We start from the raw sequence: 71990 nt of genomic DNA, 5'->3' as shown, positions 1-71990 counted from the left end.
TTCCATCTCAAAGTTCTCATTAATTTATTCATCATCATCATCTTCTTCTTCTTCTTCTTCTTCTTTTATTATTATTATTACTACTACTACTACTATTAATATTATTATTATTTACATTTTGTTTATATTATATAATATATCTCTTTGATCTTTTCATAAACTCAGTATATAGGCTGAAAACCTGTGACCCGATCTTTTAGATCATTCTCAAGTATAACAACGCCACGTACTGAGTATTACTACTACTACTACTACTACTATTATTGTTATTATTGTTGTTATTGTTGTTGTTGTTGTTGTCTTGTTATTTGTAATTTATACAATTAACCTCTCTGTGGTTCAACTTCGGTCTTGTCGGGTTATTTATTACTTTGACACTCCTGCACTTGGGAGAAGACATCAATCTTTTGATCGTGTCACTAAACTCCTGGGTTATTCTCAATATGGTTACCCTCTATAACAAACTCATTCCATGGAAATAAGAGGACAAAATCACTCAAGATATCAATTGGTTGTGAGGCTTATATGATATTGGAATCTTCATTCCTTATTTATTCTTCTTTAATGCTACTCTCTTCTAAATTAGAAATGTTCTCAATATAGCTTTTATCTTGTCAAAGACAGGTTTTTGTGGAATATATTCACCATCAACATGAAAGGCATGTACCTAAGAGGTTTCATTACTAAAAGCTTAAAAAAACCAACTTTAAAAATATATCTTGCAGTAATAATCAGCGAAAGATTTCTCTCAATAATAATGAGATCTAGTTGAATATTTTTAGAATAACCAATAACAAACCTTCATTAACATTTTTATATAAGAAACTAAAAGACAAGGACAACAAGAGCAAATTGTTGTCTACTAAGACATAAAATAAGGTTTGGATTGTGTTTGGGTTTAAGTTAAAACATGCTTGACAATACAATTTTGTTATGGGCTAGATAGGGCCAAGTTTGGATGGTATCTAGGTCAAGCCCATCTACTTTTTCTAAGCCCGTGCTAGACTAGGTTATTCAAGATCTTATATAAGCTTGAGTCTTACCAAGACAATCTAGACTAGGCTTTTAGGCATTTTTCAGAAAAGAATAAATAAAAATAAAATGACCTAAAATCATGTAGAAAAAAGACAATCTATTGCAAATTAAAAAATATATATATTCATAGTAGCTAAGAGATAGGGATCTACTTTGCAACAATGAGAAATAAAGATGGTGATATTGTGGTGACCTAATGGGTAAGTTTGTTAAATGCACAAACATGGATTACATTAATTTCTCTTTTATTAGATAATTATCTTCTTTAGAAATGAATAGATACTTGGCCCGCATTGTGTGTTAGGTTAGATCGTTTTTTTTTTTCCAATCTTAAGAAAAATATAAAGACATCAACAAGTTAAAAATCTCATACGAAATATTTTTAAAATATTGAGGTGACTACATATTAGGTTAACCATGATTAATTTGAATTAACCATGATTAATATGCAAAACTCGTAATGTAGAGTATAAGACTATAATAACCTCGTGGAACACAAATTGAAACAAATTAGAAAGTTTAATTAATCAAAGATTGAAGGTAAAAAAAAAAAAAAAAAACTATTCAATTAAAAAAAAAACCCAAAAAATAACTTGAGTAAACCTAGATTTCTAGCTTATGCTACATTGCAAGTCTAACTAAATTTTTTTCTAACATAAGAGAAAAATGATATTCAAGTAATGGTAATGCTTTTAAAGAAGCAATAAAAATCTTAAACGCAGGTTATTCACCCGACTGGAACTAAAATGAATGGAGCTATTTATTATAATAATAATGATTGTTTTATAAATAATCATGTATTATTGTGATATGCTTAATTTTTAAATTAATTTCCTTGTTAATATTCAATGAGAATTTTAATACAATTTTCTCAAATTCATTGCTCTTATTTTTTTCATATAGGTATATAAAAATGATTGATTAATGATTTTTTTTATTATTTTTTAATTAAATATTGATTTCATGATTACATCATGTTTTTACATAAACAATGCTTCTCATAAAAAAAAAAAAATTATGTTATCAACAAAATAAAAAAGAATTGCATGAACAACAAAATTAAGTTTTTGATTAAAAATATATTATTGTTAATCTTTATTTATTCAATGAAACCATGTTAATAATAAAAAAATATATAGTTTTCATGAAAAAAAATAATTTTTTTCTCTATAATTTTGATAAATATTTATTTTTATTATAGAATAGTTAAATAAACACATTTAAGAAGTTCCCGTGTGATATGATTTGATGAGTAAGAAGATTAGGAATTTATTTTTCTTCATTTACACACTAATTGTTAGTCTTATTTTTTTGTCATTCAAGTTTTAACAATAACAAAACCAAATTTACCCAAAAAGTAAGAACCAAGGACTTAGTCTTTACCATAAACATAAGATTATGTCCAAGTTTTGAACCCTTCAAATTAAAAGACCTTATCCATCTTTAGATAGCCGTAGCTTAAAATGTAATAGAGTATACAAGACAAATTAAAAACAGAATCCCCATTTTCAACCTAAATTTAAATGTCTTTCTAATGCTTATAATTGCATTTTGACTCGAAATATAAAGTAATGGTAAGTTGGAAAATTGAAAGAACACACTGGTTAGACAAAAGGAAAACAATCAATTATTTTATAAATAAATAGGGAAACAAATGGTTTATTAAATCCAAGGTGCATCTTAATGAAAAGTGAATCATCTGTGTTGAGTGCTTATTGAGTCTCCTCCAACTCTACAGGAATCATAACTTGACCAGCATATTTGTACAAAGTTCCATGCACCAAATCTGGTTACCAATCCTCACTGCAACTCCCCGACAGGTGCCTCATTGAGCCATAGAAAATGGATGAAATCATACAATTTTGCGCTTACACTCACCTGCAAAGCTTTCAAGTTAACATTCATGGAGTTGCAGCCATCTAAAATTACAAAAGAAAATATTCACAACAGACAGAAACATCACCTTGTACGGTGTTGGGTTCAGCCGCCTCATGTGATCGGGACGCATTCTCTCAAGCTGCTTGATACAGCGATCTCTAATGTCCTTGAGAGGAGGTAAATCTTCTCTTGGTTTATCTGCAAGAAACAAAAATTCATTGTAGACTGCATGGATGAAGTAAGCTGAGCCTGTTGGTATAGTCTGTGGACAAACAATGTTCAACTTGGGTGTGATACAATGCTGAGTCCTGAAATTTCATCTTAACTACAAACCAAATCATTGCATGTTTAGAAATAATCATGTCTTATATGTGCTAGCCTTTGTGAAGATGCAAATCCCCAAAAAAACTTATTCAATAATGATCTCACATGCTTAAATTCCACTTGATTTGAGTTATTTTTTTAACTTTTGACTGGTTGAAAAGTCATGGAAATGTTTGTTAGATACAATTTTTGGCTTTAAATTAAAAATGTTTGTAATAAAATTGAGTCCAGATTTAAAAAACTTCAACTTCTAAATTCTAACTTATACTACCTCTTCTTTTTTTAAAAAAAAAAAAAATGCTTTAGGTCAATTTTACCAAAACATAATTGTAAGTTAAAGTCATTTTAACTTATTTTTGTCATAAATTATTTATGAAAAACAATTTTTGAATTATGAATCAAAGTCAAAAAATTGTTTCATACGTTAGGCTACATGGACCCTAAATATGTTTAGGTCATAGAAACCCCTACCTGAGCTCCCAGGCCAATAACACTTTAGAAGCTCCTCAACCTGCTGTGGAACCACATACGCTCTTTTGGATTCATTAAAAGGATGGCGACATAGTATCCGTTCTCCCACCTGAAAGTTCAGAAAAGGAAGAAATTATGTTTTTTCCTTCATCCAATCACCGTAAAAGAGTCAACTCTATCCAGACAAACAGCTCAATCACGTGTTAAAAAGGGGACAAAAAGTGCATGGCATCAAAAGTTTGTGACCGTTGATGTTGATGAGCAACTCTTATGACCAACCTAGTAAAACTTATGTAAAAATCAATAACTGAGATCTCACCAGACTCTGAAGTCCATTATATTCTAATATTTGCACTCACAATTTAATTTTTTATACGAAATAATAGCAACAACGATTTGGAATACCAACCCCTCAGCTTGCTCAGGGAAAAAATCTTTGATAAAATGATCATGCCAGCACTCTCAGAATACATATTCATAAATAACACAATATATACAACAATGGTGGTGGTACTTAGCGTAAATCAAAGATTTGAGCACATGGAGCACTTTGATGATAAATCCATTAATCAATGCACTACCTTTGGAGATGGTTCATTTCCCCCTGTCATTATGTCCACCAGTGGGTAGCCTTCTCTTCCATACAATCTATAACTCCGTTTTTTGCATGGTATAGAAACCTAGTAAAACAATGAAGGGGAACAAAAATCAGTGATTCAATAAAAATTAACAGAAGTTTCTTTGACTTGGATCAAACCTTTGAAACATCTTCGGAAAGTTTGATGCGAGGCTGATTGTTTATTTCAACAAGCTTGAAGACACAACCCAAAGCAGCTTGAGCATAGCAAGTTACAAGATAGGTTCCGATTCCATATGCATCAACTTCATGACCCTGTGCAGCCAAAATATGCTATACCAATTAAAATTGAGGTCCAACAAAATGCATGTCTGCCTTTTTTTATTCTTTGTTGTCAAAACAGTTTCATCATAAACAAACATGATTTAACATACTATGACAGATAAGCAACATAAATTATTAGTAAGAGCAATTTACAACTATATGTTGCTCCCAGGGTGTTTGGGAGTATGATAGCGGTTGTTTTTCAAAGTTTTTTTCGCTTGAAAATGCATCAAATTAATTTTTTTATTTTTAAAAATCATTTATAATATCAGCACATCAAAATGATCTAAAAATACCAAAAAAATATTAATTTGAAGCACAGAAAAAAAATTAAACATTTTCATTTTTTTTTTAAAACACTTTTGAAATACAAAAACAAACAGGCTCTCAATAATAGAAATTTTATTCATGCTGCTGTAACACATTTGAAAACCAGATCAGCAACAATTTTGGTATTTATATTTTGACCAAAACATTTTTCAACTAAATAACTCTCCAACATAACAAAATACACAAATTCCTAATTTCTGTGTTAAGAATTTCCCATGTGGAGGAAAGGCATGGAAGCAGATGCCAAAGGAGTGTTGAAAGGCACATGAAGATAACAATAGAGCAGATTATGTAGGGCATTGGATGACGGATTATGAAACCACACATTATGTGGCTGTTTTAAGTTTTTCTATCTTTAGTAGTTAAGAAAAGTTTTATGAATAAAGATCCTCATTCATGGTGTAAAAACTGAAACACAATATTTTGAGCCCTTTCTGTATTTGAAAACTGTATCCCATTACTTACTGAATTATCTCAGTTAAATGTATAAATTGCCCCAGGCTTGAAGTAAAATTAGTGGAATTCAGCCATGGCATCTTAACATAGCATGCAGCTAAGTAAGACAGCTTAGATGCCAGATGTTTGTCAGAAATTTTCCTGGTTGCTCAGCAGCATATGATCATGCCAGGAGCAAACCCACAATGCCAGAGAATTTTCATGTGAAACCATTCTAAAACATGCTCTATAGAATAAATAATCCCTTCACTGAGCTCCAAAACAGGAAACATAAGTAATTTGCTCAGAGCACCAGAGCAGTTTTATTGCAGAATGATTACCTGTTTGTTTAAAGCATCTAAAGTTTCCTCATTGAGGTCATTACTAGCAGTAATGCTCATCTTTCCAAAACCAGGAACTCCAAATTCTTTCTCAATGGCTCTAAAGAACTTCCGGGCCTCACAAGACAAATATGCTAGATCACCAGAATCTAATCTAATGCCTACTGCTTTATATCTGCAAAGTAAACCATCTAAAATCACCAGTGTAAATTGAGTACTATTAAAAGGTCACCATGGAGAAACAATAAAACATTTTCAGAAAGCTATGCAAATAAAAGACTAGACAATTGAACCACAAGCTAATATGACAATGATTAATGATGAATGATATCTGGAGTTTTCTCATCAATGCCTTTGGTTTAAGATAGAAATTGCTGTTGGAGGTGAATCATTGGAAATGGCTGTGAGAAACTGATGCATCGAGCTCTGGAAAATGTTGCATGAAGATTGTAAAATGTAGCACATTGTTAAACTGTATATTGCAAATATCTGGTTGAATCCTGAATCACAGGAATATTCAGTTGAAGCCCCGGTTGAAGGAAAAACAGGGCCAAAGGAGGAGATACCAAGACATTGGTATAAATCAATAGGATGGCAGAAGCCATCTGTTAGATGTGAAGACATGTGATTTCAATGTTGGATAGGTTTGTGAAACTGAAAGCATTAACCAAAGTGGAGGCAGTGTCACAGTTTCAGAATATGAGATATTGGTGCTGCCATTCATGCCTTCTAGGGGCCTATTTGGAAGTGTGGTAGAAGTTGTTTTTCAAAGTGCTTTTCACTTGGAAATACATCAAAATCATGTTTTTTTTATTTTTTTAAAAATTTATTTTTGACATCAGCACATCAAAACAATCCAAAAACACCAAAAAAAATAATTTGAAGCTAAAACAAAATTCAAAAGTTTTCAAAAGCATGGTTGGACCGCAATGCCAAATAGAGCCTAATAATTTGAATTGCCTAATATTGGCATTGAGCTTTTGAGAGAGATACTATTACCCAAACATGATGACATGAATGGAATGAGAAATTTAAGGGAAAAAAACAAAGAAAAAACTGTATGTTTCAGTACCCATGATAGTAGAAGAAAAAAGAAATTTTGCTTAGTAAGAATTCCAATACACTCGTAAACCTTATGACTTACCCAAGATCATTAAGTGCGAGAGCAACTGCACAAAAGTTAGGGATTCCACTCCTCATAACCTGGTAAAGAAACCAAACAGAATAAAAAAAACAATCTTAACTGCTATAAAGTGATAATTAATTAAAGTAACCACACCACTTAAATTTTAAGACAAAAGTTCAGAATGCAGCAAAAAGAAGGTGCAACATATAATAAACCTTTGCTGGTCATGGAAACATTATAAGAGTTCTTGCACCATTTCATAATGGAAAAGTTTAGAGTCTATTCTGTAGAATGCCACATGCTTGATGATGCAAAATATAAACATCAGCATTTTGAGAAGAGTTATACATATTAGAAAGCAGAGGTGAATTGGAATAAATTTCAGAGGTTATAGACCATGATAAGATTTCCCTTCATCTTGACATTCAGATTCTTGGTCACTTTACAGGTTACTAGATATATGATTTGTAAAATAAAAACTTAGCTTATTAACAAGACAAAGTGCAGGATGCAGCATAAAGTAAAGACAGCATATAATTAAACTTTGCAGATATTTTGCCTAAAGATTCATTCTGGTTAGGCTACATTGTTTTCTATTTTGGAAAATTAAGGGAACATGTTAACTAAATACAAATTTTCCAAAATAGAAAACAATGGCCTTTTTTTTAACAAGGACCTTGTTTGGCTTAAGTTGAAAATATGAAAAGGAAAGGACATAAATATTAGGTGAACCAAACACGACCTTTATTTTAATAGTGGAGAATTTGGAAAAGGATTTGGAAAACAACCATTTCGGTGTTTTCCAATTTTCTAGAAAAATGGAGAATTAGAAAAGATGTTTTCAAAAAACAATTTTCATTCCCAATTAATAACATGTTCTCTTTAGTTTTCTGTTTCTTAGAAAAAAATTCTGGAAAACTTTTTTCACAAGTAAATGCAACCTTAATGTCTCAATTCATTCAAAAGAATATGGTTTTTTTTATAAATTTCAAGATATTGAGTGGCCTAGATGACAGGTGTTTTGAGAAGATGAACTTCATAAACAATGCCCGCAAATTTGAATAGAGTTTAAGAGGTTACTGAAATTTGATCAAACAATTGTTGACTTTGGCTTGTTCTTTACAATATTTCATGCTAAACATGTACACAGGTTTTCTGTGAGGGATTATCCTGATCACCCAGGATTGTACGTCAATCTTAACTTCAATATTGAGAATCTAAAGAAAAGCACAACATCAACCAGCAAGATGTCAAATCTTGATAAATAAACTGGAAAAAAAAACATTTATCCAGGAAACAGTTATTGACAGATAGGCTTAGTCCAGGGAAATGAAACATAGCAACCTAGAAGAAAAAACTACACTCACGTCATATGTGTCAACAAGAGCTAAAAAGCTTATAGGGAACGCCAAGGCATATGAGGTGAAAGCTGCCAGCTCACTTTGATTGGTCTCACCAAAAATACCACGTAATGAACTTGACCACTGCATAGCATGAACCATATTAATCAAACTACAAAAAATTAAAGAAAAAAGTGAAAGGGAGCATAATAAGCAAATGAAGAATGAATTATAGGATCAAGCCATTGTTCATACCAATTAGCTGTCAAGGAAGTAAGAAAATATATTTATCAATGTTAGATTTTCTCAGTGTGATAGTATCTGCTACGAACCATTAAGTTCCTACAAAACTCAATCTTGGCACTTCTTTAGAAGTAATCAGCATTGTTTTCCAAAAACACTATTCCCAAAAACAAAATGCACTTTCTGGAATCTGAATTTAGAGTGAAAAATCACGTGTGCTCCTTCTAGAAACCTCAACAAGGTTATAACAAGTGGAGAGAGAGAGAGAGTGCACTTTTATGATAATATCAAGATTGTTTAACATAAATAAGCTCATTTTTTCTTTTTCTATTTTTTTAAGTATGCTAACTGAGCATTCTTGATTACACAACTCACATCTATAGAAGTTTCATCAACAAATTAAAAACTTCCATATTTAATTTCCTTGTATTTCTACCCCACACTGACAACAGATGGATCCATAAGCCACACAACTAGGTATCTCAAAATAAATGAAAGAATACTTATTTTGTGTTATCTAGGCAAACATTTTCAGGACGAACATAGGATGAACTTTTGACGAATTATCAAAATGAATGCAGAGGGCCATTGAAGAAGACCTGAATTTTACTTAACCATGTCTGAGCTAAACTGACAAGGTCCTCGCAACTACTTGATCCATCAGCACTTCGAAGCGACTTGTCTATGATCTCATCAGGGCTCTGCAAACAACTGGATAATTTAGACGAAAGATTGACTAAACCTAAAGCAAGGAAATAATATTATTTAACGCACATTGCATACATGCATAAACATTGGCACAAGCATGTGAAACACCTCAGAAAAAGAAACAGGCCTATAATTTGAGAGAGAAAGAGTGGTGCCAAAAGGAGAAAATTTATCTTAAGAATTAACATTCATGACTGCACAAAATGACCACTATATCATTTTAAGCACATGCATTTAAAAAAAAAATTGTTAATTGAAATGCAACTATGAAGCATATATGATGAAACACATAATCTCAATTGCACTCAAATTCCCTTTGTAAAGATAAAAATGGATGTCTTATAATGCTCTTTGAGATTAATTACCAACCATATATGAGCTGACAAATGCATGGGAATGTGTTCCACGCAGAGGTATCCCAAATAATCGTCCAGCTGCAACATTGCTGCCAAAACAAAAGGCAGAAGTAGGCAAATATCAATTAAGATGTCAAAAAACAGCCATGGTATCATGGAAAGAAATGTGATTTTTGCATGCAACTTTATTTATCCATGTTGCATAAAAGAAACCCAAATTATCATTTGGTTGCTAATTACAAAGGCCTACTGGCTTCTTAGAAATTTGTTGCTGACAAATCAGTTATGGGCCAATGCATGGAGTAAAAATGAATGCATTAAAATACCTCCGGCCATATCTCACTCGCTCAAAATTCAGAAACATAATTTTCCAGCACCAGAATGCTATTCCTACCCTATTTTAGGAACAAGGATGGTTTAGGCCTCAATTTAACCAGTTTGAGAGGAAGCAGAAATTCTCTTTGCTATCAAATTCATGTACCAAGTAAACCAAGGTATTTTTCTCAGCTTTGAAGAAGCTCCTTGTCTCCATTTTGTTCCTTTCCCTGAAGGCACAATGAGATACAATGATTTCGTAAACCATGCACCGAGTAAATCAAGATATTTTTCTCATCTTTGAAGAAGCTCCCTATCTCGTTTTTTCCTCCATTTCCTAAAGGCACAGTTAGAACCATTGAGCTATGTCCACCCAAACCAACCTTGAATCACCTTAGCCAAAGCACATGTTAACTGATTTTGAAGAAATTCATATGCTGAAATTGAATTGTACACTAAAAACTTTCTTGTAGTTGATAATCATAGCTGTGTTATCTACTGGCTACTACTCCCTACTTTAAGAGTCTATTGTCAGGAAGGATGGATTGGGAGAAGGACAGGGAAGAGAGGAGAAAGGATGGAAGGATGGTTTACCATCCCTCTAGTAGTTTGGCTAATAGAGGAGAAGGATAAGAGTCAATCCATTCAAATTGAAAGCATTGAAAATTATAATTGAATAGAAGGATAGGAGCCAATCCACACCTAAATTGTAAGGGTTGGAAATTATAAGTGAGGAAAGATTCTTTGGATTCTTATCCTTATTGCCAAATGATATATGCACTCCATCCCTTCTCTCCAATCACTCCCCCTCCTAACAAACAGAGTGAAAGATTATATTTGGATTCAAGAAATATTAAAGTGGCTCTTAACATGCAAAGATAATGCTTAAAATGAATCATTGTTGTATGATTAGAAGGCATAGAAGTTTACCACTTTGAGGATCCATCCATAAGAGAGATGAATCACTGCATGATACAAAAATCCAGCAACTTAAATGTTTAGAATTACCTTGTTGCATCAAATCCTCCAAGGTAGCAATATTTTGATGCTGATATCCCACCATCAGGTCCCTACACATAAAATAATAAGCTTTCTCATAAAGATAACTCAAGCCAGCTTTAAAACATAAAAAGGAATCAAAATACAGTCAGCAACCTGAGCCCGTCGAAGCCCAAACTCAAGAAGCATTTTTGATTTTCCAGCAACAAATCGATGCCTAGCTGCATTTGTGGTCACTAAAGATGCATAATTGACAAGATTCACTAATGGGGTTTCCAGCAATTGCGCCACCTACAACATCATTAAATGATTAAGATCAACTTGAGAGAAAATGGTGCAAGGTAAACCATGAACAAGAAAATAGATGAAAAAACAGTTTGATGGTACTCACAGCAATTGGTCCTTCTATTCTTAGCAGAGGTACCTTGGGGAAGACAACTGAACCCTCTGCAATGGAATATACTTCAACTTCTGAGCAGTCCAATCCTCTAAGATAATCGAAGAAACCATCCTGCCAGATCCTATATTTAGTTCTTCTCTTCAGAATTAAAAGAGAGTTCCCATGAAACACGAATTCTAGAAAGAGAGAAGTGCTCTCATCACATGCCTGAACTTTTCCAATTTTTACTCTACAGCATAAATTTATAAATTATTTTGGCCTGAGTTGAAGATTGTTACTGGTCAGCCTCGTTTACCTCGCATGAACCAGGAAGACTTTCACGGATGAAAGAGATTTCATCCTCAGTAAACCTGAAATTCGCAATTAACCTGATGCATTCTTCTAAACCAGCAAAGACTGTATATTCGCCACCAAATGGATTCTTCCGAAAATATAGATCGAACCTGAGAACCGCACAACACAAACATTAACGAGCTCCTTGATCAGTACATTCAACCATAAGTATTAGCTTTGCAGTATGGAAACGACTGCATACCCACAAGGGGATCTGCATAACAAGAAGCTCAAAGATAAAATAAAGCATCCGGCAAGCTATAAGACTGACATGAACACTTTGAAAGTGCTTTTAGGAAGACTTACTAGTATTTGACCAAGGCCTTCCTTACTGCCTTAATTGTTTCATTTCGAGGTTAAATTCAGGTCGATGAATTATGAGATAATTACATTCTTATACTTTAATAATCTAAAGTCACATTCTAGGATATCCTTGAGTTTTAAAAAAGAATGGCCGCCCTTAGCATGATATCTTCTTCTAACTAATTACAAGGTGTCAAATTCTAATTATTTATTTATTTGTTTATCCATTAAAAATGGAAACTTGACAAAGACTTCCAAATTCAAATGAAAAACCCCAAAGACATTAAATTATCTTAGCAATTTTTCTTTTTGTTAAAAAGAGCGAAAGAATTTCAAGTTTAAAGCAAAACTCCTATTGAAAACTCGAAAGCAATCAAGCAAATTAATTCTTCAGTCAAATTTAATACTACTGCTTTGATAAATAAATAAACCAATTATACAATATAATTAACTAAGAGATGGAATATTAATTTAGTAGGATTAAGGAAAAAAAACAGCTAAAACTCCAATTCCCTCAACCACCAAATAATAAATAAATAACTAAAAGAGAATCTATGGAAAGGAAAGGAAAAGAAGAACAAAAGCAAAGCACTTACACAGCTCGCTCTTGATGTTTATTGGCTTTCCAATAAGCATAAGCCATTGTAAACTGATAAAGATCCGTCAGAAGGGGTGTTACCATCGGGTTCGTCGGTCCCTCCACAACCCGGCCCGAACAATTCCCATTCGCTATCACCTGCTGATCCATCTCTGTCATTCTTTCTTTCTTTCTTTCTTTCTAGGGCTCTGCTGCTTATATATTCAGCGATGCATATATACAAATATTGAGTGTGTAGAGGGAGAAAGAGAAAGAGCGTACGTGAGAGAGAAGAAAAGAAGAGGCGTATGTGAAGTGAGAACTGACAGTGGAGAGAAATAGAGAGAGACCGTTAAAAACCAAGGGTGGTGGTGGTGATGGCGGCGCCGCCTTGTGGAACTGGAATTTTGTTTTAACGGGAAAATGAAAAAGAAAAGGAAAGCAGTTGTGCAAAAGATAAGTGTTTAACACGATGTACTTGTCTTTTTTTTGTTCGATAATTCTTGGAAACCGAAACCACCTGGCCTTTTTCCTTCTTTTTTTCCCAATCTACAGATATAACTATAATAATATCAATAATAATTAATTTTAATTTAAAATATGTTTTACTTAAAAAATATATTAAAATAATATTTTTTATTTATAAAAAATTATTTTTATATTAACATATCAAAATAATCTAAAAGTATAAAAAATTTAAAAAAAATTGATTTCAACCACATTCAAATTCTAAAAATATGTTCTCATCATACGTATTTGGTAGTGTGTAAAAATATTTTTTTAATTAAAATAATATTTTTAATTAAAAAATTTTAATAAAAAAATTAACAAAAAAATATTTAAAAAATATTTAATTTAAAATTTTTTAAATAAAATTTTTTAAAAAAATAGACTAGAATTATAAATGAAAAAACAAATATTATCTTGATTAAATCAACTCTAGGCTAATTTGATTGCTTTCATCAAATCATGTTACTATTATGATAGTGGATTGTGCCTAATGCGATGAACATAGCTAGTCAGATGATCTTTGATCACTTTTTAAATAAAAATAAAGGAATTAAAAGTTTAACTCTAAGAGATGTAATTTAACTAATCAAATTCTAGATTGTTTTATAGAAGTAATCAGTTCGAGTCTCACAAACCTCAGGGCCATTGAAGGCTTACATTGTTGTTAACTTCATGACCCATAGGATTAGTCAATGTGCATGCAAAATGACCCGGATACCCTTATTAATCATAGAAAAAAATTAAAAGTTTTGAAACTCCACATGATTTATCTTGTTCCATCAATATTTAGTTAAATCATATGATATATTATATAATACACTAAAAGTAGGGTACATTTTCATTTTTTTTTAATTTCAGCCTAGATTTTGTTCTTTTTTATTTGAATATAATTTTATCTAATTTCAACAGATAACATTTTAAATTGTTGTAGAAAAACATAATTAAAAATGAAAGAATCACAATCTAAAATATGAGAAAGTACATGGTCACTCTCAGAAGTTCATGTTATTCAATTTTTAATTTTTTAATTTGAGAAAGAGAAGAGAAAAACTCATTAAAAAACAACAAGATTATCGGTTGGTCATGATTCGACCACCGAAAAGGAGAATCTTTATGTTAATGGGTTCCTCTTTTCAAGAGGATCTCATTGGACGTGGTTGTTCCCTCTAAACATGGCAAGAAAAACAAATCGAGTTCAGTTTTGAATTTTGGGATTCAATTGATTTTCATTTTTTGGAGTAATTTTGGGATGTTTTAGGATTGTTGAATGGTTTATATATGTTGTTATGATGTTTTTGGATGAAATTGTGATGAAATAGATTTTTAAGGAAACCCATCAATAGTGTGTCGGATTTTGTGAAATAAGTGACTTGTCGCATCATTCACTCCTAAGAAAAAAATAACAAAAAAATAGACGCGAGCCTAGGCTAGGAAGTATATGCATAAGGGTGTTTTTTGAAAGGCTCGGAGCGCAGGGTCACCCAGGCCCATGTGCCTCGCTCTTTTTTTTCTTTTGATTTTGTTTTTAATTTTATCATTCAATATTTGATTGATTTTGAATTGGTCTTCAAATTTTATTTTGGTTTGCTTTCTATAAAGTTGTCGCGGTTTCAAATAAATACCATGATATTTGGTTGGTATTCAATTATGTAAACGTTTATTTTTGTTATAATATCATCAAGTAAAAACTAGTTTAATAAAAAACAAAGTTGTTAAACCCAATGGAGTCCATGATCCAGGTAATGAATTTGGCAAGTTAATTTATGAAGTCATGGTTGATCAACTATATTGTTATCGTCTCAATATTAAAAAAAAAAAAAAAAAAAACTATGTTTTTTACTAGTTGTCTGGGTTGCATTTGAAACAACCAAGTTAACTAGGTCATTCTAGGCAACTCCTATATGAATTAATTTTAAATCTGGACTAAATAAGGAGTTAGGTTATGAGGTTTCAAAATTGACCGATCAGGTCGGGTTAAATAACAATATCATATAGTTCTTTGCAACCTAAATATTTTTTCACGTTCATAAAAAATATAATTTGACTTGCAAGATAATGTATACCAATAAACTAGTTTTCCACTACAAGGTTGTTAAAATCACGATTTAACTTGTAAAATCATACGATTTTATGAGTTAATATATGTTTAACGTGCAGAATCACCTAATGTGTTTCCAGAGGTTGCCTTTTGTCATGATCCAGAATTTAAAAATCATCTAAAGATATTTGATCGATGATTCAATATTTCCACGAATCCACCATCCACTTGATTGTCCATACAACATGCAATTTGCGGATTTTAATCTAGGTAGTAATATATTTTAGGAACTGTCATGCATTGATTTTAATTGTTTAGTTGCTCAATGAGAATATTATAATGAGTTTTGTTATCTTTGGGGAGTAATAACTTAGATTCATAAAATAGAACTGGAGCAAAAATTCAAAAAAGATCAAAGGATAGCTTAGAACAACATATTTGGTAGACACTTGTATATGAATTGTGATCTCTAATTTAGTTTTGCGAGTTCTTTATGCATGCTTCTGGATTATATGAACTATTATGTATAACACATGTATTATGGTACTTTTTTTTAACAAAAATTTAATTAGAATTATATTATGTTTGGATTGATTACAGGGCTGATTTAAACTATATATGAATTTTTATTTGAACCGCGTATTTTAAGGTACTTGAACCATGTATGAATTTTTATTTGAACCATGTATTTCAAGGTGCTTGAACTATGCATGAAAAAAAATTTCATTAACAATCCGTTTTTACGATCCGAGTTTATTTTGTATTTTTCGTATCGTGTCAAAAATATGTTTTTGACAACCTTATTCTACTGCATAAGATAGTTTTCTATATTTTTTTCATTCCACAAATTACTATTTTGTAGTTTCTTGAAGAAGAAAAATTATGATATTAATTAATTTTTTAAATGTGTGTAATATCAATTTTTTTTTTTTTACTATAACAAAGTTGAGGCTTATAAAAAATATATCGATAACAAAGTAAACCCAAACTAGATATAAGGAAATTGTATGTCTATATGTCAATGTTTAAGGACTCGTTTAAGGATAATGTTATCAATTTTAAAATGTTTAGGAATAAAGTTTTTCAGTGATTAGATAATGAGTTTAATTAAGTGTTATTACTATTTGATTCATCCTCAAAAGCTAAGGAATGTAATGACTTGATATAAAAAGCATAGTACTTACTAAACAATCTATTTTATGGTGAATTTGAAAACTCTAAAATGTTTAAGTTAATATATATTCTAGAGATAAAGTGCAATAAATAAGTGAAATAGCATTAAATCCCAAGAACAATGTTGTTTGTTCATGTTTTGGTATGTAATAAATATTCTATAAGAGAATATGTTTATGTGTATATCTTGAGAATAGAAAAATCGTGAATTATTTACTTAAGTGGTTTAGGAGATATTTATACCTCATTAACCTTGTTTGTTTGCTTGCTTGAATGATGGGGCTGAAAAGTCATACCACCGTAGTAACATTAACGACAGATAAATATCACTTGCACAAACATTAATAGGAGACAAATATTCATGACACAAACATTAATATTTTGAAAATGTGATAGGTCACACCTAGTTGTGTAGGTGAAGTATAGACCTGTCAAGTAAGTTTATTGGCACTTTAGATCAAGCTAAAAAGCCTAGGTTCAATAAAAAAAAAAAAAAAAGGGTTAGGTATTGGACCTTAGCCACAAGCTCGAACCTAAACAATGCCCAAAATTAGGCCTAGCCCACGATGCTTGGGGCGTAAAGCGTCAAGCCTCGTGCCTAAGGCACAAGACACCGGTCACCAGTTACCAGACATTTGCTTGCACCCAACACCAAATTGAGAATATGATAATTTAATCTAGATTTTTCTTTATTATGATTTTTTGTTTGTTTTTTTTTTATCAATATTAATAGAAAATCTTCATGATTTACAAATGATGTATTTTGATGCTATAAATTTATTTATAGTAGTTCTAACATTTTATACCCTATTTTTCTAATGTCACCCATTACATTCTCAAATTGTCCCTAATATAATGATAATTTTATTATACACATATATATTTTTTAAAACAGAGTCTAACAAAAATGTGTTGTGATGAGTAGTCACAAACTACAGTATATTAAGTAAAAATAACACAACACTAATAGGTAGTGTTGTAATCTTACAAAAAAAAAAAATGAAAGTATTAAAAACACTTACTATATGGTATCCATGATAATTTTTCCATTTATTTCTTAATACCAAATGTTTCTCAATCAGATGCCATTTGATAACATGAAATTAAATGATATAAATAAAAATACAAATTTTATTCCCACTTAATAGTGTTTAGTTTAAATGGATGTCATGGAAATAAAAATGATATATTTTATTAACAATACTTAAAAATAGAAGAAATAATATTTGTCTACACACTATAAACACACACTCAGGAGCAATATGAATTCATTATACCTATAAGTTCTCTCTCTCTCTCTCTCTCTCTCTCTCTCTCTCTCTCTCTCTCTCTCTCTCTCTCTCTCTCTCTCTCTCTCTCTGTGTGTGTGTGTGTGTGTGTTTTTACATTCCTTTTCTTTGTTTAAAAGAAATATTTGTTTTCCTTTAATATTCTAATTGAAGGCTGATTTATTTAATATTATTAAGAAATGAAAAAAATTAAAAGATAAACGATCAAACTGAAAAACATGAATAAGATGGGTGACATTTTCAAACTTTTTGGAGAAATATTCAGTTTAGATAATTTCTGAATTATAAAGATTGGGACCCTCAAATTTTTAACATTAAAAAAATCAATTTTGATCTAAAACTTTATTATTATTTTTTAAAAAAAATTTCTAGTCCTTGGTTTAAGAGATAAAAGAGAAGTCGATGTATTTTGGCAATAAAGAGAAAATCATTATTAAGTCTAATTACAGTTACTAAGATTGTCAAACTTGGTGTCATGAAGTTATATTTGGTTAATGGAGTTACATTTAGGTGTTTTTCATCATCAAAATACACGAAAAACATATTTGAGATAAGAAATATTTTTGGTTTCGGGTTGATTTTGGGTTGTTGAACATTTGTTTTTTAAAAATTTGATGAGTTTATTAAAGTGTCTAAGGTGTTTTTCTAGGTATTTTGGATCAAGAAAAGTTGAAAATAAGGTTATTTGACAAAAAAAAACACCTACCATAATTTTTCAGCCACCAAATTTAGGAAGGAATATGCGACACGTAGCCTGTTTTGTTTTTAAAAATATGGTAAATGACAGGTAGTCCACCCCTTAAAAAAAATAAGTCAACCTATGTGTGTAGAGTAAGGCGTTTTTAGCTTATACACACTAGACCACCCAAACCAAGCTTATATGTTTGGGCTTTATTTTTTGTCCATTAAATTTTTTATCCTTTTACTTTTTTCCCTTCCAATCTCAACCTTTAATTTTAGTTTTTTATTGAATTTTTTTGTTCTTCTAAAAAAATATTCAAAATTTTAACAATGTTTTATGATGTTTTTTTTATGGAACATTATTTAATTTGTTGTATAGTTGTTTGTGTTTTTCTTCTTAATTTCTAAATTTGATGTATCTTTAACCCCTTAAAATTAAAAATAAATAACTCATTTCATCATTTGTTTGTATTTTTGAAGTTTTTTTTATTATACCTAAAAAAACCTCCTCTTTTTTGTCAAACTTTTTTAAAAATTAGGGTTATTTTTTATTTCAACCCCTCGCATCACCCTTATTTTTTAAAAGAAAAAAAATTTAATGCTTGATATAAAACAAATCTCATATGCTTGATTGGCATATAACTAAATAAGAAATAATTTTAGAAATAAAAAATTGTTAAATCTAATGGGGTCAATGTCTCGTTTCGCATATGTGGTTGATTAACCCAAATTATATCATGTGTTTTTATCTCTTTTTTTTTAATTAAATATTTTCATTTTCATTTTTCCCTTCAACTATATATTTTTTTTTTTTTGCACTTTCTATTAAAAAAACACACGTAGCATAAGCCTATTTATTCATTTTTTTTGTTGAAATTAAAATTATTCGATCCACGACGAAGCTCGGGTCAAATAACTAGTTAAGAAAACAAAGCCATGAGGTGAAAATACTATACACAAGTGCATTGTTCACCATCTCAGAATTCACTATGGATTCAAGTAGTGAATTTGTTTTTCCATTTTGATTCTCAAACTTTATTTCTCCTTGATTGAGTCCTTTTGCTACAAAATTTATAGCAGTTGCTTCTTATTTGTTCACCAAGGGCAAAATTGAAAGAATGAGGATAATAATAAAAAAAGACATCGAAAATAGGTAGTGGTTTCAAAATTGACTTGAAAAGTTCAATTTAGTCGTCCAATTCCTCGAATGATCTCTCTTCAGTCATTTGAGTTTTTTACAATCCAATTTTGATACAAAACTTTATTTTTCTTAATTTCAATCCTTAGTTTGGCGGGGGGGAAAGAGACTCGTTGAATTTCAGTGGTAAAGAGAGAAAGTATCAATTGATATCAATTCTAGCCATCAAATATCAATTGATATTTGATTAGGAGATTTTTTACTAGGGTGTTCTTTGACATTAGCATTGCTTGGGATGATAGATCTAAGCTCACAAAGTTTTTTTTAATTAGATTGATTTTAGGGTTTTGAACAATGTTTTAGGTTGTTTGATTCTATAAATAAGATTATCAAGGTGTCTAAGGTGTTTTCTACATGTTTTGAATTAAAAACAATGTGTTGAAAATTAAGGTTTTAGGCAAAAAAAAAAAAACTCATTACCTTGATTTTCTAGGGACCCTTCAGTCGCGTAGATTCTAAGGTTGCAAATGATGAGTCATCTATTGTCATAATCAACTCATCATTTATCTTTTTTATTTTTAAAAAATAAATAATGGATGTTGTGTCATCCATCCTATACATTAAAGAGAATATTAAGATTCTTGATGCATGGCCATACTTCTTTTTGATGCGATAGGCGTGCGTCCTACCTACTTTGTTTTCTTTTTCTTTTTCACCCACATTTTATATTATAGCCTCTTATATATATATATATATATATATATATATATATATATATATATATATATATATATATATATTGCATTCTATGTCCTTAATTGTTTTTTTTTAAAAAAAAAAAAAACATCATTTATTATCCAATGATCTATTTTTTTAAACTAAACTTAAATTTTTTTAAAAAAAAATGCCTCTTTATGTTATTTAGCTTAGAAAAATTAGAATTGTTTTTTCTATCTCGATCTCACGAGCCTATCGTGATTGTTATTTTTTTTAAGAAAAAAAAATCTTGATTGTCATATAATTAAATGAAAAATAATCTTAGAGATAAAAAATAAATACTAAATCTGGGGAAGTGTATAGCCCGGGTCGTAAGCTTAACTAGTTGACTTAGGTTCACTCAGGTCTTATTTTTAATTAAATATTTTTTATTAATTTTATCTTTTAACATTGAGTTAATTAGGCTTTGAGCTTTCTAATTTATTTCAATTTGTTTTTTGTAGATTTATCATGGTCTCATGACCTAACACACAATTTCGTTAATTAACTCAAGCTAACCTAAATCTATCTAATATGTTTTCATTTTACTATTAAAAAAATATATCAATAAGCGTGTCGATGTGTCAATTTTTTTAAAAAAAATAATATGCAACAAGTCTTGAATTCATGGTTAAAATATTTTTTTTTTTTAAGAAACACATTAGAAATGCCCATATATTTTTTAACATAAAAAATAATAATAATAATAATCCTACCCACAATGCCTAGTGGTCTAGTTACTTCTATTTATTGTATAATAATTACTTTCACCACCACCATTATTCTTGTCACCACTATCACAACTATGATTTTATATTATTATTATTACTACTATTACTATCATTTCTAACATTATTATTACTATAATCACTTCTCCCATCATCAACATAAGTTATGATGGCATTATCATTATCATTATTATCATTACTATTATTAGAGGGTTATTCTTAGATTTATAACTAGAGTTATTAGTTTTAAAAGTTAATTATCATTATTATTATTAAAGGGTTAGTATTAGGATTTATAGCTAAAGTCGCCGGTTTTAAAAGTTAATGGAAGTTAAGTTTTGTTAATTTTTTGTCCTTTTAAAAAAAATGATTTATTTAAATTTTAGCATTCAACGTTTGATTTACTGCAAATTAATCTTGGTGTTTTTTTTTTGTCTTTTTATTTTTATTGGGTTATTCCACTCGTATGGTTATGGTCAAGGGATTAGTAGGTGAACCTGGTTTGAGTCGGTTTTTTTTTTCTTTTTTTAATTAAATTTTTGTTCTTTAACATTAAGTTGTTCGATAATTGAGCTTCATGATTTTATTCAGTTTGCTTTCAAATATGCTATTACCCTGGCATCACGACTAGATAAGAGATGTTACATCTTAACTCGAGTGTGCTTAGATCAATTTTTTTGACCTTTTTTTAATTATATTTGTTTCTTAATTTTCTTCATTCATCATTTTATTGGCTAGACATCAAGTTTCAACTTTTTTTTAATTTTACTTTATATTGACCCAATCAATAGTATCATGTATTCATTTGATTTATTAGGAATTGTTCTTTAGATTTTTTTTCTGTTTTTATTTTAATGAGATTATTCATCATTTGATTTATTTCCGCTTTAATTTTATTATATATATATATATATATATATATATTTATTTATTTATTTTCATCGTTTTATTTTGCTGAATTATCTTTGGCTCACTTTCTATTTTCTGAGGCTGCGGTTTTCTTTCATTCCGTGAACCACTAAAAATTTGCCAGACCCCAACCCCCTCCATACTGCGTTGGCTTGGCAGAGCTGCTCGTTCGTCTTTCTTTTAGCACGCAAGATTTTAAAGACGTAAAAAATCAATACATCAAGAGGACTAGAAACAGTCGATGTTCGAGGCAGAAAAGGTAATCAAGCTGTTCCATGGAAGGAGATTAAGAAAAAACATTAGTTAATATATATATTTCACAAATCCTTATCATCGTTTTCATTAATATACCAGCTAAAGCAAAATGCTAACAAGTTCTCTGTTTAGTTGCAGCTAGAAGCACGTCTAGGATGCCTATCTTCTGGTGGAGGCCCTTCACGATAACATAAACAAACATAAAATATTGCTCAAGGAAATCTAGCTACGCCAAATCCCAACAGTTAGCCAGTAAAATCAGCCTGACATGCTTCAAATATCTAGTTTTCCTATCTCTATTTCATGATTACCCGCTCCTCTTCCTGTTCGAGTGCTGGTATATATATATAGCAAGCCAGGTCAAATTAAGACATGAATACAAGAGCTAAATGAAAATGAATTTATCAAACCTATTCAGATCTTGAGAAAGTATAAGATTGTGCTCCATATTCTCCAAGCACACGCCTTCATTCTGGTCTCTTCCTATCACGCAAGCTTCTAGAGAGATACTGTCCTTCAAGTCAAATGCTTGTATCCCAAAGGGAAGTGATGTTGTCACTGCTGCTGCCAACTCAAGTTCTTGCAGAAAACACAGAAATGTCAGACCGCTTTTAACTGTATGGAGAGGGGGGGCACAGGCACAGCATACCCACCTGATGGGCACAGACTTGCATTCAGTTGCTGACCTGGTAAAATGTCTTTCCTCCAAGTTTCCTTCAAATTGTGTGCATGTAAGATAGCTTGATTAGGAGTGCTTCATCTGCATATGCATTTGCTACCATATGGATCATATTCAAAGTTACCTCAGAAGAGAAACGAAGTGGAAAGGGGGTGAAATGAGCCTGGATAGTTGATTGGAAACCAGATGAGGTTTCAGAATGTTTTGGAATTGATGCCTGGTTTGAAGAAGTGCAGTGGTCTGGAAGAGCGAGCATGGTCTGTAGCCGAGCTTCTCCATCCAAAGGAACAGGGGTTGTCATATTCATATGCTTAGATCCAATTTCTTCATCGAATCCCATTCTCACCTGAGAGAGTTGTGATGGCTGCAGTACACCAGGTAAAAACAGTGGATGCAAACTTGTTCCATTTATCATTGATAGCATCTGGAACATGAAACATCATTGAGGCAAATCAGAAATAAACTCAGTTTCACCTTCACCTTTTCATTTTCTTTCTATATAGGCATCACCCTACTAGACTTAGGATTTAATGGAGAAGACCATGGAAAAATAGTTCCTGCCGGGGGATCAAATCCAAGGACTAATGGATGAATAAATCGAATTACGTCAGGAAAGCAATTCACATAGAGCAGAGACGGGCCTCCGCCCTCATATGAGATTAGGAAGTAATGCTTCCATGCACATGTTGCAGCGTTCAGTTGACTGCAAATGATGCTTTTGGAGGAACATTAAATTACGCAACACAGAATATTAGCTCATGAAACTATGAAGTAACATTCACATGGAATGTTTTGATTTTTCCAAACAACAGTCAATAGAAAGAAGCTTGAACTCCTTCAAGATTAGTCGATCAACCAGACAATAATCTACTCCGATTTTCTAAATTACTTGCATTTTGGGACCAACAGAAGTCTTATATTGGAAACTAATTTGATCATAGACTCAACTCTCCAAGGAGCAAAAAAGTGTATGTTAGACTCATGCATGCGTCTCGTTGCCATGGGGAGGAGTTAATAGATAACAAAATAGGCAAACGAGCCTGCATCAAACCTTTATATTTAACAATGCCTTGAAATCTTCTAACAGATGTGATAGAACTAAATATGATTTTGCACAGACAAACCTGTACTTGGAGCTGGAGGAGCTTGAGATACTCAATAGCTTCATCCAGCATTGAAGCCTTATCTGTCTGCTCATACAAAGAAATCAAATGATTCAATCCATATTGTAGATAAACTCTTTGATTTCAATTAAATAACTTAACCAAAGAACGGAGTAATCAAACCAAGAAAGTTTAATATACCTTGCTGGAATTTGGAATCAAATTTTGCAGTGCCTTCAATTTCTCGTTGATCCTGCTCCTCCTCCTCTGCCCAAAAACATCCCACAAAATATAAAATCAGTTAGCATGAAAAAGTAAATCACAAGAAAAGGAGATTATTGATATATTAAAGAGCATCAACATTAAGAAAGGAAGGGGGGGGGGACAACCTTTTCAGACAAATTATGAACTTCTGCAGCTCTTGTTCTCTTTGAGCTTCGTGGAGGAGCTGGCTTCGCTGATATCTCATCTATTAAAGCTTCCAAACCCTCCTGCGTTAAAAAACAATTAACCCTTAAATTTAATTCTGTAGATTTCACCTTCTTTGAAACTTACATTACCAAATATAAATAAATAAACTTTCTTTTTCCTACATTTTCTAGCCAACCAAACACAAAGAAAAACCCCAGAACAAGAACCTACCTCGCTTTCACAATCACACTCATGATCAGTCTCGTTCTCACTCATGATCAGTCTCGTTCTCACATTCCCAGACCAAAGAGCATCACCACCTCCACCACTCGAATCCAAACCTAAGATCACTCCCGATCGAAGAGGATCATCAAAGGGGGCTGGCACTGATGAAAATGGCTGCAGCGTCTGTGGGCCTATAAATGAGGAAGAAGACGTTGATGAAGGTGAACGGGGAAGAATTTGATGGAGGAAAAGTGAGATATCGTCTGATGAACGGTGGTAATGACGAGAAGAAGAGGAAGCTGAGCAGGTGTTATTAATGTCGTTGGTTTCGTTATTGTAGACATCTCCCATAACTCTCTGCTTTTAGCTATTTGTTGCTGGCAGGGGTGATAATGTCGTTGTCTTCGGTTTTTGAACCATAAAATGTAATGACAGAGCAGAGGAGAGCTAAAGCTAGAAGCATTGCTGGAGCTTTTTGAGAGTTCGACTATTAGGGGCGGGGTTTATAAATCAAAAAACTTGTTGAGGTTTGCTTGGTAATGCTCCTTGTTTTTGTCATATTGTTTATGGCAATTGTTTTTTCTTATCAAATACTTGTTATTGGTGTGAATGTGATTTCTTTATAGCTTTTAGGATTTGAACTACAATGCTGACACATAGTACTATCGTAACGGGTTAAATCAAATTATTTTTAATATATAAAAAATATTTCAGTATTATTAATATTTATCTAATAAAAATAAATAAATTATGTGGAGGTTGATCTGATATAATTTAATCGACTTGATAAGTCTAAAGACAACTCGGATTGCCACTAAAAATATAGTTGAATTCTCAAAAATTCAAGATAATATATTTTTAAAAAATAATTGAAACGACAACATATAGAATCGATTTGAACCAATTTAGGTTAACCTGTCAGATCCTCGACTTGGATCATGAGACCATGATAATCTCATATAAAATAAATCAAAAAAATTATGAAACTTAATTCTCAATCAACTAATATTAATAATGAAATTGAAAAAAAATTAATTAAAAAATAACAAAAAACTTGACCTAAATTAACTTTTCAAATCTATAAGTCGAGTAATGAAATCGAGATAACTTCGTAGAAAGTAACTTAAAATACAATTTGAGTCAACCTGGATTAACCTATTAAACTTGCAATCAATATTATGAGACTGCGATAACTTCATAGAAAATAAATTAAAATAAATTATGAAACTTAGTTTTCAATAAACTCATTAATAAAGGATAAATTTTTTAAAAAAAATCAATCAATCTAAACATTGGTTATAGGGAAAAAAAAAACTTACAAGTCTCAATATTTGTAAACTTGATAACCAAGTTCCAAAACTCAAAATAAGAGTTTAAATAGTCTTTATTATCAACCATTTGCTAATCAAGAAATAAAAAGGGGGAAATAATTAAGAAAGCTAAATTTTAAAAAAACATGAACAATCGAAGACGGTTATGGAGGTCTAAAAAGCAGGTTTTATTATAAAGTTTGCAAAATCTATTTCTGATGAAAATTTTCAAAATTATTATTATTATTAAATTGCAACTTGGGAAAGTCAAGCTACAAGTTAATTATCAATTTGTGCAGTGTATAGTAGGATGACGTGATTTATTAATTCCAAAACGAAGATAACTCACAATCTTAGACCTATAAAATAGTTTATTCTAGACAAATAAAGCTAAATTGAAAAGATACAAAACAATAACAAATCAAGAAACAACTAAAATACTTGTAGAAATAAGAAAAATCATAAATTATAAGGTTATAATTCATGAACAAAAGCAATATGAACATGATTGGCAAATCAAATCTCTAAAAATGGGCGTTCAAAGTGAATCTTGACCTTAAAAAACAATCTTGCTACTTTACGACGACCACTAGGCCATTGACTTTTAAATTAGCTTTATTTATGGGTTTAGGAGCCTTTTTTTACATTGTAGTTGTAGTTTTTTTTAAAATATTTTTTATTTAAAAATATATAAAAATAATATTTTTTTTATTTTTTTTTAAAATTATTTTTGATATCCGCGCATCAAAAATGATTTGAAAACATCAAAAAAAATATTGAATTAAAATAAAAAAAATTATTTTTTTTCAAAAATACTTTTGAAATACAAAAACAAACAGGGCTATATCTTGTTTAAAAATTTGGTAAGAATTTTTTTTAAAAAATATCTTTTTATTTTAAAATAGTATTTTTTATTTTTAAAAAATTATTTTTAATATCAGCAAATTAAAATGATATAAAAAATCAAAAAAATTAATTTAAAATTAAAAATAATAATTAAAAAAAACACAATTAAATCACAACATTAACAAAATCTGGATGAGAATTTAGGATTTAAGTTATGGTATATTTATCATTCAATTCATGTCCATCAATCCAATCCATGGAAAGTAATGATTTTACTAATTATTGGATGAATTGCAGTGGGCATGCTTATAAATTTTTAGATGAAAGAGTGCCAAACATAGCCTATCTATCTCACGCGCAGTTTTGGAGAGTGAAGAAAGTTTTGGGAGTGAGATTTATTAATAATGGTTGAGTGTAGTCAAGGGATTTAATGATTGGTCTGTCAAAGTAGAGATTTTAACCGGTATGGGTAAAGTAACAAATAGTCACTGTCAAGTCAGGTGAAATCTACAATTCCTCGCACGTGAGATGCATTTGAGCAATTGATTTTAACCCAAGAGATTCATCATTTGACTGTCTTCGGTTTCAAAGTGTTTGTATTTGTGGGACCCGTACTTTTTTAAAACCGAAGCTATGTCCCTTGTTTGGCTTCAGCTAGATGCCCCCCACCCTCCATTGTTTCAAGCACATCTATGTTTATCCTTAAGGGTGTTTAAAAATATAATAATTATTATTTTTTAATATTTTTTATTTAAAAATATATTAAAATACATTTTTACCCCCAAAAATTTCCTAAAAATTTCCAAAAAAATATTATAAAAAAAAATCATTTAAAAAAAACATATTGAAAAAAAATATTTCAAAACTAAAATATAGTTTTGGGTTGCAATCGGAAATAATTTAATTTGTAGATAGTCAAAAATTCATGTGGGGTATGTAATTTGAGGTTTAATCGAAGAGAGGGATGAAATTGGTTGAAATTGAAAAACCACCAACGATCAAAATGAAAAGATGACAAAGTTTGAAAGTTCAATTTGATTAATTGAAGATAAAATTTGGAGTTTGTGGTGAGATTGCACAAATTAAAAGGTCAAGCAGCAACCAGGCTAATCAAGAGAGATATTAGGGGAATGTGAGAATTTTTCATATTTCCTTTAAAAACCTTGAAAAAAAATCTCATCAAAACATATTGATTCAAGGATGAAAAAGGGTTGGAAAAAGATCTAAGCTAAGAAAATAAAGAAATTTCAAGGGCTTTTCTTGGGAGAGGTGGCAATTTGGAAGGAAAACTAGGAGGGAAGGAGAAAACTAGTTTTTCTTACCTTTTCTTCCAAATTTCTTGTGTTTAAAAGATGAGAAGCTTTGATTCAAGCTTGTTTTAAGTTTATTTTATGTATTGATGCATTTTGATTAAAGTATGCATTATAGAGAATTGGGTTTGAATGATTGGTTGTTAGAATAGATGATGATGTGTTTAAATTATGCGAATTATGAATGGGTATTGTTTCAATTTGGAAAAAAAAAATTGAAAAGAGAATTCACCCCACTAATGCTAGGGTTTCAACCAAGGAATGAAAATGGGTAATGGGATTAATTGATGAAATATATGTTTGAGGTTATGGTGGCTCTCTCATTGAGAGATCCGTGTGTTCATGGGTCAATGCCACGACTAATTAGCTTTTTTTTGGTTATGTGTTCCAATAGTTCTCTATCTTATTATTGTTTTTCCTGGTAATCTCTAACAATTAGAGACTATATGTACGTATATAGATTCATTACTTGGTATGGGAGGCTCAGAAAGCAGCAACTGTTATCCGTGAAGGTGTCAATGAGACGAGATATATTGTGGCTAACACTACGCTTAATTTATGTAGCAGTGGACTTCAAGAGGTTAGAGAGATTAAGTGTCTTGAAGTGACATTAATAGAAGATGAGATTGCTTATTGTGGGAGTGTTGAGGATGTTGGTCTATTCACGAGCATCCCAAGCCCATCCATAAGCATCTCAGGTATGTCATCGAGTGTCCTAGACTCATTCATGAGTGCTCCAAATCCATACATGAGCTAAGATTATATTGTTCCTCCTCACACCTACATGGATATTACAGACTCGTCATCGAGTTAAACGAATTAGGGTAATGCTTTATACTTGTCCACAGGTTCTCCAGACCCTTCTATGAGCTGAGGCAATTATTAAATATAGTTACATGTTATTATATATTATGATAATTATGAATAGATATATAATTTAATTTTAATAAAATGTTATGTTATGTTAATTTTCGGTCTAATTTTGTTACTTATGATTGAAAATATTATGTGATGCTTATGTGAATTATGTTTTGATGCTAGAAAATTAGTTATTTAAATTGTATGAATTTTTTATTTTTTTTGCATCGGAGAGTTAATGATAGAAGAGATTGTCCTAGAATGAGGCTTTTAGAGAAGTCACAAATACTATCTGCAACACTCAAATCGCAAATAGAATCTAAGATAATCAAGTCATAGATGATATTTTCAACTAAAGTATCATAGATGCTATCTGCTACTCAATCAAGTTTGTTAAATCTCTAAATATATATTTTACCAATGTTATTTTACTAAAATCTTTTTTAACTGTGATAAGTTCTGTAAATACTCGCTTTCCAAGTGACGAATTGGTTATATTTGGGGCTAGATAAAAAAACATGAGATGGTTCTCTTTATTCCAATATTTGAACATGATATCGGATATTCAGTAGAGAAATCTAATTGTAATATGCAATTAAATTCAGTATCTTTTGGTCAATTCTCAAACTACTTCATCCTGTCTATGGGTTTAGAAATCTCAAATTCAACTATTGTAGAGTGGCAACAAAATTATACGTACACATCATACTTTAGCTTTGCCAGAGCCCTGCGAGTAGTCATTTGCTCTGACTACATGTACACGCGGTCAATTTGCACGGTTTATTTGGTCAGTTTTCCAGATGGTTGTACCTGAAAATCAATGACAACTCATACGTTCTGACACACACAAGAAAAGGAGAAATCATGGATATCGGAAAGATCACCTCCATTGAAGCAGATGAACTGCAGAAATATTAGGATTAAAAGCACAGTAGCCTTTCATAAAACTAACAGGTATAGCGATAACAATCTAGTATTTGCACAGCAGAAGTATTAGGATTAAAAGCTCAGTAGCCTTTCATAAAACTAACAGGTATAGCGATAACAATCTAGTATTTGCACTTGACAGGTAAGTTCTGCATGAATCTTGAAGAGCTTTAACAGGCTTTCCACTGATTTGGCCCCTGGAGTAAGAGTTTCCTGGCACAGGTTCAGTCCCCTGTGTTTGGTTGTTGGCAAGTTCATTTGTTCCAGGAAAAAGCAATAATTTACTGTGAAAAAAACAATAACCAATGGATTTTGGTTTCGATCTGTTGTTTTGGTTGTCAGAATCTTGGTGTCCTGTATCTCGAATTTGCTTGTTGTGTCCCAAGGAGAAAATATGACAGTGATGAGTTTTGTTGGCGTTGAGCATCATCTCCAATGACGAAAAGTTATTGAGAAGGCACAAATTAGTGATATATATTTTTTAAAATAGCATATATATATATATATATGCGCGCGCACACTCAAATGGAAAAGTCATTTTAATAACTTATTTGTACTTTAATATATTTAATATTAATGTTTTTGGTTTTTCTGAGAAAAATATTAAAAACATTGAGAAAAGTTGTGAAGATGAAAGAAAAGTTTTTTAAATAATTTATTTTAGTTTTTTTAGCTTGTTTTTGGATAGATATGAGGGAATGATATTTTTTTTACAGAAAAATTATTTTAACTCTTCATTTGACTATACATTTAGAGCTGTAATTAATGTCAGGAAAAAAAATTGTACAAAATACGTTTTTTAACTTACAACCAAACGAAATCCATTACACATAGGTACTACTGCAATATTGTAAATTGAAGTAATTATTTCAAACATATAAAAAATATCCAAGTATTATTAATATATTTTATAAAAATATTAGGAAAAAAATTACTAGTTGATCTAATATGACTCAATTAACTTAAGGAGTCCAAAGATAACTCAGATGATCTGTAAAAATATAATTTTACTAAAAAAATTCAATACAACTTTTTTATTTTAAAATATTCAGACAATGACATGTTAGATCGATTTAGGCCAACCCAGCTTAACCTGTCAAATTCACGACTCGGGTCATGAGACAATAATAATCTTATAGAAAAAAAAATCAAAATAAATTAGAAAACTAAATTCATAATAAACTTAATACTGAATGATGAAATTGAAAAATTCAATTAAAAACGAGAAAAAAAAATCAATCTAAATTAACCTGAGTTAAACTGTCAAATTTGCGATCTTGGTCATGAAACAAGAATAATCTCATATAAAACAAATTGAAAAAAAATTATAAAATTGATTCTCAATCAATCCAATGTTAAAGGAAGAAATTACAAAAAAAATTCAATTAAAAAAAATTAAAAACAACTCGAATCAACTTGGATCAACTCGCAAAACCTGTATTCTAAGTCATGAGACTGAGATAACCTTTTATAAAGCAAATAAGAACTAATTATGAAGTCTAATTCTCGATTAAGTTAATATTAAAAGATAAAACTGAAATAAATTTAATTAAAAAAAACAAAAAAAAAATTCAAGTCAATCTGAGTTAATCCACCAAACTCGCAATTCGAGTCATAAAACTAGTATAACATTTTAAAAAACAAAATGAAATAAAATATAAAGTTTAATTTTTAGTAAATTTAATATTAAAGGATGAATTGAAGAAAAAAAAAAACTAAAATACTGTTCCGTGAATAGTTATTTGTAAGGAGGTGAAGAATAAATTTAATTATTTTTTGTTTTTTGTTAATAAATAAATAAAATACGAGTTTTTCTTAGCGGTAAAAAAAAAACACAGAGGGAGAAAAGTGGTTTGATACATTGGTATGATGAGTTTGTCAGGGACATTCATCATAATGCATACGCTTGGACTTCAATGTTTGAACATGTCTGTTACTTTTGAACATGATTCTGCATATAACACGTTTGGTATAGATGAATTTGGGACATGAATAAATTTGAACCATTTTGGTTTAAAGAAAGATACAAGAAAAATAAATATTTCTTTTTATGACTCCCATTCTGTATAAAGTGAAAATTTTTACTTGTTTGATATTATTGCCATTTTTTTTTGGTCAAATTATCAAGAGAAAATTTTTTTTGTTAACCAAATAACTTCTACTTTTTGCACTAAGCCTCACAAGTAATTACCTTTCAAATCTTGATTTTGTAAAATCTAAAATAACCAATTTTTTATTTATGAAGACCTGTTTTTTATTTATTTTGCATGCAAAAATCTACCTTATAATAGTTTTTAACTAAAATATATTTTAAAAACAAATTACAACTAAAATGTTTTTCTTAAACCTCTGCTTATATTAAACTATAACCAAGAAAACTACCACAAAGTCGAACACATATAATCCATTAATTTCAACTTTGTGGAGTTTGGATTTAATTTGGATTTGAAGTCTTTTAAGAAATATTTTTATTAGTTGATCTGGAGCAAGTCTTGAGTCATAAATTAGGTGAATTGACCAAGATCAACCTAATATTCTTTTAATTTTTATAAAAAAAAAATTAAAAAGAATATCATTTTTAAAAAAAAATCATCAAGTTTTGACTGAATTTTTTCTAGATTGATTGAATTGTGGGCCAACCTTGATTTTTACCGGATCACATAAAATCAATTACCCTCTTATTTTTGTTGAAACTCGACTTAGTGTAGACCTTGAAATACCTTGGTCACAGGTTATCCTATTAGATCAGGTTTTAAAATAGTGAATAAAATACGTGTGGATACGTTAAAAGAAAGAAAGAAAGAAGCCCAACAAATAGAAATACAAGTATAAAATAAAATTAATTAGTTTCAATTTGGCAAAGTTTTAACAAAAAAAATAATAAAAAGGTATAAAAAAGAAAAAATGATTAGGGTAGTAGTTCAAGTGATTCAAACGAATAGATTTTAAAAATATATAATTATACATGAGAAAAAAATGAATTTTTAGAGAAATATATACATACATGTAAGTGGATTTTTTTTTTTAAAAAAAAAGAAGATATCCCCAAATCAAGTGGAATTTGCATACAGGGGGGCATTCCAAAAATATATTATATAGTATATTTCGGCTTTAAGAAAAAATGATAAAATCATTAGAAGGTTAGGACATACTTTAGTATGTTTGATAATATTAGGAACTATATTTGTATTTTTCCTTGAAATTTCTCGAACCAATAGAAGAGATTGGCATTCGGCACAAACTTATGTTTTAATATCTTTACTAGAAAATTGTTGGTCCTGCGTTTTTCGTTGAGCACAAAAACAAAATTTTAGATGTCGTTTTATATATTTTTTTTAATAAAAAAAATTTAATTTATATAAAAGTTAACTTGATATAATATAGTCAATTTTAAAGGTCTAAAAATAACCCGAATAACTGATAAGAATGTAACTTTGCTAAAAAAATCAAAAGAATATATAGTTTTTTAATATAAAGATAACAACATATTGGATTTCCTTGAATTTGCTAGGATAATCTCAGATTAACTTGACAAATCTCCAACTCAAGTTATGAAACCCTTATAATCCTGTAAAAGCAAATAAAAAAAAATCATTAAACCTAATCCCTAATCAATCTAATATTGAAGGATAAAATTGAAAACAAAATTCAATTAGAAAAATAAGTCGAATCAACCCGGGTTAATTAATGAAAACTTAGTCATGAGATTGAGTTAACCACATAGAAAGGAAATTGAAACAAATTATAAAACTCAATTCTTAATAAATCTAATGTTAAAAGATGAAATTAAAAAATAATAATAAAAAAGGACACGAAAAAACCACCTTAGTCAACTCGAGATAACTGACCAAACTCATGACCTGAGTTATGAGGCTGAAATAACTTTATAGAAAAGCAAACCAAAATAAATTATGAAATGTAATTTCCAATCAATTCAATATTAAAGGATGGAATGAAATAACAAATCAATTACAAAAGGATATATAAATAAATAAATAAATAAATAAAACCAGACCAATTTAGATGAAGTCAAATTCTCAATCAACCCAATGTTAATGGATTAAGTTAAGGAAAAAAAATCAATTAAAAAAATAAAGAAATTAGTCAAGTAAACATATGTTAACCCATTAAACTTGGATTATAAGATTGAGATAACTATATAGAAAATAAATTAAAACAAATTATAAAGTCCAATAACCATCAAACCCAATGTTTAATGATAAATTTGCAAAAACTTAAAAAACATTAAGGACTGAATTGTAAAAGGCCGAAGTATTTTATTGTTCATTACCACAATGAAATGTTAAGGTCTTTTAATAAATTTTGAGAGTCAAACTGTAAAAGGCTAAAACTATTCATTGTTCATCACAACAATAAAATGCTAAGGTTTTTCGATATATATTCATAATAATTATTAAATGGGAAATAATAAGTTAATATCTTTATTTTTATAATCATTATTGCAGCTTATTAACTTATTTTGAAAAAAAATATAAAAAATCATTAATATTGTTTTAAAAAATAGTCACCTAGCTCATTTTATAAAGGTCCATTAGACCCACGCGCCTAAGCATTTTTTTCCATCATTAACCTAAAGTTTTTTGAAAAACAATTAAACAACACAACATGCCATCTAATTTTCATAGAATCCAATCACTAGTGTGATTATAAAATTAGGGCAGAAAATTTTTTTATCCAAAAACTCAATTTCAATCCATTTGTTATCCAAAACACTTAGAAAACAATCTAGAAACCATGATAAATCTATCAATAACCTAAAAAAACCCAAAAAACCACCCTAAAAACCCAAAATCAAACCGATATTGAAAATCTTCTTGAGCTCAGATTTGTTTCTCTATGCATTTTCAAGTTAAAAATATCACCTAATATGAACTTCTTTTATCAAATAAAATTATTTGACATAAAAAGTAATTGTTTTGGTGGTTGAAATCAGCATCAACGATATTTTTCTCTATTTACATTGGAATCTGGCGAGCACTCTGTATCCTCTCTCAAAAAAGAAATTTTGCTTCAAAATTGTATTGAGAAAATATTGAGGTACCGAATATTTATTGTTTTTAAAGTATGAGGATTAGATTAACCTTTTTGTGTGAACTTTAAAACCATTATTTATTTATGTTGCATTTTCTATTTTAGTTTTTTTTTCTTTCAATTTCATTCTTAACCAACAAATTTAATTTAATTGCACTTGAATTTGACCCCAAAAAACACAAGTGCACCAAAAAAATAATTTACAATCAAATTGAAAAAAAATGTCCACGATTTTAGTTTTTTACTTAATTATGTTTGTTATATGTTACCAGGCTTAGGCCCGTTGGTAATCATGGAGCATGGTAGCAATTTGTTCGAAGGGCCCTATTGTTTAATTTGCAATATTTATTTATTCTTGAAATTGACAGGGAGTCCCTGATACCAAAGCCCATCTTTTCAATTTACCTGTTGTTTCTTATTATATCATGTAATTGTGAGAAAGAGTGAGAGGGTCCATGGATCCTGGTTTTTATAAGGATTGGGCTTCGGTCCAGATATTAAAACCATTCATATGGACCAAAGCCCAGTGATGAAAAGGATGATCCGGCCCATTTTTAACCCAATTCCAAAAATTACTTAAATATCTAGGAATGGTTAACACCCCCTTAAATAAATAAAACCACTAACAGGATTAGGATTAGGATTAGACTACTTCATTGAAAGTTGGATCAAAAGTTTTTGTTATTATAAAAATAACGAGAGAATGTGCACACGTTGTCAAAGCTTCTTCTAACATGAAGAAAAATAATAATTGTGATTTGAAAAGCCAATACTACAGATAAATTAAAAATTGTATGAGCTAATAAATATATAAAAAAAATGTTCACATTAACTAAAGATAATGTTTCAAAGTTAAGAGATAGATGCATATATTTGATTTTGTGTTATAGAAAGTTCTTCAATTGTATTTTAATCTAATTATATAACAATAATTTTTTTAAGAAAAATAATAATTTAAATTATATTCAAATAAAATGATTTTCTTTTATTATTCTTCTTTTTCTATATATATATATATATATATATATATATATGTGAGCAACATTTTTTATTAAATAAAATTAGAATAAATATCAAAACAATTTTGACCGATTTGATGTAAGAATAAAAAAGATGTCTCTTTAATTAAAATTCATTCTTTTTATTAATGCAATTATTTCTTTTACATTTTTTTTTACCATAATAATGTTTTTATTATAAAAAAACAGCTTATTAAAACTATAAAATTTAGTTTTAACAATAATATATATAATTTTGACTTTCATGTCTCAAAAAAAGATATTTGCAAAAAAAAACAACGAATAAAATTTTACCAAAAAGTTTATTTTTTGTTTTTTTGATAAAAAAATAATGTTTTTCCTTAGAAGAATTATAGTTTATTGAATAAAAAGTAACATCAATTCAATTTTTTTTTTTTTGCAATAACTATAATTATAATGACTTCAACCTAATTTTCATAGAATATTCATGGCCACAAACTTTTTTTAAAAAAAAAAACATGCACAAGTTCACATGTAATAATTAACAAAATGATTTGAATATATTTTTACTTATTTGATTATAATTAATTTTGATTAAAATAAAAAAATAACAATGAATGGTTGTACATAAAAGCCCTTGTTAATATTATAATAAAAATTATAGTTTTATTTTAAAAAGAAATAAATTTAAATGGTATTTAATAGGCAGCTTCTTCAATAAAGACTTAATTCTCTCCTTGTACAATCGTGAGGCCCGATGTATCTAGAAGAATTTGATAAATCGTTTTGATATTGACTTTCAAGTTCGAATCTAGATAATAGAAAAACATATATTAATAGTTTTGAATAAGTGCTTCGGCCATAGGTGATTCGAAGTTTCGAACTCGTCCAAACGCTATGGGGATAGAATTTGGGCCAAGTGGAGGTATCCATGAGCTTTGCTATCGGACAGGCTGACTTGGACCCTTTATCAAATAGATGGGCTTTGCTAAGAGGTGGTTTTCCCCTCCCATTTGGCCAGCCCGGCCCAGCCAGCTTAATAATAATTTTGATGTCAAAGAAAACTTAAACCTACTTCGTTAATTAATCCCGCCTCTTTCACCCTAAACTCCACCTTTAATTAAATAAAAAAAAAATCGTTTATTCTCATTTCCGTTTATATTAGAAAAATATTAGAAAAATTACAGTAACCGAAGATTCAATGCACTATAGATATAACAGTGCACTAATAATTTTACCCTTTAACAAAATTTATTGGTTTTGGTCTTGAGAGTTTGATGATTTTTCACATAGTTCTCTGATCATTGTGAAGATGATTTGAGATAGCTTAATTTTTTTTTTCATATTAAAATGACTTTATTTTTTTAAAAAAGCAAAACTCAATTAGCTGGCTTTTAGTATATTGAATTTTTATTTTTAAAAATAAAGTGAAATGACTAAATTACATTTAAAAATAAAATTTATTTAATTGGACTCCTGAGGATATTTTTGTATTTTCATCCAGTTTTTTTTTTTTGTCATTACCAAGTACCAAAAGGGCTAATTTAGTATTTTAATAAACATAAAACAATGAATGGCGTGTGCATTATATCCACCAATAACTAAGCCATCTTGTTGTATTCATGTGGTGCGTATGACAACCAAAAAGGTCTTTCTTGGTATTTTTCAAATCGTCATTGTGGGATCTCCATCCTCAAGCCATTATTGGGCTATGCATGTATCCTGGTTTCCTTTGAATTGACATTGACTAGGTTTTTTTTTTTTTTTTTGTATCTACTCTGATTTTTGAATTTGACATTTCAACTATTCACAACAACCCTTCAATTTATTTTTCCTTCAAATTTGATTTTTATTTTTTAATTGCTATTTTCTATTTTAATGAATTTATCGAGTTGATTTTTTTTAATTCATCTTCCTTCAATCTTTTTTATCTATTGGATTTGGTCCTTATTTTTTATTATTATTTGAATTGATTTTTTTAAATAGGTTTTTTCTTACCAATTCATCCTCCATTTGTTTTTATATCAGATTTTATCATTATTCTTGTGATTGCTATTTTTTTTTTTTTTTTACTTTGGTAAACTTATTAAATCTAATATTTTTTTTCCTGATTTCATCATTCAATAGTAAATTGATTGGAAATTTAGCTTCTTAATTGAGTTCGAATCTAGAATTTTATAGTTTTTGAATTTAGAAGATTAACTCACGTTTAGGAGATTTGCTTGGGTTTGCTTGATTTTGTTTCTTTTAATTAAGCTCATGGTTTTTCAATTTCATCCTTTAACATTTAATCTAATTGAAGATTGAACTTTGTTAATTTTTTTAATTTTCTTTCTATAGGATTTATCACTAATTTTAAAAATGACCTCATTTTTCTTGGGGTTTTTTATTTGTCATTCTTTGTTAATTTTTTTTAATTAAGTTAAATTAATTATTTAAATATAAATATGAGATACTCACTTCATGATATTTTAATTGGTTTGCCTTTTGAATCATTGCTTTTGCGACATGTGTATCCTCTTTTAATGTCTTCGTGCAACCTTTCATAGTGATGTTAGAACATTCTCATTGAGCTCTTTTTGGTAGTGGAGCAATGTCTACTATGGAGCAAAATTGAGTCTCTAGCGAACTTTTATTTCTTCACCTTTTAAGTATGATATTGACAACTCTTTTTTTACAGTTAATTATTGACAATTGTTTTATTCGATTTATCTGTTGTTGTTATCTTTTTTTTTTCTTTTCATATTATTAATTATCTGGGATTATTAAAAAACAATGACATAATTGGATAATCTCTTAAATATTCTTTAATAAATTAATTTAAAGAATAATCTTAGTAAAAAAAAGAGGAATATCTAATAAAAGACTAGGTTCGGAAGACCTTATCCACGTCCCTAAAAAAATAGCACAAATGCACATAAGCTATGAAGACCATGTCCACGTCCCTAGCTTTTCTTTTGAGTGGGAACACGACACATCATTTGTTTTTTTTTTTTTTGTTTTCTTTTAAATATAATAGATGATGAGTCATTTGTCTGGGTAGATAAATCTAATGACACCAAGATCGATCATTTCTATAATTGAAAAGTAGCCAACCAAATACTTTATCTATTATTTTTATTTTTCCAGTGACCCCCCCTCCCCTTAAAACATAAGGACTTAAATGTTAAAAAAGTTCAGGATTGAAATGTAAATTTCTAAAAAATAGGGACCAAACATAGAAAATTGAAAACCTCGAGGACAAAACAATAGTTTTTTGCTTCCATGAACAATACAAAAACAAAAAGAGTTGTTTTTTTTAGTGTTAACTTCTGTCTTTGTTATTTTTAATTTTTTTAAACTATATTAAAATTATATTTTGTAATATTGAACTTTAATTTGTTGTTGGGACCTTTCTCACCACACCAAATATGTTAGAGGACGAAAAATCAAATAAACTAATAAAACTTAAAATCAAGTCTGAGAGGATGAAATGAAAAGGAAAAAGAAATCAATGATTGTAGTCGTATAATTGTTCGAGAACCAAAAAAAAGAAGATAGAAATAGATGAATTGTAGCAGTCCACGATACATCTATTTCTTGTTGAATAGTGAAAGAAATAGTAAAAAAGCCATTTCTTTTATTTTTTATTTGCAATATTGCCCATGTGCTGTCATGAATAATGTTTTGAAATGTACTTTTTATTTAATTATTCTATGATAAAATTAGACATTCACAAGAAAGACAATAAATAAAATTATGGAAGAAAATGTATTGTTTTGGTCAAAATTGTCTTTTCTAATTCATGTATTTTTTTTACAATAAAATGATTTATTAATTAGTAGCATAATTCATTAAATGAAAAGTAACAACAAGCATAGAAAAAATTCACGAAAACTATAATGAATTGAACTAATATATATATATATATATATATATATATATATATATATATATATATATAAACAAAAACCTATTTTTCTTATCCATGCATTTCTTTTTTGTTTTGATGAAATATGCTTATTTTAGAAACATTTTTCTAAAGTGAGTACCTATTATGATAATGAACTCAATTTTTAATTTAAAAAAACTAAAAAATCATGAATCGATCATTTTCATGTAAATGTATGGTAAAAAACATGAACAATAAATTTTATTCTTATTCAACATTAATGACCAAATTATTTATAAAGTTATGCACATTAGGCTATTATATAATTATTCATAAAGTAATCAATAATGTCATTATAAAAAAGCATTAATCTTTTTTAAAACATAGACATAATTGGATAATCATTTAAATATTATTGTAACAAATTGATCTAAGAGGTTATTTTCATATCAAAATATCTAAGAAAAAGGTTAAGTGTGCTTGGCCTAAGAAAAATAAGAGTCATTTTAAGGTTTGTTTACTTGGTTAGAGAGGGACCTTTTGAAGACCAATTTAGGTTAGCCAACTCACCCACAGTTAACCAACCTATCCACACGTAATGGCAAGCCTGGAGTGCATGAATTTCAAAAATGGGTGACAAGGCGATTGATTCAACTAGTGAATTACACTGGAGAAAAATTCCAACATGATCTTGAATACCAACATAATCCTCCTTTGTGGAAAAGTCTCAAAAATATATCCTAATCATCATCATTTGTTTCAAGATATTAGTTATGTGAATATTTATGTAAGGGTATTTTTGATTTTTCACAGAAAAGAAGAAAATACAAATTATATTTTGAAAACTCAATTTTTCTCGAAGACCTACATCAAACCAAGCCATGAGAGATAAAGAAAGAGCTTAGATCGGGTATAATTGCTCAAAGAACAAATATTTAAGGGGTAAAATGAATCAATTAACTAAATTGCTTGAATCGACTCTACAATCAACATCACATGACAGTTGTATAAGTAACGCTTGGATTTAAGATCACTAAGTTATTTTATATGGGGAATATTATTCTTTAATTCTAATTATACATTATCCTAATTAAAGATAATAAAAGGATAATATTGAGTATAAAATGAACTATATAAAGGTATTTGAGTGATCTAAAAAGGACACTAAGTGAATTAGAAAACATTTTTCACATATTCTAAAATAGTATTGATTATAAATTCCTTGCGCAAGGTGAAATGTGATTTGAAAAGAGTTTAAAATCTTATTCAAAAAATCGATGACTATAATGTTAAAGATAAACATGATTTGATAAAGTAAATACACTTTATGCTATAATTTCTAAAGTAAAACTTTCTTGATGAATGAATAATAATTATACCAAGAAACTGGGCATTGAAAGGCTATGTCAAATCACGTATGACTTTTTTAATATTTAGGGGTCATGACATGTTGCTAAATGGTGCACTTAATCTTTAAATATAAATTATTTAATAAAATTTTAAGTTGATAATAAATTCAATTATTTAATTTAATTTATTTAAAATTATGATTTATATTTGAGCTAACATATTAAAAACCTAATGAGTTACACATATTAAGAACAAATAGTTAGAAATTAAACTAGAATGTTGAATCAAGTGTGAATTGATTGTAAATAATTTTTAGAAATTGAGAACTTAAATATTATTAATAAAAAGGATTATAATGATAGACATAGAAAAATCAAGTAGGGACTTAAATGCTATAATTTCTAAAGCAGAACTTTCTTGATGAATGCATAATAATTATACCAAGAATCTGACCATTGAAAGGTAAACCATATATGACTTTTTTAATATTTAGGGGTTATGACATGTTGCTAAATGATACACTTAATCTTTAAATATAGATCAATTAATTTTTGAATTGATAATAAATTAAATTATTTAATTTAATTTATTTAAAATTATAATTTATATTTGGGCTAATATATTAGAAATCTAATAGGTTACACATATTAAGAACAAATGGTCAGGAAATATACTAGAATACTGAATCAAATGTGAATTGATTATAAATAATTTTTAGAAATTAAGAACTTAAATGTTATTAATAAAGAGGATTACAATTATAGACATAAAAAATCCAATTAGGGACTTGATTGAATAAATTTATAAAATTTTCATGAAATAATATATGTAATATTGTTCAGGGGGTAAAGTGATAGTTTGTTATTTATATGGTTATTAGGTTTTTTCTATAAATAGAATACCATGCCTTATATTTTACACACATAACATATCGTGCACACTTCACCTAAATAGATAGAGAAAACAAAGACCTAGCGCTTAAGGCATAACCATCCCTCTTTTCTAAAAGGATTTTAGAAGATTTTTCACTTGTGATTCATATAAATTACTTTTAGAAGCTAAATATTTAAACGACTTAAGATTTGCGATATCCCAACCTTGAAAAAATTGATCAAACCCTAAATGATTTTAGATTATCTAACGAGCTCCTTGAAACTCCTAAAAAAATTTTAAATTACCGTTTTTTATACATTTAAGAGTTTCAAGAAATCTAACAGTTCAAGGTTGTTAGGTAGAGTAATATCTTTTTTAGCCATTTCTTGAAGTTCAATCCATTAAAATTTACAAGTTTCTCACCATACACAACATAAGATGATAGTAAAATCCTCCATCTTGAATTAGTACCTTTTCAAGCAAGATTGTTTAACGTAACCAAATTTTAAGAATAAGACATTGATATTTCTAAAACCAAAAAGCCAATATTAAAATTTAACTATACTTAAGCAATTATTTGTAATATAATAATAAAATAGATAACTTAATCACAAACTAAAATGAATAAATAAATAAAGGTTTTACAACTAACTTGATTATTAATCACAATTTAATAGTTTGGTTCAATATATATTATATTTAACATGCATCAAGCAAACATGGTTTTATTTAAAGTATAAAACAAATGGCATGAACATAACAATCTAGAATAACAATTAGATATATAACTTAAAAATGTAGTTGCTAACAATCTCTTAAATTATTGAGCTAGTTTGCAAAGATCTAGATGTATAAACTAAACAAATGTCTAAATAAAGCTTTAAAGATATAATTAGAAATATTACTTGTGATATGAATGATAGAACCTAATGTTAATTCAAATAAGTTGTTTGTTTAGTCTAACTATATGACATAAGCATTTAAATACAATTGATATAAGATAAAGTTAAAATCTTAAAATAAAACAAGCATGCTTGAACGAAAGCTGCATAAACAAAATCTAAATGAGATTTTAAAAGCACTTAAGAATCTATATAGATGAAGATATGTTCTTATCAAGGATCAATTCTTTATTATGAAGGCCTTATTGCTCATTTCTTGATGCAAACAAAATGATCACAATCATCCTCTCATGATTTTAACACCATATATTATTTAGTTGCACTTTTAAATAAGATCCACAAACTCAAGAAAAATATTACTCAATTCTCTCTACTAAGAAAAATAACCTAAGCTCTAGAATAAAAAGAAAAATAGTAAAAAACTAAGCAACAAAGAGGCAAAAAAAAGTTGGGAAAACAATATGAAAGAAGGAAAATGAACTTTGTAAGGTGTGTGGAACATCTCCCATTCAACCACTTTTTGTTTATATTAATTTTTTAAACCAAAACTAATACAAAATAAAGTCTAATAATTACTAGAATTAATTACTGTCATTTTGACTTAATTATATGCCATAAATTGATAAGAAACCTTATAGTTTTTTTCTTAAACACTACATTTTTTCCTTACAAAATAAAACTATTCAGGAAGTGAAATATTATTATTCAGACTATTCATTCATGGATTGATTAAACAAATATATTTGCAAAAATTAATTTTTTATGCCTTAAAAAATTATTTTACAAAAAATCAATCTAAGTCTAAAATGGATTGACAAAAAATAATCTTAAAAAAACACTTAACAACTAACCCAAACCCACACCCAGGGCTCAAGTCGAGTATGCATGAGTGACTTAAGCCCAAAGCTTACTTAACCTAGGGTCTTTTTATCTTAAAAGCTTCGGTGCTCTATGAGATCATTTTTAACTTTTCAACTTCCTATTATTTTGTATTCTTTTTAATGTGAGATAAATGTTTTTAGATTTTATAAAATATGCTAACCATGTGTTTATTGAGATCAATTTCTTATTTATTCATAATTTATTTTATTCATGTTAATATTTTATGTTAAAATATTTTTTATTGAAGAATAATTCTCAATAAAATTTTAACCCTAAAGGTAATTGCACTCCATTATGAATTTAACCTCACATGTGCCGATTAACAAAGTTTTTTAAAACAATTAGATATTGTCAAACTTAGCTAGGCAAGTTTTCTACTATTTGAGATTATTATTATCATTATTATAGTTCTTAAGAAAAGTGCTTGAGAGGATACTAAGACCAAAATATATTGTTGAATTATATTGCATATCATGATGTTTAGCTATAGACAAAGAGAAGAAAAGGATGACAAGCTATCATGCAGTCGGAGTTGTAATGTGACGTAAATATTTTTTTAAAGTATTATTCAATTGAAAATATATTAAATTAATATTTTAAATTTTTTTTTGATATAAATACATCAAAACTATAAAAAACACTTGTGAAGCATAAATTTAATATTTTTTTTTAATAAAAAACAATTTGAAAAACTGAAACGCTAATATAATATCACATGGGTTCGTAATCAAATACATTCCTAGGTCTTCTTTAGGCAGAGATGCATGTGACAGATGGAATATTTTGTTATTTTATTTTTATTGTTTCTTTTCTTTTCTTTGTACCGTGAATTTTCCCCTTTACTTGCCTAGTTTTCATTGCCGGAGCATCTATCTTTTAATGATTATAATGCCTTTCCTTTTACTTTTCTTTATTTTAGCTTATTCCATTCATTTGGTAATGCACAGCAACAAATCGGCCTTGCTGTTGTTTTTGGAATATAATACTTATGTATTAAAAAAACTACAAATAATAAATATAAAAGCTAACTATGTTCAATTATTCATGCTTAGTTTAACAATAATTTATGTAATTTTCTGTTTATGTAATTTTCTACAGAAAATTACATACAAAATCCTAACTTCTTCTTGGACCCACGAACTTAATCAAGATTTAATAGCCATTCAATTATTTAGTAAATAATCTAGTGATAAGAGTTTAAGATCAAGAAATTTACTCCATCTGTGATCTCAAACTTAAGTCCTATAGTTGTTAATATGATAGTCACTAGAGTTTCACATGATCATTAACTTCAAAGCCTGTGAGATTAGTCGAGGTGCATGCAAGCTAACCCAGACCCCATGTTAATAAAAATAATAAAAAGATTTAATAACCATTCAAAGGAGAGGTTCCAATCTAATTCTAAACCTGGTTCTTCTTTCAGTGATAGAAACCAAGAACATCAACAAAAATCCTTCAATGAATCATTATACCAATAAAAAAAATTTTAAAATTTTAAAAATATAGATTGGACTGTGTTTTTAAATAGTCCCCACTAACTAATCATAAAAAAGCTAATAACATCAGCAAAAAATCCTTTAATGAATCATCATACCAATTTCATTAACTTTTTTTGCCCCTTGGTTATATTGTAATTAGCGGACGAGAATTACCCTCTAAGCATCATCATCAAACCACAATGGATTATTTCATGACTGTAAAGTTTCTGATTCTTAAAGGATAAATTTAAAGTTCCATATTCAGCTCTAAGTTCCAAAGTAGAAAAATTCTTCAGTTGTTAAAAAAGGAAAAGTAGAGACTGTAGTTTAGTCCTTTAGCTAACTAGGAAAAATGAGAAATTCTCAAATTCATGCCTTTTGCATCATTGGAATACCTAAAAAAAATAAAAAAAATTGATACAGTGTTGACTTAGCAATCTTTAAAGCCAAAAAGAGTAAGAAATTATGAAGCATGATAAAAAATGTAATCAAAAGTCATAATTGCAATTCCTATTAAATTAAACCCCAAGTTATTAATCATATATAGGATAAACTAGGTGTAATCAATTAATAAGGTATTTAATAATATGGTAGGTATTATTTTTTTTAAATATATTAAAATAATATTTTTTTTATTTTTAAATTTTTTTTAATGGTAGTACATCAAAATAATAATTTGAAAATACTAAAACAATAATAAAAATAAAAATCTCTATACAATACTTATCAAGCAACAAACTTAATTATGGTTACCCTCTGAGGAATCTTTAACTCCTACCCGCGAAAACAACTACCCGGAAATCTAGCTGGCTGGCATTCTTGTCTAAATTCCATAAATAAATAGTCCCATCATGCCAGCTGCTACCTGTTCCCTTCTTCACTCTCTGTAACATTACTGATAACTTTTAGCACTGCACATCCCCACATCTATATAACCTACATGTTGGGCCTCAAATTGTAGACATGCTTCAAACCGACACCTCTTTTCACTGAATTTCTTTATAATACTGGTTCATAGACTCCACACTCCAATGTCTGAGCACAAAACTGGTCTTATGTCAGACCAGTTATCGAAACCAACTTCAGTTTTTGGTTTAAGATTGTGGGTTGTTCTTGGTGTCTGTGTAGGGACAGCCATCGTGTTGCTACTTTTCTTTATCACTCTCTGGCTTGCTTCCAAGTCCAAAAAGAGTACAAACAATGAACCCAAAATCCCTATTGTATCTAAAGAGATTCAAGAAATCAGAATCGACCAATCCATTAAGCCTAACAGGGCACAAATGCAAACCCACCAATTTCAAGACCAGGAAATGATTACTAGAAAGGAAAGGGGAGATTTTTTGTTGCTTATGCCACCAGAAGAGGAGAGTCCAGTGAAGTATCACGGGATTCAGATTGATATTGGTAAAGGGCATTTGATTTCTTATCCGGGTTCTTCTGGGGAAGCGCCACGTGGCGGAGGCGGTGGAGGTGGCAACGGTGGTGGTGGGGACCAGGTGGCTGCCACGGTCGTGCCTGATGTGTCTCATTTGGGGTGGGGGCATTGGTATACTTTGAGAGAGCTTGAGGTAGCGACTAATTCTTTTGCTCATGAGAATGTTATTGGCGAGGGAGGGTATGGGATTGTTTACCATGGTGTTTTAGAGGACAATACTGAGATTGCTGTCAAGAACTTGCTCAATAACAGGTAGTCTATTGCAATTTTCATCATATGTTTATTTGTTTTGAACAGTATTTGTCTTTTTATTTGAGCTCTAATGTGGAATTAATCCGTTGCGGTTGATGTGCCCTTTCGAGTGTTGCTATGTTGACGAATTGGTTATTTATAGTGTTCAAATATATGGTGATTGATAGGGGACAGGCTGAGAGAGAATTTACAGTTGAAGTGGAAGCCATTGGAAGAGTAAGGCACAAGAATTTAGTAAGGTTGCTTGGTTATTGTGCTGAAGGAGCTCAAAGGTAGTTTCCAGAATTTAGTTCCTTGTTTCTGGATCCAGTAATTTTGGCATTTCGGAATGAAATTAGTTTAAGTCACTGCCAAAATAGGGTGGCTATTGTTTATTACCATATAGTTGTTTGTTTCCTTGCATTGTAGGATGCTCGTGTATGAATATGTGAACAGCGGGAACTTAGAACAATGGCTTCATGGTGATGTAGGGCCTTGCAGTCCTCTTACTTGGGAAATTAGAATGAAAATCATCTTGGGAACCGCAAAAGGGTATGATTCTAATGCACTTATAAACTTTCATATAGAGCTTCTATAAATTGTTGTCTTCATCCATGGCATTGGGGTAAAAAAATGAACACTGATGCAGATTAACTTACCTTCATGATGGACTTGAACCAAAAGTTGTCCACCGTGACATAAAATCAAGCAACATTCTACTTGACAAGCAGTGGAACCCCAAAGTTTCAGACTTTGGCCTTGCCAAGCTCCTCTGTTCAGATAGCAGCTACATTACAACCCGTGTAATGGGAACATTTGGGTGTGTAGGTTCTCTTTGGTTGCTTACATTTGTTCTCTTAGTGTGTGGAGAAGTAATAATTTTTCTTGTGCTTTGGTAGATATGTAGCTCCCGAGTATGCAAGTTCAGGCATGCTGAATGAAAGAAGTGATGTGTATAGTTTTGGGATTCTTATTATGGAAATTATCTCTGGAAGGAACCCAGTGGATTATAGCCGGCCTCCAGAAGAGGTTCGCACCATATACCGCTGTCATTTTGTGATAACATATTCAAATGAGCTAATCTAATGAAGTCTTCCCCCCCTTCTGTTCTTCTAATTTGTTATAATTAAATGAATAATTTTCAGGTGAACATGATCGATTGGCTTAAGAGGATGGTTAGTAACAGGAATCCAGAGGGGGTATTGGATCCCAAACTACCTGAGAAACCTGCTTCGAGGGCATTGAAGCGGGCTCTTCTTGTTGCTTTACGCTGTGTTGACCCGAATGCACAGAAGCGACCAAAAATGGGCCATATTGTACACATGCTCGAAGCTGATGACTCCCCCTTCAGAGAAGTATGCATTTGATGTAGTTGAGAATTTTAATTCAAATCAACTTTTTGATAATGCCATAATTTAGAGATGTCCTTATCAACACTAAATAAAATCCTAAAGATCAAGCTGGCATTACTACTTAGTTAAACCATTTTTAAACCTTGCCAAAATGGAGCAAGGACTGTAAATAATGAATGGCGCAGGTTCTGACTCAGAGCAGCAATAGTTTTTGGGAAGATTCAAGAGCTACTTAACTCCAATTTCCTTCATACATACTGGTTCGTTTATGAGTTTGCGTCCATGGTTTGATGACCTAATTCTCTTCCCTCCTTTTTCCTGCTTATTGAATGGTTGAATTCTGTACCCACTACGTGTTACAAGACAAAAGTCTACTAATGAATTTGTACTTTACAGCTATTAGATATTTCAATTTCTTCTGATGCTAATTTATTTTTCAAATAGCCTTGATCTCCTTACTCATTCAAAGTTTGAATATGTGGTTCTAGGACCGTAGAGGAGGAAGAGACCTGGGACACGCACGCTGTGACAGTCCCAAGGATGGGTTGGTAGAGAAGCAGGTGATGGAAATTAGTATGAAAGCGGCTGCACACTGATAAGGCAAGACAAAGACATCAAGAATACCGAGAAGAAATCTGTTGAGGGAGATTTATCTGAGCTAGATGAAGTGGATAAAGAAATATTTTACTGCCTGCTGCTCCATCTAGATGCTTGCGGCCTTGTGCAGAAGGCCTACTACACTATCCAACTTTGTGTACATGACTTGTGTTTCTCTCTATTAGTTATAGCTTCCGTGGCTGCGCAGTATACGGCTCCATATCATGTTCAAATGTCAAAATCAAGGGCCTTTTGCTTAGAAAAGCTTTGAGGTCTGCCATGTAATTCACGCACGCTATTGCTTGACTCGATCATCGTTAAAAAAAAGAAAGAAAAGAAATTGAAAGATTATGCCATGTTGCAGGTTATAGTTTGGACAATTGTTACTACAAAGCATCTGAGCAAACTGATGTTGGATTTTTGATATCATTTGGTTGCAGAGAAAGCTCATTTAGTGGTCACAAACTGTCGAGTTAAATGCCAAAACTCCAGAGAGAAACTGGCAATGCTATTTAGAATTTCATTACATTCAACATGAAAATTATAAACGTTTGGTGTATCAAATGTCAGCATCAGAGTCTGTATATTTAATGAATAAGACGAATTTTCCAGCTAAGTAGGTTGGGGTTGGATCATATTTTCATTATTTAGTGTCACTTGGCTTGCTAGTTGCTAGCTCGCTATAGTTATGACTGTAATCCTAGCCGCTGGAAATGTTAGCCTTCTCTTGTTGCAATCTCTGGTCCCCTCCATATGCTTTCTGGTCTTGCCCTTGAGGCCATGGCACGTTGAAGCATCGGTGACTCATTTGCTTCTTCTGTAACTTGAAGCTGACTGGTGTTAATCATGGAAGGTCACCTCAGCTTAGCTAGAAGCCATGTACGGTCTTTGGCTAATTATCTTACTGCTGGTAGACATTCATCGATTTAGCGAAGGTCACTAGTTTTGGACACTTTTAGCAGAAGACATTTACCCAATAAACAGCAACAAGTAGCTGCATCATTTTTCCCAGTTAGAATCGCTACTGCTACAGAAGTTTGCGGACAACATCAAATGGTGGGGGTTGACAAAGAAATCTGCTTACAGAAAACATCAATTTCTGTATTTGTGGAACCATAGTGAGGTTCCGATTGTGGCTGAAACGGGAAGCAGGGGAGTTACTTTGCTGACAGCCCACATGCATACCAGCTATATAATCCATGTAAATGAGGGACACGCGCATGATTTTTCATTCAAATTGAAGTCGTTTTCTTAGTCCACAAGGTCCCGTTCATGTTCTTTTCACATACAGCATTAGATGATGCGCTTGCTGTTCCGAGAAAGTACAAAATTAACGTCAACTTCCATATCTCTGAAAGTGCTGAACAAAATGAGTTCTTAATTTTTCCAACTAGATTGCGAAACATTGACGTGGAGGTATTATCATGTCGACAACCCAGAATGCTCATTCACAATTTATTTTAGAAAAATTGGTTTTTAGGCATGATTTTTGGACATACTTGAGTTCTAATTAAAAGTGAAATATACCCATTTTTTGGGGTTAGGGTTTTATTGAGAAATATTTTCAAATATGAATAATATAATATAAAATATTAAAATATCTAAAATCAAGTAAATTAGAAATTGAATTTAAAATATCAAAATTCTAACCATAAAAATTTGCCTAACATTGAAAAAAACACACACACACTCTTCTTCTCTTTCAAAACCTATATATGTGTATGAAAAGCCTTTGTCCCATGTTGGAAAATGTTGAAGTCCATCGGCACCAAGCAGTAGATTATTGAACCTTATGAGACAATTTGCATTTACCGCTTGCATCAATAGATAGGCAAAATTTGTCTTAAAGACAAAAGGTAAACTAGCGTGATAATCACCTTTTTCTTATTTATTGTTTAATCTACACTTCAACAAGTAAATGTGATTATATTTGTTCATTTTCTTTTAATTTGTAATATTCTTTAATTGGCATGTTAGTTTAATATTTTATATTACTTTATATGCATGGATATATAATTTTTAATAGTATGAAAGCTGATGTTTAATCTATATATAGATTTCATTATTTATTAACTTCAATTTAAGTAATTTTCGTTTTTCTACCTTTGGAAAAATAAATTACAATTTAGTTGAATTTAAATATAACAATCTTTAAGAAAAATTCTTAAGGCTTATTGCTTTTTAAAATCTAATCTAATTAATATTTTATGAAGGATTTAATTCAACTGATTTTTATTTGAGTAAATTTTATTTTTATTTTTTTTATTAATCAATTAATTTTTAATTATTTGATTAAAACAATACACATTTTGCACATGTTACTCTATGATTTTAATTTAGTTTAAAATTATTTATTGGTTACATGTTATAAAACAAAATAAGATGAGTTCTATTATTTTTTACTAATTAAATGACTAAAATCTGATGACATGTTATATATCACATGAAGAGGAATGAGGAAAAAAATATATTCTATTAGTTAATGTGAGACCAATCAGTTGTAATGCTTGGCTTATAATTCAGAAATATTATTTTGATAATATTAAATATGGATTAAACCAAGAGGACTCCACCATCACATAATATGGTGCATTGTGGGACGCTTGTGAACATTACTTTGGTTGAGAGGATATATTATTTTGGTAGAGAGGATTTTATCATCACTTTATGTGGTGCATAGTGAGAAACCTGAGAAGTTTAATGATGTGAACTTTATAAAATCAATAATAGAAGATACTTTTCTATCTCTTTATCTTGAATTTGATAAAATTCTTAACATAAATACGCCAAAGCTGTCAAATAAAGAGTTTGATATTACTATAATAGAAGTTGTTAACGAATAAAATAATAATAATTTTGTGTGTAAGAACTATATTTTGAATGAGATGAACAAAATATTAAGTGATGATAGTTTTCTAAGGTACTATGAGAATCCTTTGATTAGAAGTACAAGATTAAGGATGCTTAAAAACTATTCTTAATTGGCAAATTTCATGACTTCAAAATGGTTGATTTAAGGACAGTCATGAGTCAAGCTCAAAATTTTCAACTCATTCTATATGATATTTATGTTGAGAGGATTGTTTTGAATGAATCTCGGTAAGTGGCTGCTATTATTAAGAAGTTGCCAATATTTTAGAAGGATCTCAAGAAATACCTTAAGTACAAGTGAAAGGAGATGAGAATTGAAAATCTAATTAGAAGGTTAAAGATAAAAGATGATAATAAGTTATCTAAAAGGAGAGCAAGCTCCTTCTTGATGGCCTCTAGGGTAAATATGGTTGAGCAAGTAGAGAATTTTTATATAAAAAACAACCATAAGAATAAGCTTGTTTTAAAGAGTAAACAAATTGCTAAGAACTTTAATGGTAAATAATTTCATTATAACAATGTTGGACATCTGGTCAAGGATTATAGATGTACGCTTTAGCAAAACAATTCTAAAAAAAGGAAGGGCTACACAAGCTAATACAATAAAATGGATGACCTTTCTAGAGATATATCATAAATGAACTTGTATACATCTTTGAAGTCAATTTTGTGAACAATCTTGAACTACGAGTCATGTTTTTTAGAAAGGATGTTCAAGAAGTAGATGATGAACCGACTATACATGAAAGACTTTTCAACCTTAAAAGTACAGCGTATTGAGAAAGCCATATTGAAGATAACTTTCTAGAAATTTCTTAGCCTCAACAATATGCTATATGTTGTTGACATAAAAAAATTCTAGTTCATTATTAAGCAAACATGATTTCAAAATAGTCTTTGATGAGTTACAAATTTACACATAAAGAGTGGGATGTTCATTGATAAGAGGTATCAATGTGATGGTCTCTTTAAAATGAACACAATGACCATTGTAATCAAGATTAAAATTATAATAAAATTATCTCTTCCTCTTATTTGCTTGATTTTATGGCATAATGCATGTCAAGTTAGGACATGTAAATTATAGTTCTATGCAAAGATTGGTAGAACTTGAATTGTTACTAACTATGACTTTTTAAAAAATAGTAAGTGTGAAATTTATGTAGAATTAAAAAATCCATAAATAATTTATTTTTAAACAATTAAAAGAAGTAGTAGAGCTCTAGATTTAATGTAGTATGATATTGGATATTTAGAATTTGTGTAAAATAGAGGAGAAAAAAAGTGTTATGTTACTTTATAGATTATTTTACAAAGTATTGTTATACTTATTTGCTAAAAATAACAAGATAAAGCTCTTGAAATGCTTAAGCATTACAAGAATGAATTTGAGAACTAACTGAACAAAAAAATAAAAGCAATAAATATGGAGAATACAAGGTATTTTTTAGTGAATTTTATTCTTAAGGTGTTATTATCCAACAAACTATCACTTCTTATTCACCTTAACAAAATGACATTGTTAAATGAAAAAAAAAAAATCAAACTTTAAAACAAATAATGAATGCTATATTGATAAATTCAAAAGCATCTCAAAATTTGTGCAGAAAGTCGGTTTTGATTTTTGATTGCCAATTATATATATATATATATATATATATATATATAAAATGTACGTCACAAAAAGTTGGAAAAGATACCTTATAAGTTGTGAAAAGAAAGAACAAGATAGAATATAAAACTATAGATTGCATATTCATTTGATATGCTTATAATAGTAATGCATATTAGTTTTTATATACTAATCAAGTATTGGGGATATTCAACCCTATACAATTATGAAATCAATGAATGATATCTTTTTTAAAGACGTGTTTCCTTTTAAGAAAGCACAATAAATTCATTTACTTAAAATGATGAATAGAGTAAATTCAAGTAGTAATCATCATATAGACGATGATGAAATTGAGTTGAGAAGCAGTGAGATGGAAAAACATAAAAAATAAAGTCCATATTTTCTAATTTATTTGTCAAAAATGAGTCTTGAAATCACTTTATAGCAATGTCTTGACCTAAATCTTCATATTAGAAGAAGACATCCAATATCAAGATCGATTCTATCACGCAAAACCATATAGGGAACTAGTGAATCTTCTACATGGAAGCAAACTATTAAGCCATAAATGGATCTTCAAAAGAAAGACAAAAGCTATTGAAATCATTGAAAAACATAAACCAAGACTTGTTGTTAAAAGATTCAAACAATGACTAAGTGTGAACTATTTTGATACATACTAACCTCTGTCAAGAATAACTTCCATACCAATATTAATAGCCATTATAATTATTAACAAGCTTGAAAATACATCAAATAAAGGTAAAAAAAAAACTTTTCTAAATAGTGACCTTGACGAAGAGGTATATATAGAACGACCTGAGTAGTTTGTTATTAAAAAGAAGGAAAAGAAAGCGTATGCTTGCCAAATCATTATATGGTTTGCAACAAGTTCCAAACAATGGCATGAAAATTTTACTAAAGTTATGTTGTCAAATAAATTTAAAATCAATGAGGTTAATAATTTTTTAAAAAAAACATAAACAAAAGTTATGTTATTGTATTTCTCTATATTGATACCATGTGATTTTGGATAGAAATGAATACTTGATCAAGTCTACCATGAAACTTTTAATTAATAAATTTGATACAAAAGACTTGGGTGTTATATATATTAAAAATTGCTAATATATATGATGGATTAATGTTGCCCTAATCTCTAAAGGTGACAATAACACTATCAAACCACCATTGGATACAAGTCCACATCTTTCTAAAAATAAAGATGAGAGTATACATCAATTGGAATATTCTTGGATAATTGAGAGCTTGATGTATGTTATGAACTGTACAAAATCGAATATTGCATAATCAATTAGAATACTAAGTAGATTTACTACTAATCCAAGTATTGATAATTGAAAAGTAATAAATAGGGTACTTAAATATTTAGGGTATAACTTGTTATATGGGTTACACTATATTAATTATTTGACGGTATTAGAAGGATATAATGATGTGAATCAGATATCCAATACTAAGCATTTAATATCAACTAATGGATATGTCTTTATACAAGGTGGAGTAATTGTGTCTTGGAAATTATCTAACAAAATATGTATCGTAAGATACACAATGAAATTATAGTTTATTTCTCTTGATAAAGTTGAAGATAAAATCAAATGGCTTTAGAATTTCTTAAAGGATATTTTATGTTGGCTTAAGCTAGTGCTAATAATTTTGATACAAGAGATTTTTGTCTAATACGAAACCTTATATTAATAGGTCTAAATTTTAATCTAACCTTTAAATCAAGCCAAAATTTCTCTAAAAGATTCTAGAAGCCCTATTTCTAACAGGGTTAAAATTCAATGCCATATGAGTTTGGAAAGGCCTTTAAATAAGACCCATAAATTACTATTTATGATTTACCATATTTTTCTAATTGATTTAATATTCCTTTTGTTGTTTGGTTTCAAACTCTTATTATTTTTCTAGATTTGTTTATGATATTTTTCCTAGTGTAAAAGCATCATATAAGAGCTATAACATTTATTTTTTATTAGAAAAATATTTATTAATAAAATTTTGAATTAAGGTTTTATGTGGTGACCTTATTTGATAGAATTTATATTGGTTGTTCTTTGTTATCTTTCTTTAGTTATTTTCATTTAGGTTAGTTGGTATCAAAGCCTAATGATTCATAATGATTAGTTGTTGTGTGGTGTTAAATGACCATGGATAGAAAAGGTGGTCGTAGAATATGGCATGCTTGTTTAGTAGGAGATGAATAGGTTTTCCCCTAAGAAAAAGACATTCAAGAACTTGTTAAAGATATGTAAAGAAAATTTACATAATAGGAAATTTAAAGAATTACCTATCAATTGACAGAGATAAAGAAGAAGAAAAATAAAAAATCATGAGGATAGTGATCACGAATCATTAACCAAATTTGAAAACCATTTTAGAAGTAAATGCAAAGAGGCAACTTCTTGATTGAGATGATTATGATATTGAAACTAGTATTTTTTATGATTCTAGTTCTTTTGTGAATTGGGAACAACGACCAAAATCTAACAAGGAAGAAGCTTAGGATGTCGTTAAGCTTGAGGGCTATAGAAATCCTAGAGTTTTTGTAAGATGGGATTTACAAGGATTATCTCATGAAAATGAAGAGTTATTTGAAATTTCAAAAAGTTAATTTGGAGCTAACTTTTAAAATATTGAAGCAGTATAAGTTTTTAACCACAATGAAATTAATAGATCATCCTACTATTCATTGCAAACAATCAAGTGTTCAAAGTTGATGTCTGAAGAATTTCAAGATGGTTTTGTTATTACCAACAAAGGTATGTTGTCAAAATATAATATCTTAGTTATTGTCAAGGAAAATAGTGTTATGCTAGATTTTGAATTCAATGCTCGATTAGGGAATTTTGATCTGACGACAAGTGTATTAGAGAATAATAAAAACTTGGACTGGTCAATAAGGAAACACATTGTCTTTTGTGTTGTACATGTCTTAGAGTATTTGATCGAACATGTTATTGATAAGTATGATGTTTTCAATGAAAAAGCTAAGCATGTAAAGAGTTAATAACTTTTAACTGGACATCCATGAGATTAAGAAAATAACCATTTAAACTTAGGATGAGTTCTCTATAATCTAGAGAGATTGGTATAAGAGATTTTTTTTTCCCCTATAGTGCAACCTCATGTTAATGAAAATAAATTTTGATTTGACCAATAAATCATGTTGAAATTTTGCTAAGAGATTACAAAGACCTTTTTTCTTATATGTTTAAATTTTCATAGCCATTTAAGGTTAGAAATGCCTTTAAATAAAGCCCTTAATTACTATTTAGGATTTGCCATATTTTCATTAATAATCTTGGATTATTTTTTTATTTGATTTAAAAATCTTTTATTATCTTTTTTAGCTTTGTTTAGGATATTTTTCCTAGTATATAAGTAGCTTGGAAGAGCTATCATATCGATTCTTGATTAGAAAAAATTATAGTAATATAATTTTGAATTAAAGTTGTGTGGTGATATTATTCGGGAAAACTTTGTGTTGTTCGTTCTTTCTGTTTTTTTTATATTGTTTTTATTTGTGTCAAATCTATGTCCCTCGTAATAGTAAGTCAATAATTAGAAAAGCACAAAATTGCATGTATAATGGTAAGTTTAAATATATACATCATAGATATAATATAATTAAACACTAGTTATTGAATAAAATTATTTTTATTGAATATATAATGTTGATAAAAAATATTACAAATCCACTTACCAAAGGTTTAACAAAAAAACTCATGTATAGTTCATTAAGGGCATTTTCAGTAGAAATCCTAATATTTAGGTTTAAAGAAAACAAACTAAATCATGTGGCATTTTCAGTAGTTCTAGAAAATTATAATTTTTTATTTATTCATGTAATGAAAACAAGTGCTAGCTAGAGCATGATAAAGGTAAGCTGTTCTCTTAATGAAGTATAGAAAATGAAGTATAATATAATATTTTTAATAAGATATCAATATATATGAATGAGAAGTATGGTTACTTTTATAAGAATTTTTAAAGGTTGAATTTTATAAAATAATAATAAATTAAAAGTTTGTTTTAGTCAAAATAAATGCAATTATGAAAATTAAAAAAATAATTTTTTTTTAAAACTAAGTATTATTCTATTGATTTACATAAAATATTAACGAAATCATAACTAAGAGATTAGTGAAATCACTATCCAAATCACTATCCTGAACTGGGATTGGTAATAAACCGTAGATTTGATTTTGATTATACCTTTTTATTGTCCCATTTTTATGTTAGGCAAGGCATTGTGCCGCTGCTGGCTTTGTTGACTTTCCTTGAGTTTGCAGTCTGCAATCACATCCATGCTTAGTCTGATCACATGGAACTCAATCATGGAGGCCATAGATCAGAACGCAGGTTTTGAGGGAAATATATAATTTATTTTAGGATATACTCATTAATGCCACTCCGCACAATATCAGATTAGCTATAATTCCAAATATACAGACTTGAAAGAGATAGAGAGAGAGAGTCATCTGCTTCAACATAATTTGCTAATTAATGGTTTGCCATGCATCGACAAATCATTGCCAATAATCATCAAATAATACGACGTTTATGATGGATATCATTATGATACGAGGACAAGTTAGGAGTATCTCATCCACAAAAAATATTTCTAAAAGAGCAAATCAGCATAATTACAATCACAGTAGGAGAGTCATAATCGGAATTGCCCCCAAAAACCACCATAGCTGGACTGGTTTGCTATCCAAAGAAGCCATGTTGGAGGGAACTTGCGAGTCTCCCCCAGAAGCAGCAGCAGCAGGTGGAGGGGGAGCAGTTGGTGGAACATCACATGTACCAAATGTAGCGTTTGCCTGCCCATGAATTACACATTATTGGAGGCATTAGAAGTTAATCATGATAGGTAGATGGAAAATTGGTATGAGAAATGACTGACAAGCTAACCCTAATTAATAATAATTGAAGCAAATGGTGGTGGTAACATACTCTGCAATAGGCAATATTGTCACATCCACAAGTAAGGTGTCCATTTGCTTCATCCACAGCTTCTGGGGCTCCCCCACCATCACTCCTCTGGAACAACAAATCAAAAACATCAGTTGGTAAACTACTTTGCAATCCCATTTCCTGTGTTTAAGTTTGTTGCAAGGTTCGATTTAATCTATCTCATCTGTTGAGACAACGCAAATCAACAAGGTACCTGATAAAAGTCAACAGCAATGAAGTTTGGCCACCGTTCGCCAGCTGCTTCATAGCAAGTGTTGGTCATGCTAATTAGTGGAGCTGAATTGTCCAAGCAAACTCCACTTGTATTTGGATTAGTTGGAAAGTAATTCTGAAGAACCAAGGATATCGTTTTTGTGTTCATAGGAGATGATTCTGCTCGATTTGGACATGAACCTGCTTTCATCCCATCATCTCCATCTGCATTATTCAAGTCACCGTCAAATGATTTAAATGATCTCATGCATGCATATCCACATTAGCCGTGTTTTCTCAGGCTCCTAAAACTGAAACGTTAGACCTTCACAGGCACAGAGAATTCATAAAATAAGCTTTTTTCCCCTGTATTTCTCATTGATTAGTTAATGATGATACTTTTTGACGGGGTATGAAGAAGGAACTTACATTGATTCTCTACTACATATTTCCAATTGTAGGCGATTCCCTCAGTAGCCTCTTTACTTGATTTGGAAGTGAAGACCACTAAACGCTGATTCTGCTGGACCATTACATCAACAGTTGGCCAATCTTCACCATTTTTAGGCATCTTTGATACAGGAAACCAGTAGTTGCCTAGGCCAGATGCATTAAAAACCTTGGTCAAGCCTTGTGGGGATGTCACATAATCCTCAATAAAAATAGTGACAATCTCTGATGGATTTGCAGCCAAAAAGGCTTCAATCTCTTTCAACACATCAATCGCAGGTTGCTGGAGATAATCATGGTTGGTTCACAGTCAATATAAAAGAGAGAATCACTATTTCGAGCACGAAATAGATGCCAGTAAAAGTCAAGCAAGATTGAAGGATCAACGTACGAAAGCTGTGAAGTTGTAACAGTTGCCGTTGAAGGAGTGACATAACCAGATGTCATTCATGAAATCATACATATCTAGCATAAGTCCTCGAACCCCATTCTACAAGAAAGCTCAGTTCTTAGAAAAAATAAAATAAAAAATGCCACTTGTAAAAGCGTAAAAAAGGGAGGGAAAATGTAGCTAAGATCATTTCACACTTAGCTTAGTTAAGCATTAATTTAGTTCGCTGGAATGGTCATTAGTTTAATCCAAGACTCCAAACAACAAAGCCAAGCTTAATTTTCAAGCAAAGGACAAAAATCATAGCAAAGTCATGCAGGCAATGCAAACATGCAGCATCATCAATATTGCATACCGATCCCCTTTGCCTTTATTTTGATAGTTGAATACCAAACCAGTATCCCTACAAAATTAACACATTCCCCCTTGGCTCTTGGCACCTAAATGTGACACATATCATTATTTGACACCATACCCAAGTAAGAAAAAAGAAAAATACGGCGGAATGTGACCGTCCAACATAAAGAAGAAAAAGTAAACTATCCTAAAAAGTAAAAAAGAGAAGGGTTTTTCCATATTTTCGTCTCCAAGAATTGAAAATGTCAAGAACCAAATGCAGAGACTGAGAATCTTACCTTAAGTTGACTCGTAACCGTGTCTTCTTGATTTGTAGTTGTGATCAAAGCAGAACCCGTATCTGATTGGGCATTCATTAGAGCAAAAGAGTTGTGTGTCGTTAACCATGAATACTTGTTGAATGCCAGACCTTTGACCTAACCAAATGCAAATCTTTTATGATCAAAACATTAAAAATCACAAAATTAGAGTAGCAGTTAAACACCAAAGGAATAAAAAAAAAAAAAAGGGACCAACTTTCGATGTTGGACTCAATGGCTGGATCTTGGTGCATCTCTGTCGGGTATTTCCATTAGCATAACAACTTTGACAGCTTAATCCGGCATCACAGCTGCTGTTAGATGAACATGTCTCCCCGATCTGTTTCATTGATCATAGAAATCAAGAACATGAAATAAACACGTGTTTCTCTTTCTGGTCAATGAAAGATAACTAATGATAGTAACTTGGGTTACTCAGAAGGAAATTAAGACCTTGAGACAGGAAGAACCGGCAATGAAGAGACAAAGTAGAATGAAGAGAAGTTGGATGGGGAGAATATTAGAGAAAACATTTGATCCCTGCAATAAAAAAAACAAACAAAAAGAAACGAAAGGGAGAAGTAAACAACAAAATATGTTATCCACAAGAATATATACAGAGAGGAGTGGGTTCTGATGAAGAAGATTTGAGCTTGCCTTCATTTCCGGATGTCGCTATATCGAGAGAAGCAAATAGAGGGAAAGAAACAGATAATTGGGGGGCTGTGAGTATTTATAAGGATTCAATAACCTGCGGCTTGGGGCTTGGGGCGATGACTGGAAAATTGACAGAACATATGAATTTGGTGGTAAGACAGGGAAACAAGACCTGGTCGTTAGGTTAGGTGTACCTTCTTTGTCATCTAGTGTCTGCATGTTTCGTTTCGGTTTCTTTTTCTTCTTCTATTTTTTCTTATGTTTTTCACCTATTTTTAGTGATTTTATGCTAAATTAATAATAATAATAAAAAAAACCCAGCTTGTGATCAGTGGCGGAGCCTAAACATTAAAAAGAGAGGGCAAATTAATTAATAAATACTATATTATATAAATATATATTAAAAATTAAATTTGAAATAAATATACTAACTTATATCAAACAAAATTAATTTAAAAATACTTTTAAAATGAGAAAACTTACATTATAATTATTCTTTTCAAGTTTTTATAATAAAAAAATTCAGTTTAGTTATTTAATAATTATAAATCTTCCATATGAAATTCATAATAAAATATATATTAATTCATCAAAATTCATTTTATATCTCATTACCATGTAGCATGATGTAAATAACGCACATAGATATGAATCATCATTGATAGTTTAAATTTATCATAATATATTATTTTTAAAAATAAAATTTTTTTTTCTTTAAAAAAAACCAACCTTTAATTTTGCAAATATCAATATTTACTCACTAATAACAATTGAAATGTTTGCTTGTTTATCTCGTGAAAAAATTGAATTGCATACCATAATTAATTCAATTAAATAATATAATTTTTAATTAATTCAAAATAATTAAATCAATACCTATTTTTTTAAAAAAAATTCAAAATAATAATAAAAAAATTAAAAAGACAATTGCCCCCTTAATCTTCTATGTGGCTACGTCACTGCTTGCGATGGATTCTTGATTTATGCCAAATGTTGGACACGGTTCATAAAAAAAGAAATAATAAAAATGGCATGGTGGCAGCCCCACATGTACTAAATAGAAATTTTCTTAGGTTCCTGGCCGCCTCTTCTCAAATACTTTTATCACCATATATATGCTGATTTTTTCCGTGGAATAAGTTTACACATCTTCATTTTGAGTTTGAATATAATGAGTATATATATATATATATATATATATATATATATATATATATATATATATATATAGTCTTATTCCTTGCAGCTTCTTTGATTTGTATATTTGAATTTTTCTAAGTTCTTATTTTTCTTGAGTGCAAAAGCATCAAAGACGGACTTATGCCAAACAATTGAGATCATAAGAAAAATGTAATTAAAGACCATGAAGATTGTTGACATTTAAAACCGTTGTTTGAATGGTGGTATAAGAGCATGCAAGTGTTCCTGCTCATATAATATTATTTTTTATAGAATGACTTCAATTTGTTATCCTTTTCCAACAAGAAGAAGAAAAACAAGAACAAGAAAGTGTGAACCTATCATTTTAGCAGTCCTCTATTCTAGAAAGAAGGTTAGGACGGAACAATTCTACGATAAGATGTTGGGGAAACACTTTTTTAATTATTAATATTTCAAAAAATAATTAGAGAAATAACTTAAATATTGTAGACGATGCGCTCCTTCAAATAGCTCAATTTATAAGTTGCGCGACTAAAAGTAGGACAATTAAACTAATACAAACTTTAAAAGGTTACGCTTCTCTTGATAGCATAAGTTTCTTAGTTTTGTTTTTTTGTTAAAACAAATTATACATGTAAAATTGGGATCAATCGCAATCATGTATTTGAGAAAACACAATTCAATAAATTCCTTAATTATATAATATTATTTAATCACATCTAATGGTGTCTAATTATATCAAACTATATCTAATAATTCCTTGATTATATAAAAACCAACTTATGGGATTTTCTAGGGTTTAATTAAATTTATTGAGGGCTTAATTGCAAGAAAAATTAGTCTTTGAATTCAATTGGAGCTTTAATTGGAAATAATTTAAGTCTGGGAGTTAAATTGCAATTTTAAAAGCTAATTTAATCAAATCAGGGGCCTAATTACATAAATATCAAAGTTTAATAGGTAATTAGAGACTTGATTGAAGAAATTCAAAATCAAGAACCAAATCCTAAAAGACACAAGACTTTAGGCACTTAAATCAATAAAATCTATGGCCAAATTAAATATAATTAAAAGTTTAATGGTCAATTAAGGGTCGATTTGCATAAATCGAGAACTAAGGACCTAATTGGAAAATGCATTGAACTTTAAGGGTGACAACTAAGTTTGAAAAGGGTGGAATTGTATGAAATTAAAAGTTGAGAGGTAATTATAGATGCAATTAAAAGAAATTGGAAGAACATGAACTAAAGTAAAATTTGTCAAATCCCAAATTAAAAACCCTAAGTTTTAGAGTTTAACCTAGATGACACATCACTTAGATTTAATAAGAGATCAAATGACATGTCATTAGCTACTATTCACCTTCTCCCTTTGACAATTTTGGCTGATAGAATAAACATCTTTAGGCGAATGAATATGGTGTCTCTGACTATTTTAGGAGCTGTAACTATTACTATTTGACTAAGAAACACCTATTTTACAAATATCAGCTACTCCCATCAAACACTTATATTCTATTTTCTTCAATGAACACAATAACATCTTGTTTCTGATAAGTCAACACTACAATAATAAATGCTAGGCTAATCTAGTTGACACCTTCAAACAAATAAATATGAACCTATAAACTTTCTAATCGAGCAAGGTTAGATCCAAACAAAAGATGTGCATCTTCTCTACCAACTTCAAGTGATCTTCAACGATGATGATGTTAAAGTCTCTTCGACGAAGTCTCGAAAGTTGTCAACACAATTAGCCTTGATTGTGACACACCTATTTAGTAAAACCATTGATTTTTTTTAGTGTTCACACTTCAAGCCTTCTCAATAGGTTCTTATCAAGGTTTGACCATATTTCTCTCAATATCAAAAGGCTAGAAACAACTTATTGGTCTCCAAGTTGATCAAAACCACCAAAATCTCCATAACCAAGTTTGTTGCAAAATAACCATTGTAAAACTAGCAAGGTAAGAAGCTTACAACTGTAAAAACATACCTAAAACTCTCTCATTTTTTATTATAGGGCAAATCATTGATAAATAATGATCAATCCTTGATTGAATCTATAAAAAAAACCCTAGTAAAGCGCTATAAATATCTTGAAAATCAAGAAGGGAGGAGAAGTTAAAGATGTTTTTGGAATTCATTAGAAATCAAGTTTATTGCTTAGCATATAAAAGCTAAAGGGACAAGTTAAAGATTGAGCAAAAGGTTTGGCCATACTATGGTTTTGATTTTGAACCGAAATCTATTTTGACAAAATTATGATGTGTGAGTGATAATCAAAGTGAATGGGTGCTAAATTATTAATCATTGCATAATTTTCAACATTTCTATGTCTTTGGATTATTCATATCTGATCTAGTTTGAGAGTTATGTTGCTGGGTTTACATTGAATTTTCTTTGTGTTCTTCATTTTTCCTTGGCTTTGATTTGTTTCGACCAAAATATTTTGACTGCTTGAGTTTTTTAAGTTTGATTTATTTTGGATTCAGGTTTAGATTCTAGTTTTCTTTTTCTAGATCAAACCAATGGACTTTGGTTCAGTTTATGGTCGAACCAAAAGTGTCGGGTCAATCCAATTAGGTCAAAATTAGATCTGATGGTAAGGCCCTATTTGGCTTGCCACTATTTTGATAAAAGGAATTTTTGTTTAAAGGTGTATTTGACAAACATCCTTATAGGCCTGTTTTGATAGTTTTATTATAAAGAAAAATGAGTTTTCGTCTAATAAAACCTAAAAAAATAATATAAAATATAAAAACCAAATGTTTCTTTTTAAAAAATAAAGTATAAAAAGTATTTTTTGTATACAATAAAAAATCCTTAAGAATATTTGAGCTTTTTTTTAGAAAAAAACTAAAATACTTTGACATGTTTTAAAAAGGTGTTGCGTGGATTTTACAATACGTTTGTATGATTTCAAAGGATCTTGACCTATATTTTAAAAATATTAAAAACTTATTTTTAGAAAGAAAGTATTATTCACTTTCAATATAAGGATTAAAAAAAATGAAAGGGAATTAATATACAAAATATTATTAGGGATAATAATTTATTATTACTCACTTCAATATAAGGATAAAAAACCTATATGAGGTTACAATCCAAAATATTATTAGGAATAATACAACTCATTCACTTCTAATATAAAGATAAAATCCACAAGGAATTTTATCTGAAATATTATTTGAAGTGATGTGGTAGCTAAAAATTCCAAGTATATCTTAAAAAAAAGCCTTAGTGATATTTAAGGATATTTCACAATTTCAAACAAAGTCCTTGATCTAGAAAACTAGAGTTTGTTTATCGTAGCAAGCCAACCATAGTACGCTGATAAAATAAAAACATCATTAGACCATAGCAAAAAAAAAAAAAAACAATGTAGTTTATCTTAATTAAGGCATCATAGTAATTAGTCCATTTCTTGAAATCTCTAAAAGACCAGTTATGATTCATAGTAAACATAATACTAGGTGACAATTCCCTAAACTAATCAAAGACCATTTAGAACACGTCTAGGAAGGGTGATCATGATGTCATGTCCCCATGAGGATGGGTATGATAGTAGTCTTCAACCATAGTAGTCAAATGTTGCTCTTCATATAGTCTCACTCTCCTCACATCCAGCTAGTTAATAAAATCTATATAAATTATAAACCAATTATTTCATTATTATCTCAACAACTAATAGTATATAACTTATAATTGGGATCAACACCAAGTAGTATATGTTGATGTAATCTAAACTGCTACATAACACAATCAAGACAATGCACATTAACTATTACAAAATAATGCATTAGAATAATGGATCTGCATATCTCTACTCTCTTTATAAACTAGAGGAGCTACTTGTATTTCATCCTCTAAGTACATTGACCATACAAGTTATTAAAACATTAAGTTAATGTACCTTATTATAAATAATTTGATACAAGAAATAATAGTAAAAAAATAAATAAAATGCATATGTTATAACTCATTCTTGGTGAGGTGGCGACATATATAACTCAATGTGGTAAAATGACTGAACATAGGTTAGATTTTAATGAAATCTCATAGACACATACCAATTGATATCATAAGCCATAAATTTTTTACAATAAATTTTATATACTTTAATTGTTAATGAAAAATTAATTAAGAATTAATATCATCCTTATCATACAATCCCCCTCTAGTAACAATACATTCATTACCTATTAGTAACCTTAGTAAGGCAACATCTTGGAGAGTAGGTGTCATCTTCCCTTCACCAAAATGGAATATATAGGTCTTACACCTTCATCACTCTATTAACACTCCAAGCAATCTATGACTAAGCTAGATGTATTGATGTCAAGTAATCCCATATAAATCAACCTGAATGATGAATGTAAGAACACGAGGAACAAACTTATAAATCTATTATAGTGAAAATATATCTTATTAGTGCTCTTGAAAATCAATCAAATTACATAAATATTAGTATGATTGTGAGCATGGTTAAATATGAACATGGTTATAACAATGACAAGTAAACTACACGTTCGACTCATATGTTTATAGATTGATGTCAATCTTACAAGCACGACACTAAACTATAAACGAGACCAACAGTAAAACTACTCCCCCTTTAATCCCTTTCATTACTCTTCTCTCGATTTGGGGGGGGTCTCTAGTGTCGCCTTTAGTTCCATCTATCATAGAAACCAAATGGCAATACATATTTGTATGATATATTTATCAAACAACATGTTGCTAATATTGAAACAATAGCTTATAAAATTAATGTAAAACAATAAAAACATTCATATACATCCACTCCTATAAGCTTTTTTTCAAATAAAATGTTATATTTTCTTATACCCCTATCTTACATCCACCTTGTTATATAGATGGATTGATCTTCTTCAACCTCTACTCTTTCTCTATCTTAATGGATTTGCTTCAACACTATGCTTAGTATATTCATATCATAGTAGGTGGTCAGGTAAGGGATGAAATTGAAGAGCATATACATTTTGGTATACGTCAACATTATAGAAAGGGAAAACAAATTATGTGCATTCATCAACATAATGGACAACATGCAGGAAGATGTAAACATAATCGATGGAATATTCTTTATTTACCACTTTTAGAACTTCCTTATATATTAATTGCTTGTTGAATCTCTCTCTGACCACCTAATTATAGGTGTTCACTTGAAATATCTCATTTCATGATTAAATATAATTGTTGTGTGAACTTTTGATTTATATGAAGCAGCTGTCATTTTACAAAGTACTTGTGAGGCCACAATATATCATAAGGATATGAAATCTTGTGCCTAGAATCTTTGATGAATAAAATGTTTATTTGACCAATAAAAGGTCAACTAGACTAAAGAAATAATGGCAATGCATGTCCACCTTTTAATATATTATTAAAAACTTCTGATAAAGTTATGGTCATATTGCAATAATAATGGCCATAATTATATAAAAAAGCCTTTTCCAGCTTTTATCCATACTTTTATTCATTTATCTTTCTTTATTATTTAAGTATACTAGTTATCATCTTTTCATTTTAATAGAGCACAACATTTCAAACATAAGACTTTTTTTAAAGTCAAATATTTTAACTTGGTGTTGAAGTTACTATAAATGTTATGTGAACAATAACAATGAAATATAACTAGCTTAAGGTCATATATTTGCCATGATATTATTAATTGCAATATATCTATCTAATAATATATATATTATGATACAATCAATTACCATATAACTTGTGAATACAATCTAAAAAACATGTTCAGTTGTAATTCATCTCTTCTTTGACCAAAGCAAAACACAAAGGAAATATCTCATTCATTATTCATGTTAAAACCAATTTCAACAATAACTTCCCAGTAAACTTCTTTTATAAGTTAGTGCCCCAACACTTATCAACAAACTATAGCACATCGACCTCTTGGTTACAGTTCCAATGCTTATAAAACTTTTTCAAAGATTTATATATCATCATAAATACTCTTGTGATGCCAAATGATAATTGTATTGGGATTTGATTATTGAAATGCTAATATTAATAATCTAGGTAGGATTTGAAAAGGCTCCTCATATTAATCAAACAACCAGGTAAGTGTCTTTTAGTTAGTTAATTACTCATGCCTTGTAATATGAGATATTAAACTCATATTGTTGACTTATTATTTCTTAAGTGATCATAATACTTAGACTTTTTTTCAACATTCATAATTGTCTAGGCCATATTAGCAATAAATTTTAAATCAAGCTAATGGTGGTCATTCTTACCCACTATATCAGTGTATATATATGGACGTATCAACTTCAAGATCTCAAATGAATCAAAATTCTTATAAAACCCTCATATAAGTATCTTGACATTCTAGTGTATGCATATATTATAATTGCATATAGATTGTGGTTAAACGTTGCACATTGTATTCTAATGAATTTGTTATATGCCATTATTTCAATACATTAGTTAATTAAGGCTTGGTTTGGAATATTTATCTAACCTTCAACTCAATACTTACACCTAAACTTCTACGACTCAAAACCTAGTCATTACATACAATTTCATTAGTCTTACTAACATTCTCAAAATCAAGAACAAAAGGTCCTATGAATTGAAGTTTGATTATTAGCTTACTTTATTAGCTTACCAAACTCATCTTCTTTAAGGAAGTCAACTAAATCCAAAGTAATACTTCTCTTATCTTTTTCATCACTTGGTTTAGATTCATTATTGTTATATATACAAACAAACATATATAGATCTTTTTTTTTCCACAATTTAAGTACTAATGTTAAATTTAGTTTAGTTGACTATGTTGCTTATATAGCCTTTTGAGTATAGACTTGAATATACTTGATACTAGAGGAAGAGCATACTTATTTAGTGTTACTATTTAAGTACAATTTTATGATAAACTAGAATGTTAATGACCTTGCTCCAAGATAGCCTTTTTTTATGGAAGGAGAATGTCAAACCTATGATGAGCACATTCAAGAAAATACGTCTACTTTTTAGGGACTTAGAGTAGTGGAACAAGATTAGCTTTTGCCTATCGACTAGAGCTTTCTATACAAATGGTGCTCTATATAAATTTTATTCATATTTTGTTTGTTTATTTGCTAATTTTTTTATTCCTTATACAAAGGTATTTATAGTCTTTTCAAATATAGGCCCGCCTTACTAGGCATTTGGAGGTTGAGCTTATACAAGATGCTTGAGCCAATATTAAATATAGGGGGAGCCTTCAATCTTGTTGGTGTATGGGGGAGACACAAGTGAAACTAAAAGCCTAACTTTGAATCTCCCAATAATTTTTATTAGAAAACCATGTAGGATAAAGATACTTAAGCATTACAATTAGAGACAATCAATGAGAACCTTACGAAGGTAGACTAATATGTTTTTTCTAATCGTCAAAAATTGGAGGAACTAGAGTTAGCATATGCAAGTTCAGGGAGTGAGAGTAACTAGGCTTGTATGAAGGACAAGGAGACCCAAACTGTAATTTCTTAGTTGAAGGCTCTTAAATATTTTTCTAAGAAGATCCTAGCCATGTATGAATTGACAAATATTTTTCTAACCATCATGGTGGACAAGTTAATTGATATGATGAGCGGCTTTTATTTTTTTTAATTTTTCCCTAGGAAATCAAATCGACTTATCTTAGATCTTTTGTTCTTCATTTATAAGAATATACGAGAGTGCACATAAAAGGAAGGGAATTGATTGTGAAGGTCTTTGCATAACAAAGTCATATTGGACAGTCTGGTCTGGTACTACTATTATGAGGAGAGGAGAGTCATGATTTGGAGTCTGTCAAGTAAAATCCCATAACAGAGGCCTCTTTGGCAAAGAACAATTGATTTTACTTGTCACACCTGGACATCACGGCGGCCTTAAAAATTATAATTCTTTGGAAAGAATGGATTTCTGGCATCCTGTTCTTTAATGTGGATATTCTTTATTTAAGGAGTCGCCACCTAGTATTATGGTCACTAGGAACCCTAACTGGTCAACAGAGATTCTATGGTTCGGGACTGGTTACGTAAAAGGGAAGATATTATCACCCCTTAAACGTCCTGCCTGAGGCAGACTGCATTGTTGGTTTCGTCTTAAATTGCTAAATGTTTATTAATTTATGTTATGAAAATTTGCTTATAATATTCCTGACTCTGGCGTCAGTGAATATTTAACTACGAATATTTCCAACTCTGGCGTTGATAAATATCACGTAGCTATAAAAATAAATTTAAATCATCATTTTTTTTATTCCTGACTCTGGCGTCAGTGAATAAACAAATAAAAATCAATTTATTTTTTACGCTTACACATTATTTTTATTTTTAATGTAGCTAAATAAGAACAAAACAAAATAAAATAACATAAATTTACATTAGTATTTTTTTTATTCCCGACTCTGGCGTCAGTGAATATACCAAATAAATTTATTTTATTTTATCTTAAGTTATTTTTTTTTTTTTTGCACGCACATTTTTATATAACCAAGTAAAATACCATGAAATAAATTTAAATTGGTATGTTTATTCTGATTCTACGTCAATGAATAAATAAAAAAACAATAAATTTATTTTATACGTTTTTTACCTACACAATTTTTATTATATATTTTTTTATTTTTATTTTTAATTTTTGGGCTGGGCCCGGCTGGCCTGGCCCGGTTATTGGCTCAGGCCAATAACTGGGCCATGCAATAGGCACGCGTGAACTGGTTCACGCGTGCCCCTGCACAGTGCGAAGGTAATTAATTTACCTTCGCACTGTTTCGAACATCATTTTGAAATCTTGAATTCGCAGAGCTTGAGGAAGAGAGTTTACCTGGGTGAAGACAGCGATGGGGAAGCAGACGGCGTGATGATTCTAGCTCCTGCCGAAAAACGTCCTTCTCCTCCTTTTTATTTTCAAACCCACTCCCCTCTGTTTTCTTGTTCTTTTCAGTTTGCCTATTCTGCTTGAATCCGTGGACAAAGACAAGTCTGGGTTTTGCTTGTTCTTTTCAGTTCTGCCTATTCACGCTTGAATCCTTGGACAAAGACAAGTCTGGGTTTTGCTTGTTCTGCCTCCCCTGTTGCTGACCTCCTGCCTCGGTTGTTTTTCGTCCTGGTTTCTTCCTTTTGCTCCTTTTTTACTATGATTTATGCTCTGTTTTCTCTGGGGTTTTTCTCGGTTTCTTCCTGGGTTTAGCTTCGGTTTTTTTTCTGTTTTGTCCCTCCTGTTTATGCTGGGTCTCCCCTTCACTGTTGCAGGCTTGTTCGTCCTCCCCCCTGGTGTGCTTCTGCCCTGTTTGTTTTAGCTCTGGATTTTTGCTTTTTGTGTCGATGTTTCTGTTCTTCTCTATTTTTCTGGGTTGTGTTTTGATTGCTCTATTTTTCTAGGTTGATCGCCCTGGCTCCTCTTTCGTCTCTGTTTGTTTTCTCCTTTTATAGCCAAACTCAACCTCCTCCAGTTCTGTTTTTGCAGGACTGTATTATGCATGGTTATCGGCAAACGACTTGGTCCAAGATCAAATTTGTTGCAGATTATCCGCTCCCCTGATGAATCGGAGATTCTCCTGTTGAATCGTGATGGAGAAGAACACACGGCTGTTCCTTAGCAACGGTGCCGTTTTGGCTGGAAACGGGAGTTTTCAATTTGACCCCTGAACTTTGGAAATTTTGCAATTGGACCTCTCAATTAAATAAAAATTCCTTTTAATTTTGCCCTTTTCTGGATACATTTCAATTAAATCCCTCAATTGGTGCAATGTTTACAAAACATTCCTTAATTCATGGATTATTCAATTTGATCCTTAATTAATTCTTTTAATTTTGCCCCTTTTGGATAAATTTCAATTAAGTCCCTGAATTTATTTAATTAATTAAATCAAAGTTTAATTAAGTCCACAAACTTATTAATTCTTATAATTTCATTAATTAAAATAATTCAAATTTTAAGTAAATTTCCAAACTTATTAATTCTTCAATTTCTGACCAATTTATTCTCAAATCTGATAATTTTATCCCTAAACTTCAAGATTTGTTGTCTTAACCCAATTGTCAACTATATTTAATTTTTATTATTTGTTCAAAAATTTGGTTATGACATTACTTATTGTATACCTTTTTTTTTATGATTCTTTAGTCTATTCTTGTGGGGTTTTAACAATGTATACCAAATATTACTTGGTCTGGGCTTATTTTATACTACCTTATCATTATTGTCATGTTCATTTATTAAACATTAAATCCTTTGTGGTGTGGTTATTGTGCATTAAGATGGTTGGGTAACCTAGGTTTCTTGCATAGGAAAAGCATTTTTAGCTCGTATGAAAGCTATTGAGTTTTTGTCATGTAAGATCAAATATTTAAGTATGAGTGTAATGTTGTCTCCTCAACATGAGCTAGAGTTAGATAATC

At 29.9% G+C, this 71990-nt stretch overlaps 4 protein-coding genes and 2 long non-coding RNA genes across 8 annotated transcripts; 3 read left to right on the top strand and 3 right to left on the bottom strand.

Moving 5' to 3' along the window:
• Positions 1 to 2639: 2639 nt before the first annotated feature.
• On the bottom strand, positions 2640 to 12915 carry LOC118045825 (nicotinate phosphoribosyltransferase 2). Its single transcript, XM_035054541.2, has 15 exons — positions 12435 to 12915; positions 11498 to 11645; positions 11194 to 11313; positions 10959 to 11093; positions 10812 to 10873; positions 9502 to 9577; positions 9024 to 9125; positions 8209 to 8325; positions 6860 to 6918; positions 5716 to 5890; positions 4466 to 4600; positions 4290 to 4388; positions 3709 to 3817; positions 2999 to 3111; positions 2640 to 2913 (listed from the first exon to the last, which is right to left on the bottom strand). The coding sequence occupies exons 1-15, from the start codon at positions 12593 to 12595 to the stop codon at positions 2836 to 2838; spliced, it is 1689 nt and encodes a 562-aa protein (XP_034910432.1). The 5' UTR covers positions 12596 to 12915; the 3' UTR covers positions 2640 to 2835.
• Positions 12916 to 21740: 8825 nt separating this feature from the next.
• On the top strand, positions 21741 to 23412 carry LOC140955610 (uncharacterized). Its single transcript, XR_012169900.1, has 3 exons — positions 21741 to 21896; positions 22031 to 22949; positions 23075 to 23412. It is a non-coding gene; the product is annotated as an uncharacterized lncRNA (long non-coding RNA).
• LOC118045824 (transcription factor SPATULA) lies at positions 21822 to 24868 on the bottom strand. 3 transcript variants are annotated; one of them, XM_073409293.1, is made up of 8 exons: positions 24317 to 24866; positions 24064 to 24165; positions 23876 to 23941; positions 23696 to 23761; positions 22696 to 22995; positions 22546 to 22606; positions 22303 to 22471; positions 21822 to 22070 (listed from the first exon to the last, which is right to left on the bottom strand). In XM_073409293.1, the coding sequence occupies exons 1-8, from the start codon at positions 24659 to 24661 to the stop codon at positions 22052 to 22054; spliced, it is 1128 nt and encodes a 375-aa protein (XP_073265394.1). In that variant the 5' UTR covers positions 24662 to 24866; the 3' UTR covers positions 21822 to 22051. The 3 variants fall into 3 exon arrangements, with proteins under 3 accessions (XP_073265394.1, XP_034910431.1, XP_034910430.1); XM_035054540.2 differs by lacking the exon at positions 21822 to 22070 and adding an exon at positions 22094 to 22226 and having other exon boundaries at positions 22696 to 22935; positions 24317 to 24868; XM_035054539.2 differs by lacking the exon at positions 21822 to 22070 and adding an exon at positions 22094 to 22226.
• A 20893-nt stretch (positions 24869 to 45761) lies between these two features.
• LOC118045823 (probable serine/threonine-protein kinase At1g01540) lies at positions 45762 to 48937 on the top strand. Its single transcript, XM_035054538.2, has 7 exons — positions 45762 to 46636; positions 46804 to 46908; positions 47045 to 47167; positions 47265 to 47435; positions 47515 to 47644; positions 47761 to 47970; positions 48456 to 48937. Exons 1-7 carry the CDS (start codon positions 45981 to 45983, stop codon positions 48561 to 48563), a joined length of 1503 nt encoding a protein of 500 aa, XP_034910429.1. The 5' UTR covers positions 45762 to 45980; the 3' UTR covers positions 48564 to 48937.
• Positions 48938 to 57562: 8625 nt separating this feature from the next.
• Positions 57563 to 60564, bottom strand: LOC118045819 (PI-PLC X domain-containing protein At5g67130). Its single transcript, XM_035054534.2, has 9 exons — positions 60407 to 60564; positions 60203 to 60289; positions 59967 to 60089; positions 59729 to 59866; positions 59094 to 59192; positions 58682 to 58985; positions 58254 to 58477; positions 58040 to 58126; positions 57563 to 57906 (listed from the first exon to the last, which is right to left on the bottom strand). The coding sequence occupies exons 1-9, from the start codon at positions 60410 to 60412 to the stop codon at positions 57733 to 57735; spliced, it is 1242 nt and encodes a 413-aa protein (XP_034910425.1). The 5' UTR covers positions 60413 to 60564; the 3' UTR covers positions 57563 to 57732.
• A 9812-nt stretch (positions 60565 to 70376) lies between these two features.
• On the top strand, positions 70377 to 71298 carry LOC118045822 (uncharacterized). Its single transcript, XR_012169993.1, has 2 exons — positions 70377 to 70862; positions 70971 to 71298. It is a non-coding gene; the product is annotated as an uncharacterized lncRNA (long non-coding RNA).
• The last annotated feature ends 692 nt before the right edge of the window (positions 71299 to 71990 follow it).

The sequence above is a fragment of the Populus alba genome, chromosome 5 (genome assembly GCF_005239225.2).
Source record: "Populus alba chromosome 5, ASM523922v2, whole genome shotgun sequence".
Taxonomy (NCBI): Eukaryota; Viridiplantae; Streptophyta; class Magnoliopsida; order Malpighiales; family Salicaceae; genus Populus; species Populus alba.
The sequence above is the reverse complement of the archived record's forward strand: the minus strand, read 5'-3'. Positions and strand labels throughout refer to the sequence as shown.

Bases quoted from the DNA above. Each gene is read 5' to 3' on its own strand.
- LOC118045825 (XM_035054541.2), bottom strand. From the start codon at position 12,595: ATGACAGAGATGGATCAGCAGGTGATAGCGAATGGGAATTGTTCGGGC. The intron at 5,891-6,859 runs GTAAGTCATAAG...TTTACTTTGCAG, and splicing joins CTCGCACTTAATGATCTTGG to ATATAAAGCAGTAGGCATTA. The intron at 2,914-2,998 runs GTGATGTTTCTG...AAAGCTTTGCAG, and splicing joins TGAACCCAACACCGTACAAG to GTGAGTGTAAGCGCAAAATT.
- LOC118045824 (XM_035054539.2), bottom strand. From the start codon at position 24,661: ATGGGAGATGTCTACAATAACGAAACCAACGACATTAATAACACCTGC. The intron at 23,762-23,875 runs GTATATTAAACT...TTGTATGAGCAG, and splicing joins TGATTCCAAATTCCAGCAAG to ACAGATAAGGCTTCAATGCT. The intron at 22,996-23,695 runs GTTTGTCTGTGC...TTCATGTTCCAG, and splicing joins TCCTCCAGCTCCAAGTACAG to ATGCTATCAATGATAAATGG.
- LOC118045823 (XM_035054538.2), top strand. From the start codon at position 45,981: ATGTCTGAGCACAAAACTGGTCTTATGTCAGACCAGTTATCGAAACCA. The intron at 47,436-47,514 runs GTGTGTAGGTTC...GTGCTTTGGTAG, and splicing joins CGTGTAATGGGAACATTTGG to ATATGTAGCTCCCGAGTATG. The intron at 47,971-48,455 runs GTATGCATTTGA...ATGTGGTTCTAG, and splicing joins ATGACTCCCCCTTCAGAGAA to GACCGTAGAGGAGGAAGAGA.
- LOC118045819 (XM_035054534.2), bottom strand. The intron at 60,090-60,202 runs GTCTTAATTTCC...TCAATGAAACAG, and splicing joins CCGGTTCTTCCTGTCTCAAG to ATCGGGGAGACATGTTCATC. The intron at 59,867-59,966 runs GTTGGTCCCTTT...GCATTTGGTTAG, and splicing joins CATTGAGTCCAACATCGAAA to GTCAAAGGTCTGGCATTCAA.